The sequence below is a fragment of the Apteryx mantelli genome, chromosome 13 (genome assembly GCF_036417845.1).
Source record: "Apteryx mantelli isolate bAptMan1 chromosome 13, bAptMan1.hap1, whole genome shotgun sequence".
In the NCBI taxonomy this organism is placed as follows: domain Eukaryota; kingdom Metazoa; phylum Chordata; class Aves; order Apterygiformes; family Apterygidae; genus Apteryx; species Apteryx mantelli.
In genome coordinates this window covers 27,562,858-27,634,946 of record NC_089990.1, presented here as the reverse complement: position 1 = coordinate 27,634,946, position 72,089 = coordinate 27,562,858, and the positions used below count along the sequence as shown (strand labels likewise).

The 72,089-nt window shown below is 41.2% G+C and overlaps 1 protein-coding gene and 1 long non-coding RNA gene across 2 annotated transcripts; one reads left to right on the top strand and one right to left on the bottom strand.

The window, feature by feature from the left end:
* Positions 1-14,428: 14,428 nt before the first annotated feature.
* Positions 14,429-40,662, top strand: LOC136993309 (transmembrane protein 164-like). The gene is made up of 6 exons (XM_067304515.1): positions 14,429-14,805; positions 22,957-23,006; positions 24,836-24,902; positions 34,134-34,212; positions 39,491-39,591; positions 39,986-40,662. The coding sequence occupies exons 1-6, from the start codon at positions 14,437-14,439 to the stop codon at positions 40,190-40,192; spliced, it is 873 nt and encodes a 290-aa protein (XP_067160616.1). The 5' UTR covers positions 14,429-14,436; the 3' UTR covers positions 40,193-40,662.
* On the bottom strand, positions 27,181-43,691 carry LOC136993311 (uncharacterized). The gene is made up of 4 exons (XR_010885597.1): positions 43,608-43,691; positions 41,623-41,683; positions 30,745-30,908; positions 27,181-27,218 (listed from the first exon to the last, which is right to left on the bottom strand). It is a non-coding gene; the product is annotated as an uncharacterized lncRNA (long non-coding RNA).
* Between the last annotated feature and the right edge of the window lie 28,398 nt (positions 43,692-72,089).

The following is a 72,089-nucleotide window of genomic DNA, read 5'->3' as shown; positions in this document are numbered from 1 at the left end:
CAGAACTTTAAATATTTCACCTTTTCAGAGAAACCCTGATTCAAACCTGAGACGATAAAAGGTAAGAGTTACTACTCACCTGAGCAAAGCTTGTGTGATTTGGCCTAATCCTGTTGTCTGCTCCGTTCATCAACTGTAAAAGAATTGAAAGAACTAAATACTCTGGTTGGTCTGGTCCCAAAGTTGGCATATTTTCCTAATGGTATTGATCTATTCTTTCCTTCTTCTCTGATATAATGGTGTAAGAAAAAAAACCAGCTGTGCCTCTTTGCACACACATATTACAATACCAGTAGCCCGATGATTAAAAACCAATAATTCACTTTCCCCCAAACCAAAACACGCCAAATAATAAATCTGGGTATCTCTTTTTGCGGTCTAATTCTTGAATGATTAAGCTTCACATTTTCAAGACAGTTGTTGCAAGCATGTTTGGATTGGAAACCTTTAAGTAAAACGTGTGCTGAGTTCCTGATATATCACTGTAAAAGCTGAGACACTAAACACCTCCTTTCCTAAATATCACAAGACATGAAAATACATAGTGATAATACTATAGTATGACATAATTGGTCTCATCACATACTATTCCACAATGGAATGCAGTAGTACAAATTTTATAAAACTTATTTAACCAGGGATCAGATAATCTAATAGTTCTCCTTCCTACCTTTTTTCTTGTTTCTGAGACTGGAATTACCTTTTGTTATATATTACAACATTTCACTGCAGTATTCATAATAAAGGCAAACTACACACAGAAATTTAGGGAAGATGCAAGTGTTCAGAATCTCTCAGGCTGAGATTTATAAGTAGTAATAGAGTGTCTCATAATCAGAAATAAGATTTCAGAATTTAAGACAGAACTCAGTCTTGAGTTGCTGATAAAAGAAGCATCAAATTCTTTTATCTGCAGATGAAAGTCAGGGGCTGCAACTTGGTTTCACAGGTACTATCTAAAGTTCTCTTCTCTTGCATCACAGTCACCTTTAAACACGTATGGACTGTGGCATTATAGTCACCACTCTCTCACAATGCTTTCAAATTCTACAAGATTATTATTTTGTATTAGTCTCTGATTGGCCAAGAGACATTCACCATGTCACTGTCATCCCCATATGCAAACACTATGTTTCATTTTGATCATGGATTTATTATTACTCAAGCACTTAACACCCACCCCTTCTCATGCTTGGCAATTTGAATTACTACTGAAATGACAAAACTAATATAAACACTCTGCTTTCGTTTAATGAGGTGTTCATCTAAAATTAACTCTTTCCTAGTCATACTAGAAAAACTTCAGTTACTTGACCTTACAATTTTAGAAATGTATCCTTTTCATGTGCGGGGGAAAAAGAAAGTTTTAACCTAGTACTTTGATTATACTTCACTTAACTTTTTGGAGTATGCATTACCTAATCTCCATAGACCCATTCAAGGTGTTGATTTTCACCTTTAAAGATGTGGAAAATTTGAATCCTGATTTGCTTACAAATCAACTTTCCCCTTATGTATTACTACAATAGTTGATGGTTGGTTTTTTTTCCCTGTATTAATAACCAGTGGTGGTACCACTGTACAAAAGTAAAGGTCTGTATTTTAGACTGATATTCCTTTTACCGATTTCAGCTTGCTCTGGTTACTGAAGTTTTCCTCCCGAGTCTGGTGGCCTGGAAAGCCTCTATTGCAGGCAAGGTGTTTTTTTAACTGATGTTGCATAAGCCGCTATGTCAGTGCTTGCTACTGTACCTGTGCTACTCAGACTCTTCATGGGTGATTTTTAAATCTGAAATGAAATTCAGGGAAATAACTCGTATTTTTTAAAACTGATCTTCATTCAGAATGAATCGACATCTGTATCTTTTGATTTTTTAAATCTTTTGCTTGTTAACCATGTTATGCGCTGCTTTTGATCTAAGCTGAAGAACAATGAGGCTGTTTGCACACAATTACCAGGTAATCTTCTTAAACAGCAAACTTTAAAATTGTAAATTTTGTAACATATTTTTAAACCCCTAAAATTCATATACAATTTTTTCATGAACACTTAGTCTCCTGCTTTAGCATTTAAAATCTGAAGTGTCAGAAAAATTTCACAACACAAAACACATTAAAACAAAAGAAAGAATACACGTCCCTTCCACTAATTTGTTACACTGATTACTGTCCTCCATCTCTGATTGACAGGTGATGACAGATTTCATAAGCAAAAACTAAAAGAATTTCTAATAAGGTTTGATAGAACAAAACTGGAAAGCACAAATTCTTCTCGTTGCATTTCTGTGTAGACTTACAGAATCATATAAGTCCTGTGTATACCAGCAATGGGTAAAGTTAAACTCTACCAAACATGAATTAACTAACAATTCTTGTAAATTCAATTTGACAATCAAATTCATCACTGATTTGGTTCTTCTTTTTCTGAGACAACAGTATGAGAAGTATCTTGTAGTCTACCTATAGGTAAGTCAGAGATCACCTCCCATCTGGGTGCAGCCAGTTGAAAGACTAGTTAAATATTGTTAACAAGTCTATTTAATTATTGTGGTTGTAAACATCTGTAAGTGTGCATTATATTAATATTGTAATATTTTGACTTGGGAGGAAAGAGTGAAAAAAGTGCTCTGAGTGACTGAGCTTCCAGAAAAAGAGTTTGGGTGGTTTGTGAAATTCCTTTTATTATATTAACAATAAAATGGTGCTGGCGCTGGACATGAAATAAAGCAAATGCCTTGAAAATACAATGAAAATTGAAAAATAGCTAAACAGCACAGGACACAGCCTCAGAAGGGGGTGAATGTCATCAAGCACTTTAAGGCATAAGATGTTTAGTTACTGGTGTGTGAAAAGAGCAGTTTTGTTCTTCTTTCAGTTAGTTCTCAAGATACTTCAAGCTTAGGAAGAATACATAAATAACATCTGGATGGACACTTTAATTTTCTTACAGAAACATTTTATTTATTTTATATCAGACTGTTTTTTCACACTCATCTTAAAAAAATATTTTCCCCAAGCTCCAAATATTTTCAGAGAATTCCTTTACTCATTTAAGATATGAACCTAAAATGAAATGTATCACCATTTCTCACATACTCAGCCTCCAGATGCAGAACTGTTAGCCATAATCTTCTGTATCTCAAAGCAAATCTCACACACTAATGATATTTCTTTTTCTCTTTGCTTTTACATCCAACTGTTTCTGTGTCTATTAATACTGCAGCTTTTTACGTAAGGGAAAAAATAAGTCAGATACTGCAAACAAATGACAGGAATGTGATTCAACAAAAAGCTGGTTCACCCGGTTGTCATCTAACAAGTTTCCGTCGGTACTTTATAATTATTTTCAGTCCTTCAGATTAAAAAACATGAAAATATGATATGCTTTCTAAGCTTCTATTTTGAATGTTTCAAGTTGACATTTAGTTTTTTTCAGTATTGTCTAGCGTATGTTCTAGCTAAATTAGCTGACAGGGAGAGAGATATGACAAACACAACAGCCTTTCATCTTTCTCTGAAGAAAAACCCTTGAGAGGAAATCAGCAATTACAGTACCACAAGCCTTTCTTCAAATTCATAAAAAATATAGGTGAGCAACTGACTAAATGGAAGAAAGTCAGCATAACTAATGGCAGAATTTCTATTAAACCAGATTTGTAGTAATCAGAAACAAAGCTGTACTGAGTACGGCTTACCAGACTGAATTTTTCCATGTGGTTGCCCTGTAGGCACTTCTGATTGCAAAGGTAATTTTCAAAATGTGAACTAAATGTTCAGCGATGCAGTCATATCAGATACTGTAGATAATTCAACACGAAAAATTGTAATATCTATAAGCATGTCCATTTTTGAGGGGCTTAAATATTAACCCAGGGGACTAATGACAATATAACTACTGGCTCTTAATTATTTCACTTGTTGATATCAGCATGCAAGAGGAAAGACTTGTTTACTGATTTGCTGGGAGGCGTCTTGTTCTGGTGCCCCTGGAGGGTAAATGCTTTTTTTTTTTTTTTTTTTGCCAAAACGTGAGAGAGAACCATCAACGGTTATTCTGTATGCGACCATTTATAACAGTTATATACGAAAGAACTGGAAGAGAAAAAAAAACCATTTCTGAATTAGCATCTTATGCTCAAACTGTTTTGTGAAGAGAAATACATTTATCAAAACTAGCACTGAAGGAAATAATCTTGGTTAGACATTTTTTCCCAAATTAAACAGTTTTGAAGACTAGATTCAATAGTCCCTTGCCCATGTCCCTTACACTGAAGTACAACAGAAGTGTTTAAAAATGGAAATCAAAACTGATCAATCTATTTCCCTTGTTCATACTGAATAAAATAAAACGAGTAAACAAACAGCATTTACCATGGGCAGCACAGCACTGTTTGTAGGTCCACTGCTTTTGCCAGTGATCAAGGTTTTGGTTACTTTTTAAGAGATGGAAAATAAGGGAAGAATTTTCTTAAGACTAGATGAAAATTTCAGGACTTAGTAGAACTCAGCTTGGGGTACCAAAGCCATCCTAACAACAGAAAAAACATGGAAAATGAGAGAGAGAGAGAGAGAGAGAGAGAGAGGGAAAAATATGTAGGTACATTTCTGCAGAATTATCTAGGTTATAGAATCAATTTTCCTAATTTTTGAAAGGAAAGTACATTTGATTTAATTCCCGGGTTCCAAGGAGCACAGCAGGAAGGCCAGGTGCAAAGTGGAAAGAATTAGGATGTCACTAGAAAGCCAAAGACACTCCAGCTTCTATTTTTTACAGAAACAAGCCTTCTGGCTTACAGGCCTAAGCAGTAGAAAAGTTGTTGCTTTCTGTGGGCATGACTTGAATACATTCATGCCCCAAGTCTGTTAACTACTGGCACTGTGGCTATTCCAAGTCTCATTCTGACTGCTCAAAGCATACTCCAGACAGCAATACTGTGCCAAATACCATCCTTCAGACAAGAAATGACAGCTAAAGGGGAGTCTCAACCCAGCTTCCATTTTAAGCATATATGAATGATAAATTTGCTGCCGAGTCTAACTCTGACTCCATATGCACCTCCAAAGATCATCAGACCATCAAAGATCCTGCACATAATGTTTATGTTCTTTTAATAAAAATCCCTCTAAATAAACAGCAGTACTTTAATAGGCATCTGATCACAACTTTTTGCAAAACTTGTCCCCATTACTGCTTTTTCTTTCAATCCAGCTGCACTCTTTCCTTCCTATCTCAGTTAAGCAATTCCCCTTTCTTTCTGAGTATCTATGTTTGTACCAGTAGGAATTCAAAACTCCTCACTATTCAGATCAAGCACATGAAACTACAAAAATGCTAAGTTCCAAGCTGAGGGAACAAAACAAACCTTTGTCTCCAGTGCATGGTCAATGTTGCAAGACTGTAACACTCACGGCTGACCAAGAAATGCTTATTAAAGGTGGGAGAAGAACAGGCAAAGGAAGACTGGAGAAAATGAAACAGAGTTACTGATATAATGAAGTGGGAAGGTTTTTTGGTTCAGTTAGAACTCCTGATTGCCACAGGCTTCTTATATGAACTTAGAACTATAAGACACAATCGCATTGCACTTCATGTCTCTTTCGTCAAATAGGAATAAATACCACCTTTTTTACGAGGCTTTGAAGAGATGCATCAGCTCCAATATAATGGATTGGTATCAGTGGACAGCAAGGCCTGGCTGCTCTGCAAGGGATGGAGAGCCAGGACCTGAGCGTGCTAACAAGGTAGGCAGCAGTGACCTCATCTCTAAGGAGTTCGGTGCTGAGCCAGCAAGTTCAGGTCAGGATCAGCTCTGGAGACAGTGACCAGGGTCAGTCGTAGCCCAGCGATCACTCAGCAAGTCACAGACGAGACGGGTCTGAGGTCAAGCCAGGAAGCCAAGCCAGTGAGTTCGGATCAGGGCCAGAACCAAGGAGGTAAGAGACTGGGCACAGACATAGCTGCTGCACAGCTAGGATGTAGCACAGCCGAGGGCCAGTGATAAAGCTTCAGCTTAAACAGCAGCTCACAAAAGAAAGACGGTGCAGGCCCCTGCATCTAGCTTTCTTCACAACAGCTCTTAGCAGTGAAGGAGCAGCTAGCTAAACTCCTCAACTCGGCCAACAAAACTGGAAGGGAGGAATGTGCTCAGAGCCCTGTCAGTTGGGGCCAGCTCCAACCATTACGAAAATGGCAGTCCCTCTCAGATTATTGTTTTTAAAAGTCTTAACATTAGTACACACAATTTAATGGATTTTTTCCTAAAGCTGTGGTCATCTGTTTTTCCATTTTGTATGAGACATCATGGATTATATATAAAGCATTAAACATTCATCCTGACACTTCAAATAATCTAGTTTCCCATCGGCTCAAAGAATCTAATAAACAACTAAACATCAGAATTTTATTACATTGTGCAAAAAACTTTCATGGTAAATTATAGATTCACTGTTAATGTAACTTTGCTGATGTATTCACCTATAACTGTAAGTATAATTATTCCTGAGGAACATTACTCCTCACCATTTCAAGGCTTAAAATATTATTTTATTTTGTTGGGTTTAAAAAAAATTTTTTTTTTTTACATGACAAGAAGGATGCACAGTTTCTAGTAAACCTATAGGTGTAACTACATACTGATGTATAGAATCAAATTTCTAAAGTATAGAAATGTAGCTAGATGTTGACAGAGGAAAGCTCTTAACTTATGTACTTAAATTCAGAGAATTTAAGGACAGACTGAAAATAAGTCTGTGCTTAAATGCTCTACTGAATAAGAATTAAGGAAAATATCCTTTAGCCTTTCAGTTCTTCTGCTTTGAAGTTCAACTTCTGATGGTTATTGACTGTTATCTACCATGTGCAAGACTTCAGGCTTTGCCTTTACCTCTGTACTTAGGAAAGTTAGTGGGAATTTGCAAGTGATGTATTAGGAATAGAAAAGAACATACAGCTTTATTTTGGAGTGGAAGCAATTTCACATAAATTGACTTTTAATCTTTTTATTGTCAGCAAGAGTGGGGCTGCTCTACGACGGGAAGCAATCCAGGAGCCAAGGGTGACCACGCACAGAGAGGGGCAGTGACCTTGCCAACAGGGGTGCAGTGCCACAGCACCGAGGCAGGCAAGCAGAACAGGGCTGGCGACAGTGACAGGTTCTGTTGACAGTCCAGTGACCATCAGAGAAACGAGAGGTGACAAGTCAGGTCCATGGTCAGTCAGGGAAGTCCAGTCAACAACTGGGGGACAGGGCTGAGCACGGGTTCAGGGCTGCCCACAACGTAGGTGAGGACTGGGGGCACAGGCCAGAGCTTAAACAGAGCTCCCTGGTAGAGGTCCCAGACAAAGCTGCTCAGGGTAGTTAAGGCCTACTGGTGCACACAGGGCCCTGGCATTTCTTGATGGATTAACATTAGATTTCACTACTTTGATATTTTAAGAATTCACAGAAAGAAAAATAAATCTCATGTTAGATACAAGAACAAGCCTCAGGCTCTTGTGCAAACATCCTAGTCAAAGGAATTTATTGCTTTTAGACAACCATTTCTATTGACATATGCGATATATATGTTTACAAAGGATCTTAGAAAGAACGTAAATTACTTAGTGAAAGGAAGAGAAGAAATGGTTAACAAACAGGAAAGAGCAATGGCTTAGTGTTCTGTCAACAATTCTTTTTCACAGATTTCAAAGTGCTTCTCAAAGAAGCTGAAGAAACTGAAACAGAGCAAATCAAGGAACTGTGACTAAGCCACCCAGTAGATCAAGATCAGAGAACACAGATCTCTTGAATTTACAGTGGATCACAATCTGAACAAGAATCAACAATATTGTGCTGTTGCCAAAAAAAAAAAATCATACTGGTATGTCAATTTTATATCAAATATACCCCTTCTTTTTAATGAGGGGATAATCACAGAAAAACAGGGCTGTTAAGACATCTAGCAAGGTCACCTCATCCATCGCCGTAACCCAAAGTAGGATCAAATAGATCAGGTAAGTGCTCCAGATTACAGTTAACTCCGAGATGATAATTGTAGTGTGAATCAGTTTTCTCATACAGACAACCACATAGCCCCAGAAAAGCTTATGCTAGCATAAGGTGGTGTGAGAGAAAATGAGTAGCAAGGGGAAGAGGAAAGGCAGTGATGGTTTATACCAGCTGACTTATACGAGTATGAAGTGCTGAACTAGGATGCAACTTGTTCTTATTGAATATGTTCCTTGTTATTTTCTTAAACAGCATTTTTCAAAATTGTAAAGACTATTTTAAAATTTAATTCTGTTACCCTCAGCTTTGTGTCACCTACAAGATTAATAACCATATTCTCGATTCCATCATCTACATTGTTAATAAAAAATACCAACCAGAACCAGACTAAACACAAACTCTAGGAATCCAGCAATATAGTCTTCCTTTCTGAGGGTGAACTACTGCTGGCTATCCAGCCAGTTCTGTATAGCCCTTATAACAGATTTATCTAGACCATATTTCTTTAATGTTTTAATGAAAATGTCAGTTTAATTAGTTTTTTGACACTCACATGACAACAGGTCATCTGCTTCTATCCTTTCCCTAAATTCTCTTCTTTATTGGAGGAAAAAAATCAAGTTATCTGGCACGATTTATGACATGTCCACGCTGATTGCTCTCGTTCCCTGGTTATCACCTAGGTGCTAATAATAGTTTCTATGATTAATTGTTCCAGAATTTTTCTGGGGATTGAAGTTAATTAAATTGACCAATCTGTATTTCTCAGCTCCTGCCTCCCTCTTTAATAAGAGCAATTTACAGCTGCTTCTTCTGTTTTTCAGCATCTCATTCATCCTACTAGAGCTATTAGATATAATTGTTTATGGTTCTGATATTAATTCAGTCAATTCTTTAATTATCCTTGGATCATATTGATCAGACTCAGATAAATCAGATGTTTTCAAATGGTCTGAGTGCTCCTAATCTGTTCTTTCCCCATTCTGGGCTAAGATTTTGGCATCACCTGTCCTAACTATCTGCTTGCAGGTGATCTTTTTATGAAGTCTGATAAAACAAAGGCAACAATTACTTAGCTTTCTTTATCATTTGTTGACAGATTTTCTTCTCTATTGAGTAGGGTATTAATCCTCTCCTCTGTCTTTCTCTTACTACTAATACAGAATAATTCTTGTTATCTTTGATGTCTCCTGACAGTTTAATCCTCTCATGACATCTTTTTAGTCTTTTAGTCTTTATACTTAGTAGTCTGACCCATCTTGATTTATATTTTCTTCTCATGCTTAATGTCAATAGTGAGCTCATGTCATGGTCAAGCTAACCTTACTATTATCCCTATTCTACTCAAAATTGGGATAAATGTGCCCTTAGAATTATTTTTCTGAGGAACTGTCCCTCTTCTTAGCTCCTTATTTCCTAAGACTTCCTTCCTATGAGATCTTAGCCATTAATTCCCTAAGTTTTTTGAAGCTTTCCTGAAGTCTAACTGGTTTTTTTTAGCTGTCATCTTTCCTTCCTTTTCTATGGACAACAAACTCTCTCATTTGCAAATGCTCTCACACAAAACACTGCCCACTTTCACATTCTCAGCCGGTTCTTCCTCACTGGTTAGAACTGAACTAAGAGCCTTATTTCTAGTTGTTTTCTGCATTCTCTGTAACAAAACCAAACAAATTGACCAATTCGTCGTATTCTTGTGGCTAGTCCATGCTCTTTTCCCAATAGATGTCCAAGTAGTTAAAATGCCTTATTACTACTAAGTTTTTCATTTCAGCTAGTTGATCTTAAAATAACCATCCACCTTGTTATCTTGGGTTTCATGGTCTGACTGTAAGCTCACCTTGCTGTGATGTGCTTCTCTCCTTTCATTATTATCATGTATATTGTCACAAGTCTAATTTACGACATATTCTGCACCCCAAAACAATGTATGTTTTCTTGCTATACAAAGCAAAACAAAACATCCTCCCTTTTCCTATCCTTATTTGAATAAGGATATATTAATATCCTCATATTAATATTCTAGTTTTCTGTTAAATTATACATTAATTATATGGAACTATTCATGCTAATGAAGTCATCATTTTGATCTTATTTTAAGACTTCCAATGTCTCTTATTCTCCCTGAATTAGTACACCAATATCTAAAAGAATTAGTTCCTTGTCTTGCCTATTATTCTATTATTAATAACTATTTTTTTAGTTTTTATGCCTTGTTACATAAGAATGTGCATTCATCCACAGAACAAAATCCTCTGATTTGTTAACAAAGCATCATGCATATCAATGGTAGAGAGATTCAAAGCTCTTTTGAAGCTGAGGAAGCAGAATAGAGCTATCATACTCTAAGATTCTGAAACTTGACAATGTTTGTGTGCTTTCAAAGGAGGCCATGTTCAGTTAACTAGTGAACTTACTACATTATATTTTTAAATGTTAATATTTATTTTGGGAGACCATCAACTTGCTGACTACACACTTTAACTGAAACCCAACTGGTGTTTCTGTGTATTCAGGTAGAAATAATCCATACAGTGATAAATCCTTCTGGCAACACACTTGCTGAAATCATCTATGTCTAGAAAAGACTCTTGGTTTTAGGAAGCCTCTTATGTATCCATATGGATACAGTGTAACACAAGCCCTTAGTAAACTCAAAGTTTGGCTGATAGAACTAAATTCATTATTATTATAAATCCTCTTTATACCTGTTAAGAAACATAGGCTATTTTGCCACTGCTGTTAAATTTTCACTTATTAAATTTTGAAAGAGGCTATAGCAGTCTCTTGTAGTTTCACTTTCCTGTTCTAATGGATTCCTCATTAATCCACTGGTAAGATTAAGATCTAAGCTATTCTCATCTAAATGACAATAACAAATTGAGTAATCAATAATTAAGTGGATCGGTCTTGAACATTTGAATGTGTTTCAGCTGCTTCTTATGTGCCGTGATTGTAATTTGTTTCCTTTCTTTACTTTATGATTTTGAATATTATATAAATAACATTTTTACTTTTATATATTAAATATATATTCTTTCTCCAAAGATTTATTGCAACCTTTATTGCAAGGTTTCTATATTTAACAATAGTAACAAGACCCCCCCCCACAAGAAATAGCACTAACACCAATAGTTCGGCAGTTCTTTTCTTTCCCTATTTCTAAAACATAACAATACTGCTCATAAAGACAAGCACAGATTATTTTCCCTCGTGGGGTCTACCGACTGGATCATCTGCTGCTCTGGACAACCTGGAACAGATCCATCTCTTTCCACTTCCTTAACCCCATACAGTAGAACAGCTACTGCTGCTAAAAGCCATGGCAGACAGACTTGTATCTTGCGTCTGTGTGTCATCTTGTCTCTCACCTTTTGCAGCCTCTGCGGTCTGCTTCTGGGAATTCTCATCTCCTGAACTCCTCTTCTGTGAGGTGAAAGTGACCTGTAACCAGAAGAGCAATACATTGTCAGGCAGTCTTACCTCAGATGCAGCAATTTCCTTAGATTGCTTTCACAAGGAAATGAGTCCTATGCACTCAGGCTCTACCAACCCTGTTCCTCATAACTGGGTATATGCAAGAGATCTAAATGTGTGAGCAAGTGAGGAAAAGGCCAGAACATGAGCACAACAATGATCTGTTTTGATGGGCTAGTGACAAGCCCATGGGTGCATTTGTATTTTTGAACTAGCCTGAGCTGGAATGCTGGTTTGGAGTAGCCAGTAGTTTCTCAAAACACACAGAAGTATGAGGTGTTGTTATCCCCTACACTGCTGAGCTACTAGACCTCTTCACTTTTGAGAGGGGTCTGGTAAGAAAACTTAAAATTTAGAAAGCCCCTGCAGACAGGAAGGAAGCTTGGAGGCAGGGGATTGTTGGGACATTCCTTAGGCTTTGAGGCCTCCGATGCTGATAACGCTTAGAGGTACAAAAAGGAATCAGGCAGGAGTTGGGGTTGTGTGGGGAGAAGTGTGGATAAGGTGGGAGTTGGGGCTGTGTGGGGAGAATCAGGGAACTGCGAATATTGAGGTAGGAGAATGTAGAATATATATCTGTAGGAAAAAATGAGTTTTGCTGCTCATAAACATTCTTTTCCTTCAGACACGAATTTCACTTCTCATATCATCCTTGCAACATAGGCATTATTATCACCATTTGACAATTGTGAAATTTTGGCAAGAAATTGGATTACTTGCCTACACGCAACAAAAATCATAGTCAGTGCTGAAATTCAAGAGTCCGTATAATATAAATGTCTCTGGAATAGAAACTGTTCCAGAAGATATATCAGTGTAGTATCAGTGTAGTTAGTGTAGACAGTCCTCAGAATATCCTTGACAACTGATACTATAACAGTAACCAGAAACATACAATAACTATAGTCTTTGAAACATGGTCTATTTTTTCATTAAATCTATGTAGAGAAGTCTGTCTGATTTCCCCACTTGTAATAATGCAAGCTCCCAAAATAAAATGCATGCGCTTCTGATAAACTGAGCACTCTAGATTCACTGTTACACTATAATAATTGTCACGCACAGGCTGTAATGAAACAGTAATACAAACTGTTCCCAGTACAACACGCATTATACAGTACCCTACCGAACATGAAATGACTAGTTGCACCCAGGCAATGGGCAGACTCTCTGAAGCAAAATCTATAAAGTGAGACAGCTGTCAGGGTGTATTCACTTACAGTTCTAACTACCTTGACAATATCTCTTTTATCCACTATTCTACCTACATCTCCATCTGCCTTTGTCCTTCAGATAGAAACAGAACTGCATATTTGCAGTATAATTACTTCACAAAACCATAAACCAGTCGACTCTAAGAACCAAACCTGGCCTCTGTTTGCAAAGACTCAGTTTTGCAGGTATGTGTGTAAATCACTTATGCATGCATATAAGCGGTGTCTCTACTGTACATATTGCATGACCGCAATTTCCACATATAACTGACCGCATATACTTACCATGCGTGCAGACAGGGACTAAGCTGAGGCCCCTCTGAAGTTTGCCCTTCCATGGTGTGCCGGAAGGAAGCAGACCACTGCAATTTCTTGGCTGACTAATGCTGCAATAGCACTTGCAAAACTTGTTTATCAAGTTAATGCTGCTTGTTGAATCAGTTCAGCAAACAGCACTGTGATGGTGAGCACCCAGCTCCACAAAAGGCAGCAGCGCAGCAGCCAGAGCCCGAGGAGCACAGAAAGAACTATTCTTGGCTCCTTTACTTCCTCTCTGCCGAGTGTAGAGGGGAGCCGGGTCGAGGGAGGACCCAGAACAACCCTCGGGTGTCTCATGGAGGCTGGTTTCGAGAGGGAGGAGGAGGAAAGGGAGGCAGCTAAGGGAGAGCAGAGGAAGGAGAAAACAAGAGAGAAAGGCGAGCGAGAGGCACCTAGCAGAGGACGAAGAGGAAGAAGTAGCAGCGAAGGAGAGCGGCGGGGGAGGCAGCCGCGAGAGGCGGGAGCAGCCGCGGCGGAGGGAGGAGCGGGCGGGCGGGCGAGCGCAGCCAATCCCGGGGGCTCGTCCATTTTTCGGTGCGAGTCAGGCACGTCAGCGGGGTGATGCTACGGCACTGGGAAGGGGCTGGGAGAGCCGCGGGACGCGGTAGCGGTGGGCACAGCCCGCCCGCTCGGGCTTGTAGGCGCCGCCGCTGAGGGGAACACTGCTTCCTCCTTCCCCGCCCGCCAGGGCCAGCCCCGTGGCGGGGGGCGCCGGGCCCGCCTCTGAGCCGCGCTCGCTAACGGAGCCGATATCCGCCCCCGCTGCCGCTGCCCTGAGGGCGCCGACCGCGGCGCGCGGGCGAGGGGCCGCTGGGCGCGCGGGCAGCGGCCGTTGGGCGCGCGGGCGAGGGGCCGCTCGGCGTCCAATCAGCGGGCGCTCGGCGGACAATCGCGGGCGTTCGGCGTCCAGTCAGCGGCCGCCGCTGGCCGCGCAGGGCTGCCGAGGGGAGGGGGGCGCAGGTGGGGGAGGCCGAGGCCGAGGCCGAGGGGAGCGAGCCGAGCAGGACGGCGTTGGGGCCGGGTAAGGGGAGAGAGGCGGCCGCGGGGCGGGGCGCGTGGTGGTGCCGGCCGGGGAGAAGGGCAGTCCTGTAACGTTCAGGCGGGGGAGAGCGAGGGGCGTTAGCGGGGGTGGGAGGGTAGTGGGTCTGGGGGCGAGGGGCTGGCGGCGCCGTTCAGTGACCCCCTTCATCTGTAACTCCTCTCCCCTTGCAGGCTGTTGCTTGCAGTTACCGTCCTGGCGTCAAGAGGAAACCCCCAAATTTAGCCCTGCTCTGAGCTGGGCTGCTGGCTTCTCCTGAAGCTCGGGAGGGAAGGAGTTTACAGAGGGGATGTCCTTACCTTTCATGTTTCGTCAGCCCGACAGCATTTTGGCTTTGATTCCATCCTGCTCCTACCTGTTGCCAGATGGTGACAGGGAGGAGAAGAGGCACTATCCCACCATGTCCCGTTACAGCCTCCGTAACCTCCTGGGCTGGCTGTACGGGGGGGTGGACCCCAACTTTGCTGGCAATGGAGGGCCAGAATGTGCTGCCTTTCTCTCCGGGCAGCAGCGTCTGCTGGAGAGCTTGGTCTTCCTCAGTGTGGGTTTTGTGGAGATCCTTCTGTCCTTGTGGAAGCTGAGGCAGCTGCATTTCAGGGAGCTGGAGGGTCATCTGCTACAGCAGCCCCAGGCTAAGCAGGAGAGCTTGGGCAAAAACCTGCTACTGGTGGCTCTCTGTCTTGTCTTTGGGCTGGAGGTGGGGTTCAGGTTTGCTACCAAGACTGTCATTTACCTGTTGAATCCATGTCATGTGGTCACTATGATGCAGGTAAGGCCCATGTGTGATTACCAGGAAGTTTGCTTTAGCTTTATACTTGCAAAGCAGTATTTTTATGTAGTCAGTTGTGGACCAAAAGTGCATAGCAAGGGTACAAATGTCAAGAATTGATATAAACATTTTAATACTGATTTAGTTTTTAACTGGCTGAACTGAAATCTATGAAGAAACAAAAGTCAAATGCAAATACTAATGTCAGACTTCCTGCTTGGAAAGGCAAAAGATAAAAACTCTCATTAGTTACCTTTACCTGATTATTGCTTCAAAAATAGAAAATGCTGTTTCCAGTGACAGTAGTGGTAAAATTTACCAATTTACCAATTTACCAATTCACCAAACTTAATGAAAGCAGGCTATTGCTAAAGGACCTATGTAGTTCACAGGTAAGTTTTTCAGGTAAGCTTTTTTCAGGGATGCAAATGTGTTTTGTGAAGTTGTTGAAGAAGTGAATTACTGCTTGTGCAGAATTTTGATTTTGACTTTCTAATTTTAAAAGCCGAATGGTAAGGAAATCAGTGTTACCTGTGTCACATTTGTCTGTGGGATGAAATAACCGGGCTGGCTGAATACCTGTGGATACACTGTGTAACTTAATGACTTGTGTCTAGCTTGCAGATGCACTTTAATATACAGTTTGTGTAGCTGTTGGAATAATGGAAATACTCATAAACAATTATTGAACTGTGATATCTGTGATACGAGCTATATTTTCCAATAGTCCTGTACATGTATCTAGAAGTCACCTTCACTGAGACTAATTATTTTTGACATCTCCCAAACTCCTTTATTATTCTGTTTAATTTCTCTAATGCTCTAGCCTCAACACTGGACAATTTACAAAATTTAAGCTCAAAAATTAATAAAAGAATGTCAAAAAGACTTTCATAAAAGCTGCCATAATAAAAACATCTGTCTAAGAGCAATAACAAATAAAAATCAAACCAATGTAGTTCTTACTCTCAGTCTCCCTTTGCAGAAGGCAAAGGATCTGAGGCAACTGATCTAGGCTATATCAGATCAAGCCTGTTCTTACTTTCACTCCTGGAGAGTATTTCCTGAAAAAGGAACGGTAACATTTTTGTACCAGAGGTCTAAGGAAGATGGGTATCCTTTTAAGAGGGGAAAACCAAGCTCCTTACAGAAATATTCAAGACATTTACAGCGATTAACTTGCTGTTCCAGAACTTAATTAGTAGGGTATGTAAATTCCTTAGCAGTGATGCAACGTTAGCTCATAGGACTATAGGACGCTTGCTGCCCATAAAGTGGTAACAAGAGCTGTGCAATCAATTAGTCAGTATTGGTAATGAAGTGGATGTTAGAGAATATTGGACTGAAGCTGTCTAGAATTAATTGCTTAGCATAACTTGCTTAGCATTAGTAGCTAAATTTGCTGAAGCCTTAGGCCTCGGGCTGTGAATTTTTACCTAGATAAGTAAAAGGGGGCCCCAGAGCTGATTCAAGCTGGAGGGATAAAGAAGTTACATGGACAGCAGGAGTAGCCAACCTTGAAGATAAGAAGCAGCCTGCCTAGAGACAATGAAGGGGCCCAAGGAAGAAGGGGAAGACCCCAGACCTAACTATTACTATTGGTCCAAACTATCGCTTAAGGGGTGGGGAATTTAGATTGTAAGGGTATAATTGCCCAGGGATTTCTTTGTTCGGGGTCCCTCTTTGGAAGCACCCAGCTCGAGCTGTAATTACCGCACGTGTATCACTAAATTTTATTTCTCTCCAGTCTGACTTCGAACTTCTGCCTCAGCAGGAACCTCGGGTCGGACCCTGTTATGGAGGCCAGCGAGCCTAATAGTTTCCATAACATGGAAAACATAAGTTATGCAAGAGCTGCAGAAATAAAGTAGTAAATTTTAGCTACTCTAGGTAGTAGCCCGGCAACATATTGGGACATTTACATCTTGAAGTTTGAGTTTCTCTCAACATCTGAGTATGCTGGGGTTGTAATAATGCTGATTTAGGAAAATCTGCTTGCATCATGGCCTTTTTTTTCCCCTCCACCAAAAGTGATTCATAGCAAATGTACTAAAGAGGCACCGCTGGATTAAAAAACAAACAAACAAACAAATAACCTCCCCCCCTGCCCCCCAATTCCTTTCCTTTCTTACCATGTCCAATCTGGCAATACAGTTAAATGGAAAATAGAAAACTAGGTGTGTCTGACTGTGTTCTTCACCTCTTTCCAACTCATACTGGTGCGCTTGCGCATTGCTGAAGTCTAGATTTGCAAACTGTGAAAGATTGTTTGAATAAAATTGTTTCTGTATGAACTGGAAAAATCAAATAATGGAAACCTCTGATATCTCAAAATTGATCTGATAATTGCAGCATAAGTAATGCTTTAAAGTGCAAGAAGTGAAAATACTATTAGGGGTTACCATAGTGCATGCAGATTAGAAAATTAGTTCGTATTAAGTGAACCGTCAGGTTAATGTTAACATAGTTCATTGTGGTTTCATAAAGTTGCAGTCTTCTGTGAATTTTAGGTGTTTGTTCCAATATTAGATTTTTTTTTCACACTTCTGAGATGTGGATGCATTTTAATATTTTTGCCCCTAGGAAAACTGATAGAATCAATCAAAGCCCCTAAACCTGCTGCAAGATACCACTTTATTTCAGTGGATATTTAGCCTTTTTTCCATGAATGTTATTTTTGACTTCTACCTAGAGATATTATTGCAATGTCAAGGAGTATTTTTTTGTAAATTCTGACTTCTAAAAATGAATTTATAAAAAAAAATACCTGTTTTTCCCAGTTCCTTATTTCCTTTGAGTGGTTATGCTTGCTTCCAGTGATTAAAAGGGAAGGAACTTAACAGGAATTTGTGGAGGGCAAATGTAATACTTTGTGATAGCTACATATCGCTATCTTGCCAATGCTGCCAGGAAATTAAAGGTAGGGAAGGCATACTTTGCAAAATATTCCTTTTGGATTAGTTGACAAATGAAGAGTTGAAAGTAATTTTGAAGTCCTACAGAATGCCTCCTCTCATACATTACCATAGGAATAGTGAAGACTGCCTTTCATCTCTCTGTGCTTTTTGCATGGGAGGAGAGGATTGATACACAAGGGAAAGAAATGTTCCATTGACCTCACTTAACAGTGGTGTGAATCCTTATAGACTTTGCTCTGTTTACTTCGTAGAGAGAACAGTGCATCTAAGTCCAAAGGAAGAAACGTTTTGCTCTAGGTCATGATGTTTCTGTCTTTTGATCCCTGTGCAGCTCTGTAGTCTCTCACGTGATCCTGTTTGTGATTACAGGAGTTTTCCTGAATGAACTCATGCAATATTATCTTGATATGGTCTTCAGAATAGTCCTTTTACATACAGGCTCTACTACCTACCACAGTAATGCAGGTGACTAATAAATTAGATTTAAGAAAATAATGATCTCTGATGTTTAAGGAACTCAGACATGGTATTTCTTGGAAACTCCATCAAATACTGAGCGACTGGATCACGTATATGTTCACTCTAGAAAATTTTTAAGCATATTAGTGCAGGGGGGAAAATATCCTTTTCCTTCTTTGCAGTCTGTCCCAGACCTACAGATATCACTTGGAGCTTTCTCCTCTTTCTTGGTGCATGGCTCAAGAAATGGAATGTGGAATAGGCTGATTCTTTGTGGAGGAATGGTTAGACAAAAAGGGCCATGATCTGTTAAAAGTGAGCAATCCCGCCTACGATTACATAGAATAAGGCTCAGAGTGTGAGCAAGATGCTGTCCTTGAAGTCTCCTCTAAACGATGAAAACAGGAACATCGCCGGTGTCGACATCAAGAAAAGGGGAAGCAGCACACAGCTCTGACCACAAAGCTAGTAACACAAGCAGTTGCCCGACACCAATCCTGTCGAGGCACATCGCGCGTATACAGGGGGCCTTAACCAATAGTAGCATTGTTACTAACGCAAGCTTCTGCTCATTGTCTATATATACTCTGTAAAAGCTTGAATAAAGGGAGAACAACCATACTCATATTGAGACTCATCATTACTCCGGGCCCGTCCCCCACTCCGACAATTCTTGGGTTGGTTCAATGCAACCATGAGTTTAGTCTCTTTCAGGTCTCCTCTCAGTAGACGAATAGTTAGGCAGTGCAATCTGCCTCTTCCTTACAGTCTACAACTTATAACAGCCCTGCTGACCCATCATGTGTTCTGGTGTGACCTTTGTATTTGGGCTTGTGCAGAGGGAGTGCTGGTCGTGCAGTTCTTCATGCCAGAAATATTTCCCATGGGGATGGACGATATTTATGGCCTTGCAGAGCAACTAGGAATTTGACTGGCTTTCTGACTTCTGTTTTATTCTGGGTCCTCAGGCTTGAAGTGAACTTCAGTTTGCAGATTTACCAGTGTTTTGAATTTCTTTGTAGTTTATTACTTGAAAAGAATCTCAGAATCTCCTGATCCTGTGCTGGTGAAAGATTGAAACGCTGCTTTCTGTCTCTCAAGCATCCTGACTCGCAGTGCTGTGCCCGCATTAAGGAAACGCGCGGATAACAAGTCCTAAGACCACACACGATTTTGTATCTTCTCTTTCTCTCACTCCCATCACCCAAAATCTTTTTCAGGTTGAAGATTCTTGATGTGTTAAGTTGATCCATGTATAGAAGCTATTCAATATATTTTGATCGTTCTTGTTGACTTCTGTAACCCTTTCCCAAATCTGCTGTGTTTTCAGTGGCGTGTGTATAGAAGTGAGAGGGAAGGGAATGACTAGAACTGTGCCCAGAATTCAGCATGTCAAACAATGGATGTTTTATAGCTTATTTTTCCTCTCTAAAATGTTACTTTGTACATTTTGGGCTTCCAGTTAATTCTTTTGTCCTTCTTTTCCTTTGTAACATGCGAAAATGTAATGGGTAACACATCTGGCAAAATGAGGAGGGATATTGAGGTTGTTTCTTTAGCTTTTTTCTAAATTGAAAGTTTAGCTATTCTGCCTTGAATGTATGCAGTGATGATCAGATAAAAACGTGTGTGGAAGAGCCTCCTTCAGTGTACTTTAAAATAGACGTTGTCTTGTGTCTGCAACGTATCAGCTAGGATGGGGGCTATTGTCTCTGCTAGTCTGAGCAAGTAAAACCTTCAGAGTTTCACCAGGAAAACAGAAGCTGGGTACTCTTCACAGCCATGTCACTAACTTAATATGATATTGTTCAGTTTATAAGACTTGGCTGTTTTCTACCTAAAGGCTAAGGATGGTGTTTCCAGTATGAAAGTGAAACGTAATATTATTACGGGATGAGTATGTGAACACTCAATATGTTAGAGCTTATGAGTGTCTGCTGTGAACGAGATATTTTCAGGCTGCTAATTACTATGTGAGCTGAATGATAATGCTCTCTAATGTTTAAATGTACTCTGTGAAATAATCTTTTGTAAATCTGATACAAGGGGTCTGTAAAGCGTTCCTTTTAAGAGGTGGTGAGGTTTATTTATCATGGAAAGTAGGTATTTAGAGAGAGAGTGCTTGATATTAAATTGCTAAAGCTGAAACATTTGAAGATCTATTCCACTGTCTTTAAGTTTTAACATAAACATTCTAGTTAAATTCCCTGCTATCCTTTCCAAAAATGGAAGTCAAGCACATTTTTCTGAAAGATCCCTCATAACAGAGGGACTTGCATGCTCAAAATAGTAAATATTTCTTTTGCCATCACAAATCCTGAAACTGTGTGTGTTGCTGTAGAGCTGACCTGAAAATGAGCAGCTGTGAATCCTTTTCTCTTTTTTGCCTGTCTCTGAGGCAGTAAAGTATTTTTGATTAGGCTGATGTGTTCGTCTCAATCTTTGTAACTATTACGACCATACTTTTTAAATACTTGCTATTGTTTCACCACAATGGTGAGATTCAGCTGGTACACTAAGATTCAGCTGGTACATAGAGTTGTACTCTAGTTTTTCCTCTGCTGTTCAGTATTTGGAGTGCTCTACAGTCAGAAAAATAAATGACTGGTGTGATTAAGACACATTTCTGTTTTGATTATTTTGTGTACACAGAGAAAAAAATATATATATTTTTTAAGATGTAGGAGATAAAAAGAAAAAATAAAATATGTACTGGAGGAGTAGAATTTTCTTCATTTAAGTATGAACAATGCTTCTAATGTAACACCTCTCTTCTGTCATACTTATGAATGTAAGGAAATCATAAGATACCTGAATTTAAAGCTTCAAATAAACTAGTAGGACTCTAAGTGCCTTATCTCATGGAATGTTTAAAAAGTTTGACTAATATATACAAAGAGCATGGGAAAAACTAGGTATTATAAAAGACCTGTAGAAAACTTTTATGGTCCCCACAGAAGGGAAAATTTTATGGTCCACCACAGAAGGGATATACTCCACAGCTGAAGGAACTTTAGTCTAGTTAGTAGACAGTCTGTTGCAAAAATATCAAACGATGGAATAATGAAATGTAATTAGTAAGTGCTGGACACTTTTCCCAGAAGCCATATGGGCCTTAATGTGTAAGGTGATATATAGACCTCACATAAGATTTTGTGGTATATACTTTTTTTTTTTTGCCTTTGCAAAGAAAGCCTCAACTAGCAGATTGTCATCATGCGTCCATTGTGTTCGCTTACTCTTTAACCTTCCTTGATGAGTTGAAATGCCTTGCTTTTTGAATAGAAGACTGTAGAGTTCTGTACGACTAAGGAAAAAGATTTTTTTTTTCCTGTGAGTGTGTGTACATTCTAAACTGTTATTGAGACTGATGGACTTGAATTAAAACATACAAGTTGATTAGAGAAATAAATGGCTGTATATTAGGAACCTGCACTGGAAATAAAATATTTGAAATGTGCACATTTATTCATATGGTAATAACAGGCCCTTTTAGACACAAGGGCTGAATAGAATGATCCAGGCTTCAACCTTTCTATTGTTGCTGTAGCAAGTACATGACCTGATAGTAATTAATTTGAACATCTATCAGTTACCTGGCCAGGTAGGCCCTGTAGCACTTCAAAGAAATATGTTTGTTGAATTTATCCAACTTGTCCCCAAAGCAGATATGTTCTTCAGATATTCTCACTTGAAGGGATTTAATGATTTGACTAGTAGCCTGACAATGAAATAATCTATTGTGCACTTCTTTTAGAAACAAAGAAAAAAGCATGATCCATTTTTCACTGAAATACTTTCTCTCACAGAGCAGACTAAACTAGGTAGGATTTTCCCCCCCACCCTTTCCTCCCAGTAGTGGGCAATATTAAAGAAAAATGGTGGGGGGAGGGGGGGAGGATTTAGCACTGAACACTTGCACATTTTTTTTCTTTGTATTCTGAGTAAAACTTGCTGATATGAAGTGTTTTAAGTTGCTGTGAGAGGTTTGGACAACAGTATCAAAGGATGACGGTTATCCTTGAAAGTTGGATGGGAGACTGTTGCTAATCAACAATATTTTATTACATAAAGATTTAAACCAGGTTGTATTTATGACAGGAGTCTGGCCTATAAAAAGAAACAGATATATGCTGCTCACACTGCATTATGTTACTTTTCATCTTAGGAAATAGCTAGTTAATTACTGGTGAAATTTAAACAGTACTTCAAAAATACTCTATGGAAATAAGGCAACAGGCGTATTTAAAGATGACTACTAAGGTTATCCATAGAACGGATACTGAGATATCCTCTGGTCATGATAAGGTCACTGCTGTGCTGAATACCAAGCATTTATGATGACAAAGCTCTCCTTTGCCTCAGCAGTGCAGGACCCAGCTCTTGAAGATCTAAGTGATTGGTAATACAGTAATCTGCTTTACAAAAAGCCCTGAGAGAGAGTTAGATATATCTATATCTAAATATATATATATATATATTTAATAATGACAGAATTTCAAATGGACTAGAGTTTGACTTGCTTCTTAGGAACTGGCAGAAGCTGAATCCTAGATGCTGCTCATACTGCTTAAATCCTTGTATATGTAGGTAATGTTAGACCTTTTAATTTGTTCATGATTTTTAGTCTTTTGCAGCTCTGCTGTAAAACAGTCCTTCTAGTTAGAAATGATCTGTGACATACAAAACTGGGGAAGAAAGATGTACAAAATAGAGTTTAAATAAGATTGTATCATTAATTTCTTTCTTTTTTTTTTTTTTCCTAATGTTTCAGATTTTTCTTCTTGCCTGTCCTCCGTGCCGGGTTGCAATGATTCTTCTCAGGTAATGCCTTGTCCTTGCTACATTTCTGTCTACTTGCATGATGTGCTTTAGAAGTTGATCATGGCTTAAGTCATAAAATATTAAGATATGCATCCAGCCCTTAGTTAGAAAGACATACTGGTTGGACTGAAAGATGAGACCTTGAAAAGGATCATGGCTTCAGTTGTGGGTGCTGAGTCCACTTACCCTTGTTTCTTTTGTACTGGTGGTGGCTTTGGTCTCACTAACAACATCCATTAGTTGATGAGAGCACAGGTGTCCTTCTGCAGATTAACCTATGGGCTTGTTTAATTTATGTCATGTGCCTTGTACTTTCTGATTATCTTCACTGAAAACTAGTAGCTGATCTTCATGGAAGGCCATATGTACAGTATGGGTCTATTTTTTAAAATGTGGAGATAAGTTAAATAGTTAAAGCAAATTCTTACTGATTTGGCTATTTCTCAAATGTGTGCAATCTTTTCTATAATATTGCTTATCGTTACTAATTTTAGGAAGTGGTCTAATGGACTAGTGCAGTAGAGTCCAGTAAACAGCCCATACTTTTAACAGGTTTGTGCCTATAGGGTCTTAGAGTTCTTGTTCTCAAAGGCCCTCTCTCACGTGCATTGCGTGATAGGGGTACCACTAGTCATGTTGTGGGGAGGGTCATGGGACTTCCCAGACAGAATGATAATCAGGAATGGCTGTAGTTGCCACCATGACAGTTCACTCGTCTCTTTCTTGTCTTGGTCTAGGCAGTGCCTGGAAAATATGATGCTGGGGGCATGCCTCATGAATTGTTTTGGAGGTGCTACTGTCTGGCTGCAACGTTTCCCTGCTGCTCCTTATTTGGGCAGGGAGTAGGCTGAATACAGAGATACAGTACTAGTGCCTCTTCATCTCAGAGAGCGTGCAAAGTAAGTCTGGTGTCTAGGAAATCCTGGAGTTACTATGCATTTGCAAAGGCCTGGTTGCAGGGCAGAGGCTGCAGTATTTGTTCTTCTTCAGAATGAGCCTTTCTGTTTTCTGAGGTCCTGATGTGTAAATGACATTTGAAGAACTGTTTTGAAATTGTAATACCTTTTTTCTTCCCCCCCCCCCAAGTTACTTACAAACTTTGTAATTTTTAATAGAGTTTATGACAGGCAGTGGTTGTATAATGAATTTTATGCCTTACTTTATCTCTTATATAAAGTAAACTTAAACAGTTCTGACCTTACTTCTGTGTGCACCTGATGCAACAGTGGTTCAGGGAGAGAGGACTGAAAGCTGTACGAAATACAGCACTGTGAGTTAAATACTACTTTCTTTCCCTGTTCTTCTCTTGGGATTCACTGTTGCATCTTGACAAATATAATTCTTCTTTTATTTAAGTGACTCAAAAATCAGACTTCTTCCAAATTCCTGAAGCTTTAGTTTGATGTCACATACGTTTATGGAGTTGGATGGAAGTAAAAACTTCGTCAAATATCTATTTTAAGCTCTGAAAGCAAAATGAACAGCACAATTTCAACCATTTAGCAGCCTGGACCATGAACAGGATTAATATGAACAGGCAGTCCAAACCGTCTAGGAATCCAAAGTTCATTCTAGAAAGCAGTCCTACTTCAGGAAATTATTTAAATGTTTATTTAAAGAGAGTTTTTATCCTGGTTATTGCAGTTAACAGTGGCTTTATTCAAATTCAAGCCAGCAGAATTTTCTCAAATCTCTTGCTACCGTTTATGAAAGACATACTACATAAAATACTACATAACTATACATAACATATACATATGACATACTACATAAAAAAATTTGCATTTCGTTTCCAATCTGTGAAAATAATGTCTCATCTCTCTTCTAAGGTTACAGATGCATATGTTAAATGGGGCCCTCTTGGCATTGCTGTTTCCTGTTGTTAACACGCGTCTGGTGAGTGTACTATACCTTTCCTTCTCTTGTGTGTGTTTCTACAATGCTTTCTCTAGAAACGTGCTTGACCCTTGCTTGAGCTGTCTTTAGAGGTGGCTAAATGACACAGATTTGGTTTGGGAGGTATACTTCTAAAATACTAAGCAAGTTCTGACAGTTAAAATTTCTTGCTGCATGTAAATTCACTGGCCATGGAAAACTTCTTTATTCCCATATCTTTGTTTCTGCAAATATTTCCTCCCTCTTAATTAAATTCAGCAGGATACATACTGTTTGCATAATGAATCTGAGTGATCTATAAATACCTGCTGGATTTGTGTATTGAAGAGATATCTAAGACACTGAGAAAATGATGGGATGAGAGTGTTTCACTCAAAGCAGGTAAGTTAGCTCTTTTGCTAAGATCTTTCTGAAGTACTAGATTATCACTGAGTTGCTTCTTTTACTATGAAGAACTTGCCACTTTGAATATGGTAGTCAGATTACTAACACTTGCAAGTAGCTGCCTTTCTTCATCCCAGTCCTTTTTGTAAAGCTCTCTAAAAGGTGTTTCTTCTACATTGCTGGAGCAAACAAACTGCTTTCTGAAATGCAGTTTTTTCTTTGTAAGTATTTTGACGGTGTTTGAGACAACGGTATTGAATGCCTGAAACTGAAGAACTAGTTTCTTTTCAAGCAGGTGCATGTAAAACTATAAATAAAATTTAAGTGTAAAAAGAAGGTTAGGCTGTAGAATGGCTAAGTTGTGAGATGGAGCTGTCAAGCGTGACTTCTTTTGGAGGTCGGTTGCTACACTGCCCTACCTTTTGTCCTTGTGTTTTACGGGGTAAATTGATTATGGGGGAAAAAAGTTAATGAAAAAAAGTAGTTTATATCTTTCACATGATTAGGTTAATTCAAAAGTCTAAGCTCTTTTGTAGGGTGGCAGCAGTGCATTCAGGAATGTAGCCGTGGCATCGTATCGTAACCAGGGTAGGTTTAATCTAGGAAACTTTGGCAAGCAAGACCAGTGAAGATGTGGCAATGCAGTTTGTGTAGGCTGCTAATACAAGGGCATATTCAGGGTTCGAGTTGTATAGTTGGTGCTGAAATCTCTGCTGCCAAAGTTTTGATATTATTGGTACTGAAGCAGGCTAGATTGTTAGTAGATGTATGCCTGTCAGCATCATTTAAGCCTTGGAATATGCTATAGATATGGTCTTTTATTTCAGCCTGGTGGGAGCTATTAGTCCTACAGATGATAGTTTGAATTAGATTTTTTGCTTCAAGTTATTTACCTCAATCAATAAGCTTTTTTCCTGAGTGAAGTCACATAACAGCCCTCCTACGATCAAAGTGAATGCTAAGTAAATATATTTGGTTTTAGGAAAATTCACAGTCCACTTTACCAGCCTGTAAATTCCTGGTACAGGTCACTAGAATGGATCCAAAATACTAGTCTTGGAATTTTTTGTGATTGTGCTTATAAATCCATGTGGAGAGTTAATAACGTGGAGAGTGGAAGTGTAGACCAAAGTTCTTTGTCGGTTCCACCTTGATCTTTAAACTGACAGTGAACATGATGGCTTTGAAAGCAGCTTCAAGGAGAGCATGTGGCCCATGGTTAAAATGCTGTAGTGGGAGACTAAAACAACTAGAAATGGGTACACGTGAGTATGGGAGATTCCTCAGGCCTGGAAAATGCCCAGTGTTGTTGGTGTCTGTCACCTGCTCTCCCCCCAAATTAGGCACAGCAGGGTTTCTTCCTCCAAGTTTTCAAAACTGCCACAAAATTCCTGTCTTCTGGAAGAAAAATTAGCCTGTTGGTGTCCTTAGTAATACTCAAACCTATCAAGAATTAATGCTAAGAGAAGTTGTCCTGAATCTGAGCCGGATAAAATATTTCTAAGGATTATTTTTAAGAGCTGTTATGCATGCACATATGGGTACGTATGTATGTATGTACACATGCTTGCTCATTTTTTTTCAAGTAAAGATACCTTTGACTTCTTTGCAAGAATTTTTTTTGTTGCAGTTATTTAAATGTTTCTTCTAAGATAGTGTTCACTCTTAACTTTACCTGCTTACATATATATGGTGTCTGGATAAAATGTTCATATCTGTATCTGTATAGCATATGAATTAATTATATTATTAGCAAGATTATTACTTATCTGTATTACTGGAGTCTGAAGTTGCCATTGCAGATCTTACAAGTGGTTGTCCATTTGCAAATCTTGACAGTCTTAGTAGGATTAAGTATAAAGATCTGCTTCCATATTGAATTTTATGGATGATATGTTGATTGGCCACACTGGTAGCTAGGAGACCTGAAAACTGAAGATTTTATTATGGATTTGTACATGGTCTCTTCCTTCCCTTCTTTAAGACTATGAAACTTTGCACTGAGACATGGTTTAGTTACCAGAGAAAGGATATTAATGGCATTCATCTGTAGGCTTTTGCACGTTAGAAATAATCTTCCATACAGCATAAGACACACATGCACAGAAGGCTTGATCATCGTTCTCAGATTTCAGTGTATTCAGTAGCGTAAGCCTAGAGTTTCTTCAAGATTTAGGTTGTCCTTCCTAATCTGGTAACTACACATATTCTTTTTCATACTAGAAATGCTTATTTTCAGTTTGCAATTGTTTTTCCTAAAACTAGTTACTGCTGAATAGAAAGGGCATTAAATGAAAAATTCAAATATGATTTCTTGATAATCGAATACTTCTCATTTCATATTTCAAATTAGGTAGCTTTCTGATTTCTATCGGATTTTTAGGAGTAACCTTTTAAGGTTAAAATACTAATGTTGAAATGTTTTAATAAATCATTAGCTTGTATTTTCTCTGATATTATAGTAGATCTCATTTATATTTGGGCAGTAGTGATTGAACAGGAAAAATACAGACTACTTATATAAAATTCTGCCCTTAACTAGAGGTAGAGGAGCCAAAGGACTATGTCCAAGAGAAAATATTTTTGGAATAAATACAGCTCTAAGATATTTTTGGCTTAACAGCTGCTTGCTAGGCCGGTCTCTTTTCTGTGTGTCTTCTGGCACAAGATAATATGGGTGATGTTTTATAGCACTGCAGCTTTGGCCCAAATTATCTCTTGGTAGACACGCATTCTGCTCTATAACTGTCATTGCAATTGTCTGCAATGACATTTTCCTGAAAGCACTGAATAACTCTTAACACTTAGTCGGAAGTTCGAAAAAAAGTGCAATAAATTTGTCCATGCTCTCTGCTCCTCTGCTCTGATTTGTAATGCCTTCCTGAAAAGCTTTTGACTCAGTCAGGAATGGTCATCATTTTATGCCTCAACTTTTTATTTCAGTTTTGTGATATTTTAAGACATATATTTTACTGTATACATGGTTGATATAAAAAATTTGTATAGCTAGTTACATCTGTAAAGAGTTGTAATAGATAGTGTCTGGCAGAAAGTAAGAGCATGAGAAGCTGGACACCTGACCCAACTACTCATTTAAAAGTGGGGGAGGGAGATCATGCTTCTGGGCAGGTAGGTGGGAGAGAGTTCTGAGATCAGTGAGATCAAGGAAACAGGAGACTGTTGCTTCCCATCACCTTGAGAGATTGTACCAAACTGACATCTTCTATCTTGGACTCAGTTCTACAGATGCCTGATTGTGTCCCTAGAGTCATTACATGTAAGCTGGTTTGTACGATCAGATTGAGTGACCAGGAGACTGGGATGCCTTTTTATGAGATACAATAAACATCAAATCTAGCACTGGTCAAATAAGGAAAACACTAATAAAAGTTAAAATAAACGCATACCGTTGAGCTCAGCAGTGCATTGAACAACTGCATTTTCCTAACTTTCTTGGTCAGCTTCATCCTCTGTAGTGACAGGCCAAGAAAAAAATTCCCTCTCAAGTTAGCAGCGTTTGGGTATGTCATGAGTTGGAATCCTGGGGGTTTGCCCTAGCTGGATTTTCTGGCATTTGTATACTAGTAAAAATATAGTTGTTGTTCTTGTTTTGTTATGTTTCTGATCCCCTCCATCCCTGTAGCAAGGTGTTTTTCCTAGTCCTGTGTTCCACCATGTCTTAACTCTACTAATCTTCAGCACAAACAGATTCTCTTTATAAATCTCATGACTGTGCTTGTGCATGCTAACACTTCCCTTTGGTAGCAGATGCAGATTCTGATTCTCTCCCTCTGTGTATATATGCCCACCCTCATAGGATTAATTGAAAATGAGAACTAGATAAAACTGGATAGAACTGATCAATTAATGCTACCTTAAGGGATTATATTATAATTCTCTCTACTGACTGGATTGTGTAGACGATGGCAGATGCCTACTTGAAATTGAGATTAGGGTTTTTTGGGTGGGGGGGATGACACTCGTCAATATGTATTTGTATCAGTTACAGACAAGCAGGTGTATGGCAGGAAATCTGAATGCAACAAGCTGCCCCTAAAATATAAGAAAAGGAATTGTTGCAAATAAAATCTGGGGAAACTGGTTTAGACATTAGCACAGATGTCACACGGATGGGTGCCTGATACTTAGCTACAGCCCTGTTACTCACTTATTTTAAGTGGCTTTGCTGTTGACATTAATGCCAACATTAGCATATCTTTATTTTTGCCTCACTCAGGTATGTGGGAATCCCTTATCTGATCTATGCCAGGTGGACAAACTGGTGCCTGAGCTGTAAATTGGCTGAATAGTGTAACAGTAACTTGAGCCCTGGTCAACTTCTTGGCTACTTGCCAGTTTGGATGTCTGCTTGAGAAATGAGTCCTAGCAGGACTGGAAATAATCTGTTTTCTGAAGGCCACTTGTGTTTTTGTTTTGGATTTTGTTTTTCTTTTTAAAGACTTCCATGTCTGTCCTTAGACCATTCTCCTAAACTTCTCTGGCAGCTGTCTCTCCTCTGCCAAGTAAGTTATTTGCTATCCTGAGTATGTTGAGAAGTAACCAACATCTGTTACATGGGCCTAGTAGCTGTTTGCCCCATGATTTCTGCATTGTACAGCTATACACACACACACACACACACACACACACACACGCACACACACACAGCCCCTATCTCCCATTTCCCATATACTGTGGTTTGCTTTTCAGGTTAAATTTAAAAATCTGCTTGTGGTTTATTTGTGGATTACTGACCCTGTCTAGGAAACTAGTCCTTAATTATAAGTTATGAATCTGGGTTACTGACTGTGTCTAGGAAAGCTACTGGTACAGAATGCCAGTTGATGTTTCCTGCAGACACCTAGCCTTCCTGCTGGGTGTGCTATAGAAAAGGGCAGAGTTGAATGACTTTTGTCCCTTTTTCTGTCATACCCTGCAGTCTTTGTAGGGGATGGTGGAGGGAGAGTTCTTGCACAACACGGTGCTTGAGCTGTTGTTGCAAATATAAAACCAAGGAATAAATAATTAACAGAGGGAGGAGTACTGCTTTCAGAAAATAGAGCAAAGTAGCAACCTCCTATTCCACTGAAAACCAACTGCTGAGTTGAAGTGGGTTTACACTAGTTGCCACACTTTGCAGGGCAGGGAGGAACTCGCATCTAAATATCAGCACTTCGAATAGAGTTCAGCCCAGAAGCCTATAGTTTTGAAGAGCTTTTTCTAAATCTTAGTGCAGTCAATGGAAAGACCTAATTGTTTCCTTAGGGCAATAGCTGGTTTAAGTTAGGGCATCCGTTACGTGCTCAGAGGACTGCTGTTGATGGCTGTGACTTTTCTTGCTCAGATAAAAGACAGAGACGAGTTCTAATCCTTCATCACATAGTTTCTCTTTTCTGCAGTCTCACAAGCAGTAGAAGTGGCTGCTAAGAGTTTAGCTAGACCACTGAACGTAACTTACCTGTTCCTGGGATGAAAACTTACTGCCTGCTCACTATTTATTCTTGGTACGTCTCCAGTGAGCCCTTAGCAAGTCTCCTGGGAATGTGGCACTTTTGAATCTGCACCATACTGGGCTGATGTGGGGGCAAGCAGCAGATGTGGCTACTTTGAGCCGAACTCTTCCTGGAAAAACAAAACACCGTATATATCTTCTAACAAAAATTTCATCAGAAAACGTAAAAACTGAATAGTCTGAATGTTTATTTCAAAATATGCTAACATAGTACTCTGGATATGGTATGCCTGTTTGAAGAATTGTGTATGTCAGTATTAGGTTGTGTTTTGAACATAGCACGATTTTATACCAATGTTAAAACCAGTGACTGGACAATGAACAGATTTTTCTTCGAGTAGGAACCTTTAAAGGAAAAGAACCTATTATCTTGAGTAACAGGGCAGCCTGTACTCTGTGTTCATTTAGACTGTTAAGAGCCTAGAATATGAGTTAGTAGAAGAAATGGATAATTTGTCATTTTGTCTTGTACCTTTATTTGTTTTAATGCCCTGAGAAGGGAAACAAGGTGAAATGCAGGAAGAGTGATGCTAGCAGCCTGCAAGGGAGAGAGGAGTTTAGGGCAAACAGTCAGCAAACAGATTGAAAATTAATATACAGATTTCAGAGTGGTCCATCTTGGTAGTGAACATTCAGTGTTTCTGAATGTGGGGACGGGTGTGGATAAAGAAATATACCATCAAGACATTGGTCTGTTACTAGGGAATTCCTTGTTGCTCTTGAGAGTGGCTGCTGTGTTCCACCAAAGGCATCTGATGGGAGAAGACACGTCTGTTGGGGCCTGTGGCAAGGGTCTACTTTAGTTTGTTGGAGTCTGGATTTAGATCCTCATGGCCTTTGCAGCTGCATACCATCAAATGAATTGATGATGAATTAACTCAGGAGGCAGTATTCTGAGCTCCTTTGTGTTCTGTGAATAAGTGTTGCTTTGATTTTTGGATATCTCAAACTTGATCACATTCTAAACTGCTGATTTGTTTTCATGAAGAGGTTTTTAAAATCCTGGATTGACGGGTGATCCTTTCTGTGTTGTCTCCACTTGCAAATTCTTGTTGCACATTCAAGATACCTATCTGCTATCTGTGAATGAGTGTTTATAGATAAAACAATTTACACACCAGACCTTTAGAGCCGGATGAGTCAGTTGTTCTGTACCACTTTACAGTTAATCTTTTGTGTTTGTTCTTTTCTCTTTATTGTAGCCTGGCTGTACAGCTTGAGTGCCTGGCTGTACGGAGAAGTCTGCGTTGTCAGTTCCATGCCAGGAAATGCACTTGCATAATTAGCCGGGCCTCAGAACAATCAATCTTTCACAGCAAAAAAATGTAGTTTTGTTTTACACAAAAAGTTACTGTCCACACTACTGCGGCAAAGTAACTGTTACTCTGTTCTCAGAAGTGTCCTGAGTGTGATGTTTGTGTAACTGACCCTCACAACTCGGCGAGTGCAGAAGCCCTTATGAAACCACAGGATCCTAGAGAAGGCTCCTTGGCAGGGACTGAGTGCCTCGTGTTGTATTGTTTCTATTAGGAGCTATTGTTTCTGAAGTGTGCGTATTCCAGCTGGGAGAGGTACAGGGATTTTTTTCCATTACTAAAGCTGCGTTAGCCTCTTTTCAAATCTTCTTGTTTGATTTCCTTATTTTGCCCTAGGTGTCTTTCAACAGGTAATACAGGAGACAAAAGAAAGATTAATATTGAAGAAACTTCAGGATTTCTGTGAAGTTCTTGCTTTTGCATACTATTATCTTGGTTGGTTTTATGTTTTGATACAGAATACTTGGAGCAAGTTAACCCAACAGCTTGTATGGAAGATCCTTTAGCTTACTCTCCCAAGAGTTGGCTGAACATGTTGGAGTTTGCAATCAGGACACTGATAGTGTTTAAAGTATTCAGCTGGGGGATGCCAGGACTAATGGAATCCAGCTGTTGGGTTTAACAGCTTTTACATTCAAAATTGGATTTAAAAAAATTGTAGACTTTAAAACATCACTGTAGTATTTACCTGCTCTTTATTGACTTATTTAGGAAGAAAATTGAACTGTTTCCATCTCTGACTTCTGCTGATGCAGATTTTTTTTTTTGTGGGGGTTTTGTTTTTTTTTTTTTTTTTTTTTTTTTTTTTTTGAACAGACAAGCCATGATAGTAATACTTGCATCCGGAGTCACTTTAGCATTTTAGCATTTAAAATGAGCCTGCGTTTAAGCCAAAGCTAATGATTTGGCTTTGCATTATTCCTGTGAGATTTCAGACTCAAGTAAGGGTATTGTCCAATTTTCACATCTGAAATATATTAGAAAAGTATGTCTTTTCAGCCTTTTAAGTGAACTGCAACAACAACTTGGATTCTGAAGTTTGAATCTGAATTTTTCCTGCCATTGTTCAATTTTAAATGTGTTATGGTCTAGTTTGAACCTTTTTTTTTTTTTTGTAACAAATGGATATAGACAAAAACACTTACAGGAGATGGGAATAACTTTCAGATATAGTGTATTACTTTTTCTAACTCGTACAGAGCTAGAATTAGAATTAGTTGGGCTCTGGTTCAGGTTAATTTTAGAACAGTATTATTTTAGCACAGTCTGTCTGACCTCTCCTGTGAGAGGTAACATGAATTCAACTAAACAGACAAATGTCTAACAGTAATTTCTCAAAAGTTGTTAGTGGTAAATCAGGTATTGCTCATCTGCTAACAGGTAACTTGTTTATATGCATTCTTCTGCAGCTTGAAGATTGACTGGTATTCGTCTATTTTGAATTTTGTTGGTTTTAAGAGAAGCGCAGTAGTTTTGCACATGTGTGCAGTTTGCTAAATCAGGTCTTTTGAAAATTTTTGCACAGGCTCTCCCAGCAATAACTTATTTTTCATTACAATGATTTTAAAATATCTGCTTTATAGCCTTCTATCACTTGCAAGCTAGCAGTTAACTTTTTTTGTAAATAGGCTGCTGCCATGTGGGGGGGTGTTTGATTACTTTGCTTTTTTGCATTGTTGTTGGTAATTTATGCTAACTAGGAAAAGGAAGAGAGCAAGCTTATGTTATCTTATGTTATTCCTCCTTTATTGTGCTGCTGGCTAATTTTGCGAATTCTCTGCTAGAAGCACTGTATTGTGTTAGCGGCAAGGAGGATGGGACGGGTACAGATAGCTGCGTTTTCAAAGCACTGACCATTAATGTCTGTCATCACTTTGTTAATATACACAGGTGACAGAAGAACTTAAATGAAGGGATTCTTGTGGGGCATGAGGAGCAGTTTTCCTTCTTAAAAATGGTTCCTTGTGACTCAGGTGTTAATAATGAAAAATATTTACAAATGTTTTCCTTATTCCTCAGCTCCCATTTGAAATGGAAATTTACTACATCCAGCATGTGATGCTCTATGTTGTGCCCATCTATCTGCTGCGGAAAGGAGGTAGGTTGGCACTTTGCCCTTTGTATGTTGAATTCGTCCCACCCAATGGAACAAGATGTGCCTAATGGCTACCACAAATTTTGCTCTTTTTCTTGAAGTATATATTACTCTTTTGTATGTTGTTACTTAATAGCTTCTGGTGATATGTTGGAGTTCCATCCTGGATAACAGCGTCAGGCCCTGAATTAGGGGAATAAAAAGATGGTCTTTTGCCCAAAGGCTTATGTTGTTTTCAAGACTTTTGCCTTCTTGGATGTTTCTTGGGAAGTACTGCACCTTAAACTGAGCTGAAAAGATCTCTTTTTATCATTAGATCCCAGGTAAATATTAATCAGCTAGTTAGATAATTTCTTGGAATTTTGAAGCTCTAATGAATTGTAGTGGCACACATTAGTAAAATAGGCTAGCTTGCTTGTTGTCTGCTCAAACAGGATTACTATCTTGCATTCACTTTACTGTACTGTTGCAGTAAGTGTGGGAATCCTAAACCATTGCGCCGACAGGGGGTTTTCTAATCATCACCCCGAGAAGGTAATGTAGAACGTATTCCTCAAGCGCGATGCTTTGTCCCCCTCTAGTGTTGATGTGCCCTCAGCCGCATTGTCCAGCAGAGCTGCATTGTTTCATTTAGGAAATAGAAGCTCATAATGCATGGTCTGGATGTTCAGTAGCTTCAATTGACAACCTAGGGATGTGATGCCAAGCAGTGGGATACAATTTAGCACATGCTCAGAACAAATTCAGCCTGTTTCATTCTGGTGAATCTCTTGTGTTTTACAGCAGCAGCCGCCACTTATAATCCTTTGCGCTTACTATACTATAAGTTTGTAACCTTCTTTTTGTTCTTGACTATTGAGTGAAGTGAAGTAAAAAATGATCCAAAGAAAAAGTGAAGTACGGTAATTCAGAGATCATTCTGTTTGTCTCTTGTTAGTGAAATATGCCAGCCACATATTTGTGCTGTGAGCAAATGGTATCATTCCACAATGGTATGGAATAAGAGTTAATATGTGGCTACTCCTTAGCAGTAGAGTTCAGGTGATAATCCTTCTTACAGTTTGAGATCTCCAGCATATGGAGCAATCTGATGTGTGAACAGATGTACCTGAAGTTCCAGGAATATCCTTTATGCTTAATCAGAGGCCTCTGTATCAGTGTCACTTCAGTGTCAAACAGCGTCGTTGTATGGTTCGGACATATTAGACTGCAGGGGGAGCTAAGTCTCCAGCATCCTCTTTGTTAAAATGGGTGTGCAAAATTCACAATTCAAACCCAGGTTGTCCACACTGTGGAGAGAGTAAACTGATTTGGTTGTATTTTGGGCAGGGGAAAAAAATAAATCTCCGCTTGCAATCAAAAGAAGAGTAATTTTCTACTACCTTATGCTTAGATGGAAATACAAAAGAGTATTAGTTTCTGTTAAATTCTGTAAAGATTTTCACAAGCCTATTTTTTGAGAAGTTTGAATAAAAATAAATAATTAGTAAGGACACTAGAACTAGCACAAGACTTCATGGGGGAAAAAGTATAAAAGAAATGTAGTCTCTGTTCCTTGTTGATCTTTAGATTTTAAAGCCACACTTCCATTGCCTAGATGACAAAATTAACTATTTGACTTGTCCAAGGTCACATGAGTTCTTATTGCAGAAGCAGATGATGAACCCAAATCTCCTGAATCCATATTAAGTCCTTCCCAACAGCGCTACTGAAATAATAAAGTTTAAACTGAAATATCCATTACCATGCTATTTCAACACAAGAGCAAATATACAGCCTACTTGGATGCCCCTGATCTGGAATGGTCTCAACTGTCTGGGGCATGAGCGTTTCTGAGAATGAGATTAGTGCCAGACTGGCAGTCGGATTAAACTTTTTTGAATGTGCTTAACATACCGTATAAGAACTGCCTGTGATTCGTAGTGAATAGAGAGATGGTGAAGCTCACCGCTACATATCGAAATTGATTTCCCATGTGAGCAGCAAATAGCTTGTGACAAACCCACCGCAGGCCGTTCAAACAACCTCTCAGTTGGATCTCAGTTTTCCTTTTTGTATGCCGTTGTTAACAGACTGTGTGCTAAGGAAAGTAGATCACCCTGGCCTGTTAAACAGTCATCTGTTGAATAGCACTGTTGCAGAGAGGTAGAATCTGTAGCGATTATTTATCTAATGAGAAATGTTCACAGAATATCCCAGATATGAATTTAAAATTAGTATCCCAAAACACATGTGGGAATCCAGATCGCTCTGAAATGTTTCTGTGTGGAGGTCGTTGTTTCCTTTTTGTCCCTCGATGTCTGGATAATGACACTGCTGAATATCATACTATTGTTTTCAGGATTGTGAAGTCTAGCAAGCGAGGGGGATTTTCTATTATTTGGTGAGATCAGAAGTCTGTGGAGTGTGAGAGTAACTATTTTTTTTTTTAATTTTGCAAGGAAAAAAAAGAGGATGTAGTAGTGCAAAATTCTTAGCTGGAAGAACCTGAACAGCTCTCCTAAGTGTCTGCTGAAACATGATTCTCTGACTAGATTGTTCGAGCTGGATACGAGAAACATGGGTTCAAAGCCAAACTATGCCATTGCTCTGCTTTGTAATCTTGGGCAATTTACTTAATCTCTTAAAGACTGCATTCTTCCTCCAAGCCTGTTTCATAGCTAGGACCACTTGTCTATTTTAGAGTTTTACACATTGCCTAGTGAAACAATGTAGGCCCCTAAGTTGTCCCCCAAATATCAAGGTCTCTGAATCCTAGCTTTTCTGAATGTTTACCTCTTTAGTCTAGTACCATCTGTTCTCAGGCTTTATAGAATACTTCTGAAATAACATAAGTAAATGTCAACCAGGTGAGTTCATGTGAAAACAAATATGGTATAGCACTACTCTGCCAGTTCCTGGGAGCTGTTTTAGATAGCTTAACTTATTTAAGTATTATTTTGTATATTGCATCTAGGTTAAAAATGCACCTAAAACTGCAAAGACAACACTAAAAACTTTGCAAGTCAAATGACGTTTTCTTTACAGCTGGGGAGGCAGCACAAAAGTTTATGTATAGCTTGACCAGGTCACTTAAAGTTGGTACTTTGGTAATAGAGCTGTGGTCGCTTAAGCTCTGACACCAAAGCTACTTGCTTCCTCTCTCACTATCTATCATGAAAAACCATACGTCAGGTGGTATCATGTATCTGCCATCTTACCGACGTTTTCAGGTAGCAGAGTTTAATTAATATCATTGCTATTTAAGTAAAGCTTTCTGTACTGGTTTGTAAACAGGATACCCCCCAGCTCTTAGATCATACTTGCTAAGTATGTTAGAAGTATTAGACGAGTCTGAATTTTCTCCCTTTAACTACAGAGGACTCCGTTATTCATATCAAGTTCACTTTTAACTTTGGATTTTGCTTGTAGTTCAGACACTTCCTCTGACCTTCATCCGCCCGCTGGAAAAGAACTCTTATAAGCTGCCTTACGCTTTCAAAGTAGCTTCCCTGCTCCTCTTTGTCATGGCTGCATCAAATCACAGGTTGGTTACTAACACATGGTATGCAATTGTATTTTGGGTAAAATTACAGTAATGTTGTTGTTTATTAAAGTCACAGTGAGAGCGATTGATATATGGGGTGCATACGTGTGCTGTCATTCAAGTATACCACCAACTTCTTGCTCTTTCCTGACTAGGAACGGAGCCGCTATGTTATTTTCAGTGGACAATGGATAGCTCTACTGCTTTAGAATGTAAAGTGTAGGTAATTTTGGGAAGAATATTGTAACTTTCAGAAATTTCTCTTTAAATTACATTGATTTTGCTGTAGCTACCTGGCATGACAGCCAAAATTACAGAAAAATAAATGCAGGAAAGGATTGTAAAAGGGCAATAAGGATGGAGAAAGCAGTCCTCTGGTGGTTTTAAAACAGAGAGCATGCATGACTGAATGGTGGTGCGGTGAAGCAGGGAAAAGGAGTTATTTGCCTTTTTCTTCATAAGATACCGTACATAGGCATACTCATACCAGCTTTAGTGTAGTGAGTAGTCATAGCTACCTACACATGTGCATAGTTATTCTCAGTCTCCAGTAGGCTTGTACAGCCTATGCTGAAGTCTATTGAATCTTTATGGTTATTGCTGAATGTGCTAGCTAGTGAAGGGTAATATGAATATGCCCGTCTCTGCCACAAGGCATCCTTTGAGTGATGAATATACGTGTCAACATTTGATAATATCTAACAGGGCAGAGAGCAGGCAAAGGCAGATAAAAATGACAGTGTATTTTTATAGTTGTCTGAAAGTCTACAACTTTTTACAGAGTCTGAACAGCATGACAGTGTGCATCTTTTTTGTGTGTGTGTCCCTAGGTTATTAAAGTCATAAGGAAAGTAATATTTTCCCCACATCTTATTAACGTGTCTGTTAGTAAGACTGACAACTCTGTAAGCTGTTTCTGTTCTCGCTATATGTGTGACTATTTAATTCTAAAAATAGTCTTGCATCTGAAGGTACTTTTATTAGAGTATTCTTACTTCTTTGGTAAACTCTAGATCATGTGACATTGTGTTTTTTTCACTAAATTGCCAAAGCTCATTTTCAGGAGGAGAGGCCCAAAATACTGTGGTACCTGCTGCTTCATTTGAGGGGGACAAATACTTTACAGCATCTGTGATATCTACTGAACATAAAATTGTTTATAGGGTATATCTGAGAGTATCTCCACAGCAATTTTCACTTAAGAGCATGGTCTGTCACTAATGGATTGACTACTTTATAAAGGTTTTCTGTTCCTGTGCATTATTGGTGCAAATTACTTGAATAGATGTCAACCAACAATAAAATAGGAAATGGCTATCAAGCCACACTCCAGTACAGGACTGCGCAGTAGTTGCCACTACCTGGGTTAGTTCTGTGCATGCTAAAGTCATAGCTCCCATAACGAGCAGGTGTCTGAGTACGATTAACAACCTGCTTTTAGATACATTTAGTACTTCTGTGTTAGAAGGAAAAATTAGGTAAATGAGGTGAAAATCACTGGTGTTGGTGGAAAATAGGCAAGCTTAATGAGCTAATACACTGTACGTTTTAATGCTGGAGCAGAAGGAGGGAAGAAACTGATCCAGATGCTCCAGGTAAGAAGTAAGGTTCTCAAATATTAATTACTATAACAGTAGTCACTAGGTTATCAGCTAAAACCAGATACCCCAACATCTAGAGGAGAAAAGAGGATTTTCCATGAGTGTTTGGACACAGTAATTCAGCTGAATACTAATGTATTCCTTTCTTTTCAAGGCATCTACACTCCAGAACCACTCTCCAATTTCTGGTGGGCTCTTCTGTCTACTGGGCTTATGTTCGTATATCATTTTAGCATCTTGCAGATTCTGGGATTGGTAAGTAAATGTGCATTAGTACATGGATAGTTTGCAGGTACATTCAAAGTAAAAACACTCACTAGTTTTTCAAAGTGTTCAGATTCCCATGGATAAAATTACTTGAATACAAATTTTTAATTGCACATCCTAATGGCCATTTGTATCTCATGTTTCACAAGTAGTGGCAAAACCTTGTATAAATCAGCTATGCACGTGTATAAATCCATCTCTTAAATGCACAACTGCCTTCAGATCTGCTTTCCTTCTGAAAGCTGGCCTACTGATGGTGAACAAAGGATTGCCAGCTAAACACTTTTGATTACTCTGGTAATTTGAAAATTACCATTTTAGGTGTCTGAATCAGTGCAACACAAAATGTTACTAATTTATAAATCTGTTGTCCTTTTCCTAGGTCACAGAAGTGAATTTGAACAACATGTTATGCCCAGCCATCTCGGACCCTTTTTATGGGCGCTGGTATCGAATCTGGGCATCTGGACATCAGACTGTCATGACTATGACTCATGGGAAACTTGTAATCCTACTGTTTTACAGCGCCGTCCCCATCTTTAAATGTAGCGTGGACTTGTTTAGATTCCCCACTAAGAAAACAGACTGAAATTTCTCCTCAGGGAATAGGTACATACAGGAAGCAGAGACACCTATACTCATACTGGAAAAGAAAGAGGAGGGATGAGAGGACTGTGTGTTTATACTTCTTCCCACAGTTTATTGCCTCAAAAACACCTCTGTAATCAAGTGAGTGTTTTAACTGCTGTTTCTCACTGTTAATTGCCAATGGCAAAATTAGTGGCCTTATTCTGGAAATGGTCCGTGTTTTATACATTTTGTGTAGATTACAGTAGAATCTTGCGAAGCCACCCTTTAAAATTAGGCCCAGGATCTGTCCACATTCCAGCAAAGAGAGTGTCAGTGCTGCCTCGTTTTATGACTTTTTTTCTACTAAATATCAGTACACTTACATCCCGGAATAGGAGATAAAGCTGAATTATAACTCATCACTGATAAGAACAGAGCATATCTTGAAGTACATCATCCTAGCTTAACTCTTAGTGCTTGAATGTTGTCAAATGGTCACAGTGAAGAAATGTACACTGACTCTCCCAGTGACAAGTGTGAAACAATGAGGTTCTACTGTATTTTCATTAAGCTGCTTGAAAATATGGGAGAATAACAACAATAACTTGTTGCAACAATATTTGTAACAACAAAAATTGTTGCAAACAAAAACTATGTTTTAATCGGCTACTTTATTTATAAGCTGCTGTAGATTAATATCCAACTAGGTCCCATTTGTCTTAAAGCTTTGGAGATGTTTTTGAGTGACTGGAAAAACACCAGGTTGAAACTATTTCAAAAAGCCGTGTAACATCTAGGCTGAAATAGGTATTTCATCCACTGTTCCGACCTGCCTTTGAACAAGATGGTTATTGACATTTAGCTTAGATTGGAGCGGGAGTAGAGATACAAAGTGCAATGCGAACATCCAATTTTTTTTTTTAAACTTACTAGCTTTTGAAACATTCCTGCTCTGTGCTCTGCACTGACCTCAGTAGAGTGGTTAGTGAGGGAACAAAATTAAATTATTTTCTCTCTGCAGCTCTAATATGCTCTGTATACAGATTTAGAAGTATAGGTATAAAAAGCAGAGTTAAATCAGTCCACCCTCTACTGGAGAGGCAGTGTTCCAGTTTACTAGTATGATTGCATTTATATGAAGAGATAGCACTAAATTTCTTGTTGACACGTTTTGGAGTAGAATGGGATGCAAGTAGAGAGCATTATAAACAGTCAGCTGGTGAACCTCTTCAGCTCTGCCACGTCCAGAGGGGGAAAGGGCTGCGCGGCAAGATGGGAACTCGTGACCTGTAGCTATTCCGATAGTTAGTTTTAAGGCCATTGTTTGTGCAGACTATTGTATTTCAGGGCTGCAGGAATTTTGTTGTACAGACGTTTGTTGCAATTTATAGATTCTTTTCATTGCATTGTCATGGCTGTGACTTGTAAGATAAAACAAAACCACCATACCTCCTCCTTCAGCTCAGTCACCTGAAGATATATTCTGGAGTTAAGGTACAGTCACGCATACCTCAAGAAGAAAAGTAAGAATGATAAGCGTGGTGGGTTTTTTTTCTTTCCTGTTTTAAAAGAGCAAAATTTTCATTGGAGAGAGAGCAAATGGCTTCTCCAAATATTTTAACTCCACTTGATTTAAAAAAAAAACAAAAAACCCCCAAACTTGAATCGGGAGTGCTTTGCCCCATGTTCTAATTTACAAACTGCTTTCTGGCTTGCTTCCGTGCCTGGCTGTAAAATACAGGCACACACACACACACACACTCTGCCTTCCCCCCAGCTACTGTTAAGTTTATCTTGTTTTATTTATTTACTTAAGAAATTTGCAAAATGCCTTGAATTGGATTAAATCCGGTTTAGGAAGAATGTTTGGCGTTGCATTAAATTTTGCAGCATTGGCATTTATTGATTTTTTTTTTTTAATTTTAGTTACTATTATTTGAAGAACCATTCCTGTTTCCTCATCTGTTCTAAAAAATACTGTAGCTACTGGAAAAATTTGAGCAACAAAAAGAGAAGCGGCCTCCCCCCCTTGGCCTCTCCCCCCCTCTACTCCCTCCCCCCTTCCCTCCTTTCTTCCCTTTCTTCCCTTTCTTCCCTTTCTTCCCTTTCTTCCCTTTCTTCCCTTTCTTCCCTTTCTTCCCTTTCTTCCCTTTCTTCCCTTTCTTCCCTTTCTTCCCTTTCTTCCCTTCCCCCTTTCTTCCCCCTTTCTTCCCCCTTTCTTCCCCCTTTCTTCCCCCTTTCTTCCCCCTTTCTTCCCCCTTTCTTCCCCCTTCCCTTCTTCCCCCTTCCCTTCTTCCCCCTTCCCTTCTTCCCCCTTCCCTTCTTTCTTTCTTTCTTTCGCACACACACACGCACACATGCACACCCTCTTTCTCGCGCGTGGGCCATTGCTCTCTCTCTCGCGCGCGCTGGCTCTTGCCCCCTCTCTCTCGCGCGCGCCAGCTTTTGCCCCCTCTCTCTCGCGCGCGCCAGCTTTTGCCCCCTCTCTCTCTCTCTCGCGCCCCGGCTCTTGCCCCCTCTCTCTCTCTCATGCGCGCCGGCTCTTGCCCCCTCTCTCTTGCGCGTGCACTGGCTCTTGCCCCCTCTCTCTCTCTCTCGCGTGCCCCGGCTCTTGCCCCCTCTCTCTCTCTCGCGTGCCCCGGCTCTTGCCCCCTCTCTCTCTCTCTCTCTCTCGCGCCGGCTCTTGCCCCCTCTCTCTCTCTCTCTCTCTCGCGCCGGCTCTTGCCCCCCCTCTCTCTCTCTCGCACGCGCCGGCTCTTGCCCCCTCTCTCTCTCTAACGCGCGCCTGCTCTTGCCCCCTCTCACTCTCTCTCTCGCGCGTGCCGGCTCTTGCCCCCTCTCTCTCTCTCGCGCGCGCCGGCTCTTGCCCCCTCTCTCTCTCTCTCTCTCTCTCTCGCGCCGGCTCTTGCCCCCCCCCCTCTCTCTCTCTCTCTCGCGCTGGCTCTTGCCCCCTCTCTCTCTCTAACGCGCGCCGGGTCTTGCCCCCTCTCTCTCTAACGCGCGCCCCGGCTCTTGCCCCCTCTCTCTCTCGCGCGCGCGCGCCGGCTCTTGCCCCCCCCCTCTCTCGCGCGCCCCGGCTCTTGCCCCCCCTCTCTCTCGCGCGCCCCGGCTCTTGCCCCCTCTTTCTCGCGCGCAGCGCGCCGGCTCTTGCCCCCCCTCTCTCTCGCGCGCCCCGGCTCTTGCCCCCCCTCTCTCTCTCGCGCACGCCCCGGCTCTTGCCCCCCCTCTCTCTCTCGCGCGCGTGCCGGCTCTTGCCCCCCCCCCTCTCTCTCGCGCGCGCCCCGGCTCTTGCCCCCTCTCTCTCTCGCGCGCGCCGGCTCTTGCCCCCTCTCTCTCTCTCGCGCGCGCCCCAGCTCTTGCCCCCTCTCTTTCTCCCACACATGCCCTCTCTTGCCCCCTCACCCTCTTGCATGCGCCCTCTCTCGTGCGCTCACTTTCTCGCATGCGTTCTCTCTCGTGCACTCACTCTCTCTCCCTCTCTCTCTCTCTCTCTCTCCCTCCCTCCCCCTTTCTCCCTCTCCCCCTTCTCCCTCCCCTTTTCTCCCTCTCCCCCCTCCCTCCCCTTTTTTCCCTCCCCCTTCTCCCCCTTCTCCCCCTTCTCCCCCTTCTCCCCCTTCTCCCACTTCTCCCCCTTCTCCCCCTTCTCCCCCTTCTCCCCCTTTCCCCTCCCCCTTTCCCCTCCCCCTTTCCCCTCCCCCTTTCCCCTCCCCCTTTCCCCTCCCCCTTTCCCCTCCCCCTTTCCCCTCCCCCTTCCCCCTCCCCCTTCCCCCTCCCCCTTCCCCCTCCCCCTTCCCCCTCCCCCTTCCCCCTCCCCCTTTCCCCTCCCCCTTTCCCCTCCCCCTTTCCCCTCCCCCTTTCCCCTCCCCCTTTCCCCTCCCCCTTTCCCCTCCCCCTTCCCCCCCTTCCCCTCCCCCCTTCCCCTCCCCCCTTCCCCTCCCCCCTTCCCCTCCCCCCTTCCCCTCCCCCCTTTCCCCTCCCCCCTTTCCCCTCCCCCCTTTCCCCTCCCCCCTTCCCCCCTTCCCCCTCCCCCTTCCCTTCTTCCTTTCTTTCTTTCTTTTCTTTCTTTCGCACACACGCACGCACGCACACCCTCTTTCTCGTGCGCGGGCCCTTGCTCTCTCTCGCGCGTGCGTGCACCGGCTCTTGCCCCCTCTCTCTCTCACGCGCGCTGGCTCTTGCCCCCTCTCTCTCTCGCGCACCTCGGCTCTTGCCCCCTCTCTCTCTCTCTCTCTCGCGCACCTCGGCTCTTGCCCCCTCTCTCTCTCTCTCGCGCGCGCCGGCTCTTGCCCCCTCTCTCTCTCTCTCTCTCTCGTGCGCGCCGGCTTTTGCCCCCTCTCTCTCTCACGCGCGCCGGCTTTTGCCCCCTCTCTCTCTCACGCGCGCTGGCTCTTGCCCCCTCTCTCTCTCGCGCACCTCGGCTCTTGCCCCCTCTCTCTCTCTCTCTCTCTTGCGCGCCCCGGCTCTTACCCCCCCTCTCTTTCTTGCGCGCGCCGGCTCTTGCCCCCTCCTTTCTCGCACGCGCGCCTTCCTTCTCTCTCTCTCTCTTTCTCTTTCTCACGCGCGGGCTCTTGCCCCCCTCTCTCTCCCACACATGCCCTCTCTTGCCCCCTCACCCTCTCGCATGCGCCCTCTCTCGTGCGCTCACTTTCTCGCATGCGTTCTCTCTCATGCACTCACTCTCTCTCCCTCTCTCTCCCTCTCTCTCTCCCTCCCCCTTTCTCCCTCTCCCCCCTCTCCCTCCCCTTTTCTCCCTCTCCCCCCTCCCTCCCCTTTTTTCCCTTCCCCTTCTCCCCCTTCTCCCCCTTCTCCCCCTTCTCCCCCTTCTCCCCCTTCTCCCCCTTCTCCCCCTTCTCCCCCTCCCCCTTTCCCCTCCCCCCTTTCCCCTCCCCCCTTTCCCCTCCCCCCTTTCCCCTCCCCCTTTCCCCTCCCCCTTTCCCCTCCCCCTTCCCCCTCCCCCTTCCCCCTCCCCCTTCCCCCTCCCCCCTTCCCCCTCCCCCCTTCCCCCTCCCCCCTTTCCCCTCCCCCTTCCACTCCCCCTTCCCCTTCCCCTCCCCTCTGCCCTTCCCTCTGCCCTCCCCCCTCCCCTCCCCCTCTCCCCTCCCCCCTTTCCCCTACCCTCTCTCATTTTCCTTCTTTCCTTCCTTCCTTCCTTCCTTCCTTCCTTCCCTCCTTTCTTTCTTTCCTTTCTCCTTTTTCTCTTTCTCCCTTCCACTACCCCATTTCCCCCTCTGCACTTGTGCTTCCAGGCACTGCAAACCTCTCGACAACAGCCGCTGTCTCTCTGACCCCGTTGCCTTCCTCCGGCCTCCTGGCCCGCCCTGCCTCCCTCTGCGGGAGCTGCAGTATCTCCCCCCCCCCCCCCCTTTGGAAGGGTAGTTTTCAACTTCCAAGTTAAAGCCAAGGTGGTTTTAAAATTGATTTTATTTTTCTTCAGGGTCAATTTCGTACTTTTTTTAAAGATCATTTCTGCATTTACCATGTCATTATCTCAGTGCTGCAGAGGACGTAGCAGGCAGAGCAGTGAGCCTGCCCCCACCGCTCTCGCCAACCGGCCTGTGCCAGGGAGCTGGCGCTGCTCGTGCACTGGGCTGAGGCACAACGCTGTCTTCGGAAACTCGCAGTTCCGCTTGCCCAGCTCTCTCGTTCAAGCATCACGTTATGCAGGCACAGGATGGAATGGCAGGGACAAGGGTTGGTGTGGGGAGGCTGAACTGCCGCATGTGCTGTTAGTTCTGAATAATCTGTAAGAGTGTTCTACATTTAGTAAACTTTGTAATGTGCTAAAACTTGGTTATGAGGTAACATTTGCAAAGAAGGGGTAATCTGTGTATTTGTTTTTGTAATTATTTGGTCCAATTGTTTTTTGTTGCGCCCTAAGTCCAGCTCACTGGGCAAATAATTGTTAAATCTTTATATTAAAACAAATAAATGCATTTTAAGGGATGCTGTACAGTTTGTTTCATTCTAGACATACCAGACACTGTGTCTTGCTTATGACTTTTTAAAACTAGGTAGGAAAACTGAACTTGGCTTTCCACTTCAAGTTGTAATACTAACAGATTCCTAGAGGGCCTTGAATATTTGACAGCTAATCATCAATCCAAAAGATGGATTTGGATTTGGTACCGCTACCAAATCTGTAAAATGCTAAAATGACAAGGTAAGCTATTTACTTGAGGAGCTTTTCCCTGCAGAGTTAATTTTTATTTTCCACATCGAGGCTTCAAGCAAGCGGAGTAATGTCTGTATCAGTCCTCGACATCTAAAGGTTACGTGGATTTTTTAGTTATTTATTTTTTAGGAATTTGCATCTATGGACAGGAGACACGAGTCTTAGATTAGTCAAAGACAAAAACACTTGCAGAGGCATGTTAAAAATTTCTTGCTTTGTCTCAATAATTATCCTACAGAGGGAGCATGTTCCCTTTCACTCCTACGCAATAGAAAATGCCTCTCAGCACAATAGGCATTTAATTCAGGAAACACGGCTTTAAAAGTCAGTTTTACCTCTGTCTGGGACTGTGTTTTGTCATCAGCACAGCGGGATGGGGGCTTTGTTGCCTCGCAGGGACACACGCCTTCCTCGCTCCTCAAACGAACATCCCTTCCCTTCCCTTCCCTTCCCTTCCCTTCCCTTCCCTTCCCTTCCCTTCCCTTCCCTTCCCTTCCCTTCCCTTCCCTTCCCTTCCCTTCCCTTCCCTTCCCTTCCCTTCCCATCCCTTCGGCAGGAGCCCAGCTGCCGCCGGGGGAAGGTGCGCCCAGCCTTCCTCCCCTCCTGCCGGGCGCCCCAGCAAGCTCTGCCCCCAAGCCCCTTGCTGCTGCGGGGACACCGAGAGCCCCTGCTGAGAGTTACAGCTGTTGAACTCTAGTGGTTCTGGTAACGCTGTTCTCACTGGCTCTCCTTCCCAGGTTAAAACTTAAAAAGGGCCATACTGCTTTAGACTAAGAGTTTTGGGGTGAAATAAACCACTCATGGCAATGCAAACCTTGATATTCTTTAAAATTACACCTTCTACTGTGAGAGTAATATAAAGAAAGTATACTGAAATTATTTACTTGAAGATATTATTTGATATAAGTTTTGCTGCATGAATTCATTTTTCAACTTAACACTATTTATCCTGTTGAATAATGTTCCTGTTGTACTGCAGGGAAGCGTGTTGGTCACACCAGTATAACTGGTTCTGCAGCCAAGCCGTGTTTTAAAAAAGTTCCAAGAGAGTAAAAGGCCCAATGCTGGACACAATTCAGTGCTTAAAGTTAGACATAAAAAGTACAGAACTGGACCTGAAATGCTGATATAAGTTGGAGTGTTCAGTGACTCACTTCTGAATTAGACTGCAAGCTGCACCTGTCCAATTTGTTCCTACAGTAGGCAAAATGAAGACTGAGTTAATCACAGGGAAATATTTCCTAACATCATTAGCATCTAGAATTAGCATTAATTTTAAATGTTCCAATAAAAAAAACAAAAAAAACCCTGACCAAGCCACACAATTAAGGAGAGAAACATAAAAAGAAATGGTGATTCTTCTTCCATATTTTATTGGATAAATGATTTAAAAGGTAATAACAATAGTGTTAAAACTACTACAATGTCTTTCCACAGCCATATCTCACAGACCCACAGATAACCTTCTATATAATTTTTTTTGCTTTTCCTCATTTTTATCTTTTTAAGCCATACTTATATTAAAATGCCCATTTCAACAGTTTCTTCACACTAATAGCAATTAAATGTGGAAGGAAGGAGGATCTAGTTATAAAGGAAGGGGTTTCGGGTAATCTGTGATATTACTGTAATCAATCAAGTTACTAAGGAAGGAAGGAAAAGAGAGAGGCCTTACAAGCTACTCCAGGTAGCTTTGAGCCTACTGTGTCACCATTGCATTACAGATAACTCAAGATGCTGGTGAACAATTCAAAGTAATTTTCTGAAACATATAAAACACTCAAATAACTTAGAAACTAGATCCAAATATTTTGAAAGAATCAACTTTGATATACAAAAACAGTCATAAGTTGTTACAAAAGTTTCAAACAAAAGTTTGTTTTCTCAGTGCGTTTATGTACCAGCGCAATTACTGGGTCCAGAGCAAAGAAAGAGGTTTTTATCCTTTATTTTTTTCTTTAACAGTAATAAAAAAAGAGGAAAACATATCTTTGTATATAAAGAATCATTGCTGGTCTTAAGAATAAATGTAACCAGAAACCCTTAAATCTGAGAGGCACACTTTGGGTTTCCTTTTCTTTTTTTTTTTTTTTTCCCCCAACATAAAAGGAAAGTCACCAGTTTATTTAAATGGAGTAGATACTCAGACCTCCCCAAATAAACTTAATTCAATTAACATCACTAGCAAAAATCAGTTAGAAACTGCACAAAAATAAAAAAGTTAATACATTTAATCCTGCAGGGATTTTGTAAGGACTGGAAGGCAGGCTTTAGGAGCAGCATTTGGGCACAGCTGGAGGCTTCTTTGGTTCGATCTAACACACGCAAGAGATGTAACCTACTCCAGACAACAATTTTAAAAACCCGCACATTTGAAGACAAGTAAGGAGGTCCATATACAAACGCCAGGGTGTGCCAGTGGATTTGACTCTTGGTTAAATAGTAGCATATCCGAGGTCGGAGCGCGAGCGGGCCCTCGCCCCGCCACGAGCAGCGCTGGGGTGAGGTGGTGAAGTGGCCGTGCTGCAGCAGCCTGGGCGTCAGGAAGGCCGCTCGAAGCACGACCGAGCAAGAGCTGCACGTCAGCTCTAGGGGTCTGCCGTCTAACTCGGTTTATAGAACGTGGGTTTTAGGAACGTTAAGCAAAAGAACTGAAAGAAAACCCTTTCAATAGAATAAGGCAAACTGATTAGTTCTCAGTGGAAGTTAGCGTTCCAGCGTAAAAACAGTGAAACAGGCTACTTGGTTGTACCTTAACTACTCATAAAGTACCCCAAATAATAAAAAAAAGTCTGCATCTAAAACCAGCAATATATCTGAAAGGGCAATAAACATAATTACGAGGGAATGACATTTATGAAAGTGTTTCTTGATCAGCTTTAAGCAAACAGACCTATTCTGTCCCAGTGCATGTCACAGTGAACTGCGCATTTTGTACAAATAAACCCACAATTACACAGAAACAATCTGTAGCATTCTCAGCGCTTGCATGCTGAGGAGGTAGGTGCCCTAGAAACACTGTAGATAGACTGATTATTCTAAGCATTTTTATAAAATATCATACAAATCTGATTGACCATAGACTTTGTAACAGTTTTTTAATTAGTGATACAAAACTCTGGTCCAGAAGGGTCTGGCATTAACTCATTTTAAAAGCACACCTTTACAGTTTGTATAACACCCTTTGAACTATATTTTTAAGCAGCAGCTACTGAGAGATAGACAAAAATGCGTTGTGCATGATGCTGTATACAAAAAGGAGACAAAACTATCCTTTTTTCCCCCCAAGCCATGGTGGGAAGTATTGCTGACCTTGTCCTTAAAACCTGCAGGATTGTTTATTCATCAGTATATCATTATTACACTGGTAAGAAATTCTGTATAACATCTGCATATATCGAAGATTTTTTAAAAAATCTGATATGATTTTAGATCCGCATGACCAGTCACGTGACCTGCTTGAGGTTGATTAGCACCTTTCAATACATATATATTTTTATATATAATAGATCTTTTTAAAAAACTTCTAACAATGAGCTCATACAGAAGCATGAGCTTGCTGTAACGAGATGACAGATAAAGATGGGGTTGGATGACTTTTTTTGCAGCAGACAATATGATTCAGTTTGTGCTCTGTTTCCCTAGAAGGGAAAGGAAAAAAAAAACAACAAAAAACAAACAAACCTCTGTCAGGTAGCCACTTGTTCACAATTTCCACTTGAAGACTAATCCATTTAAAAATGTTCCCCAAGTAGAAACACAACAGTATCATCCAAAATAGCCTCTATATAAACATCTATTAATTTTTGCAGCGTCTGCCTGGCACCTCTTGGCTCCTGAATTTTCAGGCCCTCTGTTTACTTATAAATTAAGGCATCACAACTGAAAATGTTAATATTTGGACATCAAATGCTGTGGATGAAGGAATACCGAAGACCTTCTATAAGAACCTCTATAAAAATTAAGTAGCAAAGCTAATCTCACATAAGGGATGAGCATAATTTATCCAAATCTTTTTGAAACATTGAAACATTTTACAATTAGTCTGACATTTGTTACATCTTAACTCAATTTATCTATTTGAATTATATATATATATTTATATTTTTTTTTAACAAACATTTGTTATTTGAAATATCTGTAATTTCTGCTTACTGTAGTTTACTCATCCATATTAGAAAGGTCTTTTCTATAATAGATGGGATGTGTTGTCCCTTAGAATACGCACTGAACTGTATCAGGTATTAGTGGTAGTTCTGCAGGCACACGAGCAAGGAGCTAGCTCCCAGCATGTCCTGGGCTTGCGGCTATACCACACATACCTCTTACTAAATCCTATTTTTACAGCTGTAAAAAGTTCCAATTGGTTTTCTTTCTTCTAACTTGTGGAGAGTTATCAGAATTACCACACAGTACTTAGAGCTCTCAAGTACTATTCCTGCAATACATGAAGACATGTAAAATTATGGCATACTTGTCCTGTGCTCTTTCATAACACAATCATATATTTTTTAAAAGACAGTAGTTAACTTTTATCTAACTATGACTTGATGTAACTCAGTAAGTCCAAAAGAAAAATGAACAAAACGGGGGGGAGGGGGGGAAGGAGAGGGGAGGTGTCTTTTCCAAAACAGGCTTGCTCAAAACAAACAAACTAAATATCCCCCACCACTTAAAAAAAAAAAAAAGAAAAAGAAAGAAAAAAGAAACCTGATGCCAGATCAGCAGAGAACTCAATATATTTTGCTAGAACATCTGGCGCATTTGCTATATTTTTTCTATGAATTTTATATATAAGTATATAGTTATGTCATAGTCAAAGGCACCAAAATCTAAATCCATTTTCTTCCTAATATGACATCTGCTACTCACCAACCTGTTTTTACAAACCAAAGTGACTCCTAATTTGAGATCATGAGAAAGGCATCGTCCCATTATAAAGGCATTACTATGACTAGTCCTGACAGGGCTAAAGCGCCCTCGGCTCCCAGAGTGGAACGGGAGACAAAGGCGTCTAGCAGCCTGATGGATTTTGTCATGCCTTAGCAGTTAGACCACTTGATTCTGAAAATGCTTCCATATTAACATTACCTCTCGCTGTAGATACAACAGCTTCTCTTCATCCAAAATAAAGCTTTTTATATGTCATCCTTCAAATTTTGGCTGTATGTGCTGGGTCTGAAGATCATGTATATAGCTACATGAAATCTTTACCGCAGGGGTGAGATAGCATACACATGACACTATTAAGAAGGTAATGAAGATGCAATTCATTGTCTAGTTTAATACCTGAATCTGATATGTTTCATTCCCTGCTACAGCTATTAATGTAAAAGCCATAAATGCCTTTTTTTCTGAACAAAGAATGCCTAACTGTAACCCTTAAACTCTTTCCTTCCATCCACAGTCACAGAAAGTCTTGACTGATATAATTCAATGTTAATGAAGTAGAAATTTAAAATTTCATAAAAAACCCAAGGGCTATATATGCTGCAAAAAAATCTGCAGTGACAATAAAAAAAAGGTATGGGATCTTTGTAACAATGCAGTTTTCCCACCCGTTGCCACGATGAGCTTAGCCGACTAAGGAGAAGCCTCAACATGGCAATGGAAACTATCATCATAAAATGGTACAGTAATAGAGATAGCTAGACCAAGAAGGGGCAGGGTCTCCTGGGAAGAGGTCTGCAGAGAGGTCCAGTGACTGATCATGCGGCTCAGTGTCAGGAATAATGGTTGCACGGTGGAAGGGGGTGCCCAATGCCATTTTGGAAGTGATGATGCTGACGATGGGCAAGGTACTCTGTGTAGCTCATGGTCATCTTCTCACTACGGTACCTAGAAAGGAGCAAAGAAGCGAATTCAACAAGTTTTACCAGGAAGCTACGAGTAGCAGTAGAAGTATAGCACTAGTTGTATGTTTAACAATGATAACAACTTTGTACTTCTCATGTTAGGGATAAGACTAACCTCAGTTGCACAAGGGTGGGGAGATCACCACTGGTTTTCAGGGTAGTTATTCTTGAATCATACTTAGACAAATCATAACCTAAGTGCTCATATAAAGATATTTAAAAATACAGAACTCTTATAAATGGTTACCTACAACATTACTTGAGGTAGAAGGAATAGAAACTGATGGTGACTTATTGAGAATGTCCCATAACCTCAGCCAACTCTCTACACAAAGCCTAGGAGAAAAAACCCTGGAAAAAAACACCACAAATCTCTGGATTCTTAAAATAATAAATATCAATTGTCTACCAAATTCTGCTTTTAAAATAATCACAGCTACATCAAGTGGACTTGCATCCTCTTTAGACTATATGCGACTAAATCAGAAACCTGGTCCCAACAACAAATATTTTGGTTAAACTTAGCATCAGTACTTTCAACAGCGTGGAACATATTGCCACATCTACACTCATCTGTAAAACTGTAAATCATGTATCTACACAAAACAATGCTATTCTGTATTTCCACAAATATCACCTAGAAAGACCTTGCATAAGAGATTTGACAGATGTGGTGAATCCAGCTACAGCGGTTCAAAATGTTGCCACCTCCCGTTTATTGTATGTCTTTTCTGGAGTCGTTCCCATCGTCTCCTCCCCTTTCAGGGCTGAAAAAATACAACAGATGCCTCCGCCACTTGCACTCGCAACCCAACACAAAAGTTTAAACTACTGTTGGGTTACCAGTTGCAGCAGCTGAGGTGGCAAACACATTTGCTTCCGCTGCCTCTGCTAGGGGAAACCATCTTTGTCAGCAGAACAGAGCAAAGCACCTTAGGCAGATGCAGCCTTTTGCTTTGGTGCATGCGTTCCCGAGCACCAGGGAGCCTACGCTTACTTGATACAACAGTGTTTGTTCATAAGGTACTAATTTAACAAATGGCCAGTGGCTCTGGCTGAGAGTTTAGCTTCAGCTCCTCTTGAGCTGATATGAATGGAGCGGGGCACTCGCTGCACTCGATGCGTAAGCTGGTCTGTGCATGAAATCCCCTGCCACTATCAAACTAAACCGTAAGCTTGGCAGTTAATGAAGCTGGGTGTAAATGGGTCAAAGCAGGCCAAGGGCAGCCTGACCAGAATCACAGCTGCTCACTTAAGGAGATGGGAAAGAAAATGCAGTTATCCTAGACCTTAGATATTCTGCACATTTCTTTCAGCTCTGTTATTTGCATTTATTTTAGCTCTATTCTTCAAAACATGGCCAGAACTACTGGCCATCAACTTGAAGTGAGGAAAATTAGCAATAGAGTAGTTTTCATCAACTGAAAGCTTTGTTCATACACAGGACAGTTCTTGACAAGTGAAGGAGCTAGAAAGAACCAAAAATCTCAGATCTTTGCCCTATAACAGTGAGCAAACAATCAGGAGAATGCAAATATTTTTAAATCTCTAAAGTGAATTGGATTGGGTTTTAATTATGGACCAGGAAGTCAAGTCTGACTTACACCTAGCTGCACTGAGAAGGAAAGAATTCCCAAGGAAATCAGGACACAGAAGAAAAGGCAATATATATAAAAAAAATTAAAAATAATCTTGTGATCCTATGAGCCCCTAAAAACTGATGGAACATAGAACAAAGCATTCTAACTACTAAGTTTGTTATCTGTATTAATAGTACGTCAAGTGCGGCCTCCCTGAAGAGATAAAAGGAACACGATGGGTGAAGAGTTAATACTTCCTTATGACATAAGATTTATAAAATTCTTAGTTCTCCAAGAATGGAATAGATTACAGTATAAAATGTCTGAGCTCTAGTTTTCTCATAAAAATACGTATTTTTAGAGGCTTTCTTATAGGCACCTACTCCTCCATCCTTCACCACAACTTTATGGGCAGGGTATCTGCCAGTAATTCTAAAATATTTTAGCCCTCACCCACCAAGAAGCCTTCAAGAACATATTTGATTAAACCAACACTACAACCAGCACTGCAAATCAAAGCACGCTAGTGTGCGAGAGCGAGAGTATGAAAGCAAGTACTGGATCCATGGCTTTGCTACTGAGAATACGCTGCCGCAGCCAAACGGGCCCCCTGACTGTCAGATGGGGCACCTCGCCGGCGCACCTAGCGCTGGTATAGCAGCCAGGTATAGCTCTATAGAGGCATACCTATAGGTGTAGCTGTTCTAGCTGGGATAGCAGGGGAAGCCGCTGCGCCACAAGAGCTAAGAAGAGGCGATGCTTTCTCAGGGACCAGACTGCTGGTGCCGAGGGGCCGCCGGGACCTCACAGCAGTGGGCCCACAGTGCACCGTACGCTCAGATACAGGCTGACAACAGCAAGGGATCCCTGTTAACCACAGCCCCCGGAGATCCATCACAGCCAACAGACAAACTGGAAAAACCAAGATCTAAGGCACTGCTAAGATTTTTCAAAGTTGTGATGTTAAAGTGATAGTATGAAACGAAACATGCAGGCAGCCTGACACATCTGCAGCCTGATATTTAATGGCAGCCTGTTCTCTTCCTTGTTTAGCGCCAGTAACCCCTGTTAGGCTTAATGCAAGACACAGATATTCTCAGAAATCCACACTGCTATTGCGGAAAGAAAGAAATTAATATAAACAAGAATGCTTACTGTTAATGTCCGAAACAGCCACCTACCACAAATGAACATATCACGGTATTACAAAAACAATTTATCTGTAGTACCCCGTGATACATACCTGGTTAGCTTTATGGTTTTCCTGAATTCATTAGTAACTGGAGCTTTGTAGCCTCCTTTTCTCAGTAAGGAATCTGTGGTCTGAATGTGGTCCCATCCTGTTGAATTTTATAGCAATAAAAGTTAGTGAAAAATATAGTGATAAAAGTAGGTGCTGCAAAAATACAGTACAGCATGTAAGTGCTTGGTTGAAGTTCACTATAAAACATCTCCATTTAAGAAAAGACAGTTGAAGGAAATATGATGCATAGGATTTCTTTCTACATTAAGTTTGCTGTACAAACACACACCTTTCTTTTGCAGTTGAAATATTTTAAAAATGGACCCGCTATAACCCAGGTTTCCTGGATTGGGGGTTACATACAAAATTACACTCTTCTGAAATGTTAAGTTATGATCATGTATCACTATCACTTTATTATACATTATAAATGGATACAACAGTATGAAAAGTTAAATTTCTATCTGAAATACAATTTAAAAGATTAGCTAAACATGTGCAAAGGACTTAGAGATTGGACTCCGCCATAAATATTGCTGTCAACTTTGCAATGATACTTCTCATTTCAGAACTACTAGATCATGTTATGGGTGTCTGGTTAATAAAAATTATAGATTAAAAATCCAGATAGAATTTAGGTTCATTATTGCTCTCAAAGTCTTTTTGCTATTCAAAATTCTTATGTATTGATTTAAGAAAGCCTAATATTTCAAGGGAGCGGTTAGACATGTTATTTCCAAAGGCACACTATGCTTAGATTAGTCATATCATTGCAATAGAAAGAAAGAAAAGGAAAAAACAGAAGAGTTTTGGGTGCCATGAAGAATCAGATCATTATGTATGGTCTATTAAGAATATTTAAAAATTTTTACCTAAATAAACTCCTGAATTTTATGAAACCTCCTGTAAGTGATCATCAAGGGTCTTGAAAAAACACTTCTCTAACTGGCAGATCTTTAATTACCAAAAAAAAAAAAAAAAAAAAAAAGCCTTGGCAATCTAAACTTTTAAGTGACTGGTTAGAGACAGAATTATTTATTAAAGATGATCTTTAGTGAAGGTTTCATTGTATTCTTTAGTACACCAAATCTGAACATAAAGAGGTGAAATTAAAAAAAAAAAAAAAAAAACCCCACCAAACACCAACAATGCAAAATTTAAAAGACTGAGACATCCTGTCAAGCCTGGAAGAGAAAAACCATTAGTGAGTAGTCCGAGTTAGCTGCTTAGCACAACAGACTGCTATCCAACAAAACTACTGTACGTAGTTCTTTCAATTCACAGGCTTCAGTCTGTGCCTCTGTTATAAGGGACACTTTTATAATGACATTATTTGGGCTTTCATTATGAAACCAATTCCCTTCTGTCTATCCAAAAAACCCCAGGAAGCCAGTGCTTTTAAAAGGGATTAAATACCAGCAGTGAGTAGTACATAACTGAAGAAAACTTTAGCACTGCAAGTTTAGGGATAAATCAGCTGTTAAAATCTCTGACCAGACATCCCATCGCTTAATTAGGAGAGTTTCTGCAAGCCACCGATAGCACAACATGACAAACGTGAAAGTCGGTAGCTTTTACAAGCTGTAAAGATGGTCAATAGCACTGTACCACCCACTCCATATTTCATTCCACATATAGCTATACTGCATTTAGGACTTGCTTTAAAAACAAAACAGAAACAAAACACTGCTACAATTTACTGAAATCCCTATAAGGGGATCAATTTTATACAGACATGTAATTTGCATTTTATAGAAGAGTCTTTTCTTACAATTAAATATTGCTCCATCATCTGACATCAGTGCAAGGTCAAATATTGCATTTTAGATTTATACGTATGTTTAAATTCTTCACCAGATCATATGAAATAAAGTGCAACAATGACCTTGCTCCTTTGCAACCTCCGGTAAGTAGGTAGCGGTGCGTTTTGATCCTTTTTCATTGATGAATTCTATTCTAATGCCATGTACACCCACCTGCAAGAAATTGGCAGTTTTATTAGTACATTAAAAGGAAGGAAAAAAAAAAAAGAAAAGAAAAGAAAAAGAAATTTCTAATGCAATAAAGCCCAGAACGCGAACCTTTCAGTGGTTAATCCCCTCTTAGGATAATAGTTTCAAAGGACAGTATGGAGGTGAATTTAGTCCAACCGACAGCTTTCAAGGTCGCCCGCTGCACAAGCCTCCTCGCCACCCGCCCCAGGGAGCCCCAGTTCTGGCCCGAGGGGGGCGGCCGCGGGTCTCCTGCGTCCCCCACCCTGGCAGCAGCACTGCTGCTCACAAGACCCCCCCGGCCACCAGAGTGACTTGAGACCACCAGCTGTCTTGCAGGCCGCCCAACAGCCGGCAAATCTAACGATGCTTCAATTACGAGCCACAGTCTCATCCGAAGCGAAAGACCGGTCACGCCGCCAGCCCGACCTGGAGCCCTCAAAATTTCTGCACACGTGCAAAGAGGAGCAGGAGGTGTTCCAAAGCATCAGCAAGACGGTCAGCTTCAAATTCCTGCTGCCGTAGCAGTAAGTACTTGAGAATGACACAAACCGTCAATACGGGACCCAAAGTACCTGATCCCACGGAGTGAAATGGATGCGAAGCCTAACTGCCAAAAGGAAAGAGGCCGGGCACCCCTTCCAGGCAGCGATCAAGGGCTCCAGTGCCAAGGCACAAGGAGGCTGCTGCGAGCACCCGTGCGGGCTTCAAGCACGCCATGGAAGATCTTCCACTGACAGGCAATCTGCAACTGCTTTCGAGTTATGTGCATAAATACATTAGTAGACTCACATTTTTATTCTCAAGGCCACCTAACTCAGATTTTATTTCTATTTAAATCCTGAAGTTCCCAAGTGCATGTGGAAATGAATCACTTATGTTTAAAAGAGTATAATGTTATTTAGTTATGGCACTTGTTTTTGAGCACAAAATTAATTGATTGCCTCAAAAATGCTGTAATAATTTTTCCATTGACAACCTGTTTTACCATAACTGCATGACAGTCGGAAAGCAGGTAAGGCATGTTTACAACGCTCTACACAACCACTTGCTCAGTTGTCATAATTGTTTATATTAAGATTTTTTTTTTTTAATTAAAACTTCGCAATCTTCCAAATGATGAGAGCATGGTGAAATGGGAGGAAGTCTCTCTGGTGGCCATGACCTTGACAGTTCTCCCCAGGAACCTAATATTTCTCAAAGAGAAAAAGTTACTTAGAGACTGAGATATTTGATTCACTGCTAATATTCCTAATACTCACCTAATACTGCTAAATCTAACTGTCAAGACATGAATATATAACCACTATAGAGATCAAATCTATACGCTCAGATGATGTGCTTACAAACCTAAAGGGCCTGAAACTAGAAAAAAAATAGTGTTAGAAGCTGCAATGAGCCTGCCTAGTTTATTCCTAGAATAAGGACAGGATGCTTTTGGAGCTCAAAGAACACTGCAAATGAAGATCAGAACTTAAGACCCAAATATCTCACATTAACAATATTCCTTTGCACGTGTTTGCTCATGTGAATTTTACAAGGCTTTATCAGAACACAGAAAAAGAAGTACAGACGGAATTAAAGGAACATTGTAACTTCAGACTGCCCTAAAATATAGCTTCCCTCCAACTTACCTACGTATATGAAGTACATTCTGTTTTTATTTTCCTAAAAAGTATCAGTCAGTCAGTCTTCCAAAGCTCACCAGCTTCTGGGTCTGGCATACTGTGAAGTATGAATAGGTGAGAGCTGGGGCGTCCTGATGTATAAGATCGGTACTGCTGGGAATAGCTCAGAGACTAATTTAAGCAGCAAGCACTAAGCAGCAGAAAGGGGAAAGATCCAGTAGTGGTTACGAAGGTAAGACATAGTTAAATAGGCTAGCTAATGTATGCTTTATTATTCTATTCTATTTTAGATCTCACCAAAAAAACAAAAAAAACCAACAAAAACCAACAACATAAAAACTGTGTCTACTTACAAATTCTAGAAATAATTTAATGTAGCCTTTTCATAGGATCATTTTCAGGCTATTAAACTTTTATAGATTTCCAATCTGCTTCTATTAAGTAATTCTCAGAAAGCCACCCATTTTTGTTAAGGCAACATCCTATGAGAATACTGACATTTTGGTTTGCAAACTGTCAGAATGACAACACTTCATTGATTTTACCCCCTTCCCTGAACAAAAGAAGATGTAGAAGAAAAAGATTCATCAATAAGTCCAGCAATTTGGTGGTGGACCAAAACACTTTCCATCAACACTGAAACTCATTTTTCTATTACCATGCACCGGGGGCGGGGGGAGATCTGACAGGGTGTAATTGAAACCTATCAACTAATGCACAAATCACTAAGTTTATATATAAATTTTGTAGGTAAAGTAGGTTATGCTGCACTGAAAAAAATATTACTGTAGGTAACGGTTGGAAAATTGGATTTACTTGGAAAAATGAAAAACTGAATTTGTTATTCTTGTGACAGCAACATCACATCGGGTTGTTATGTATTTGCTAATTTTGTAACTATGTACATTCAACTACCTAAGCACTAAAACTGAATACTTAGTCCTTGCACATCTTCAAGTCCTGCGAAGTATTAAAGATTCTAACTTCCTGCACAAGATTTTTGCATAATAGCGCCCACATAGTATTCGTGAGAAATTAAGCAGGGGCACCACTCATGTATTAAACATGATGCAGCTGTCGGGCTGTAGGTAATTGCATTGCACTAGATGTTTCCCATTCACCATTTTAACAGCCTTGTCCATGCAAGAAAAAGATTTAGAGCAGAACAAGTAAGGCAGCACGATCGCACCCACAATTTCTCTGTGTTGGGAAAGTTTCACAGCATTCTGCGGAGCACAAATTCCAGCGGCTTAGCTAAGCACGACTCTTAGTCCAGTCCAAATGGCTTTTCCTTGTTTAGCTCCAGTTAAACAAAAACAGGCCTAAATTAAACTAAAGGGAGCCACAGATAAGCAAAATAAGAATGGTCCACACTAGGATTGGCATGGGCTCAGTTACAGCAATTTAAATGTACTTATTTGGACTTCCTCAAGAGCCCCGCTTTCCTGCATAGACTCCTGTGAAATTCCCGACAATATTCCCCTCTCCGGCAGGAAGTGCGGGGTGGTGACACGTTCAAAAGGCATCACCTGGACTGGAACTGGCCTGCCTGCCAGGCTTTGCCCAGAACTTAACCTACGCAAAGCCTGTGGCGTGCTTCTCAAATTAAATAAAATTATTGATTTAGTATGTACTGCACGTCAGACAAGTCTGTGTGGAATAACAACGTCTGTGCAGGGCAGCAAAACAAGCCAGACAATATTCCTCTGCAGACGGAGTTTCAGTTCTACCTTGCCCGTTACCATCTAGCGGGGAAACGACCACTCGGAGACCCTGCTGCACTGCAGGGTACAGTACAGCTGTAAGAGCCGTATACGTTTTCTGGTATCGCCTCCCAAACGAACAGGGCATCTGTTTCCAGGAGTTGGCTATCGGGAGAGGGAAGTCAAACAAGGAGAGTGACCTGAAAAGGCATCAGCCAGCCTGTTCCGACAGAAATATCTCTGCACGGTTTTATAGTATGGAGTAATACTGTTGGATATAAACTTCTTGTCCTGGTGCGTAAGTAGCCAGAGTCTACTTAAAACTAGGGCCAGAGACTACAGTGAATTCGAACACACAGACCTTTCACTAAATCTGAGGATTGTATGAAACTATGTTTTTTATTTTACTTCTGAAGTGACCTCAACAGAACTTCAGATTTTGCTTTGTATTAAAACAGATAAAGTGCAGGATAATACAGGACTGAAAATTTCCATACTGATCAAGTATTTAGCATTTTTACTTAGCCATTTCTTAAAACTGTTTACAAAAACATTAACACAGACAATTTGATATCAAACACAAAGTTAGCTATTGGCACAGCATGAGGACAGGACCTAAAAATCTAGCGTGTACTATTTTGCCTCAGGATGGGGAAAAGAAACACGCCACATATTTACTGTTTTGCCAACAGCTGATGGATTATTGCTGATAATACGTATCAGGTGGGCCAATAGCAAATTATTCCAAAATCCACGCTGGGACCAAAGTTCAGAAACGCTCCAGCTGTCGAGTGCCTGGTTCTGACTCAAAGCTCCAAGCAGAGTTTACAAACCGGCTCCCCAGCTGGACCCGGAGGAAGAAATCACACCGGTCTCACTAGACTGTCACCTAGGAATTTGAATAAGCATCTAAAACATCAAGCCTTGCTGAAATTTAAGCTTCCAATCCACTGCGAAGTAAATTACTATCAAATAAACATGCTGTTCAGTTTTATCTACTGCACTGAGATCTTTTAAGACACTGGCATATAATTATCACTAATGAGCCTGTAGGACAAATTAATTGTAAACACCTTTCAGAAATACCCGAAGGCAGACAACAACGGGTCCGTTACAAAGGCCCCGATGTGGAATACCAGCCCAGCGCTCCCTGCACTTCCAAATACGTGTCTTCCTGCTCTAAGCTCACTGGGGATTTGCCTTCGCTCGAGCCCAGCAACGCGGCCCAACTCACGGTGCCGGCACGCTGCTCATGCGGCTTCGCCCGCGCAGGCGGGGGGTAGACACACCGTGAACCAGCCCCGCGTGCTCTGGGTTAAAGCTAATCCTTTTGCTGACTTACCATTTACAAGCTCAGTTTTTGAACAGCAGCAAGCTGTAAAGATTTCCAAGCAAATAAATTAGTCTGTAACATGTACAGGATTCCTCATGATAACACATGAAATATTATCCTTCCCTTTTATTTACTTCCACTAGTACTATGGAAATAGTGGTACAGAAACTTATCTGGAAATGGAACATTTCAGATTACATGAATACTACTACACATTAGAAGCTGATCCCACTTTTTATTAGCTGAAGTCTGCAGCTTTTTAGCATCGAATTTGTAACAAAGAGGCTGGCTTCATTCTGATCATCTTCAAGAGAGCTTAAATACTTGATTTAATAATGGATGCAAATGGCTGCTCAAGAAAGATGCTCTCCAATTCATGACACCTGTTTTTTTTCTTAAATGAATCATTTATTTACATATATGGAATCACAGAATACTGCCCAAAGAGTATAAAATACTGAGCTCAAGACTATTTCTTCTCTATAAAAGAGAAGAAGCAGTAAAAGTTGCTGCTGCCATTGCACTCATTTTTGGGAGTGGAAGAAGGAAACAAAGTCCCACAACTCTTAAATGTCAACCGTTGTCTGCAACAAAAACAAAAAGCCACCTTTCAGTAAACGTTATTGGCTACAACTATCTAAGCTAATGTTTAAACCAGTGCATACAGGCTAAGGGCCTTTCGTACCACCAGAGTAAGCATGTACAATTTGGTAGATTTATTTTACTGAAGAAAAGCAACTTCAGGGCAAACAGCTCTTTCGAGGTATTTTAAGAAGCAGCAGCTGATCAATTCTAGTTATTTATTACCCCACTGGAATTACAATCATGTTTTCTGAAATGTTTCCTCTTACACTGCCATACAATTGTAATGTTTTATGACACTGTAATAAGAAAATTGGGGGGGCGGGGGGGGGTGTCTGAATCAGCAAGGCAGGCTTTACCTGGTAGCGAAAAAGCATAGGTTCTTAGTGAAATGAGGGAGAAAAGCGATAAAATAGTAACAGGCGCTCATTTACGATAATATGAGCTCAAGCTAGACAGAGAAATCAAAGCAGCACTTTGCTTTGCTTCGGTATTTCTAGAAAAGCGACCAGCAGAGGTACAACGGCACGAATTTGCCCCGCGAGGGTAGGAGCCTCCCGCCGCCTGCCCTCTCGCTCGCTGGGCCTGGAGCCCCGAGGCGGCGCCGCGCCGCCCAGCGGCACGTCAGCACGGCGCCTGTGCCCTTCCGGGAGGCCCGGCCGCTTCTGGCACCCGCACGCGCAGCCCGGCGCTCCTGCTTACCGCCTCGGCCGCCCGCGCTGCGGACCCGAGCTTCGCTAACCAGGCCCAAGTTGGCCTAAAGGACCCGGAGCCATCAAACTTCGCAGCGGCCTACGCGAACGTTTCCACACGCCTTCCTTCTCCGGGTGCCGCTAACCACCCGCGCGGCAACCGCCGCGACACGGTCTGCAAGTGTACCCGCGCGGGGAGCCGACGGCGAAGCCGGAGGGCCCTGGAGGAAGGAATCCTAATTTGTGCAGGAAAGGGAAGGCTTGGTGGAAGGACGGAGACCGAGCGAGGAGCTTAAGGAGCCTGCGAGGGCGGCTGAGGCCGCACTCGCGCGGGAACGGACGGCCGCAGGATCGCCGCGGCGGGACACGCGGAGCCTCGGCCCCGACCCGGACGCCTGGCGGCTCGTAACGGAGCAGTCCTGTCAAAGCCGCACGCCAGCCCGTCTCCGTGTGGCAGGAAGGCTGTGACGCCCCGCACCAGCCGCAGCCAGAGCGCGGCAAAACGACGTCGCGGTTGTGTTTGGCAGCGACGAGCAAACGGCTCGTTCGCCCCCGGGCCGTCTCCCACGGGGCAGCGGCTGCAGCACGGAGGAAGCCATACACAGGCACAGGCAAATCCGGATCCTCGGTTGCGTTTTAGGAAGCGTCTTCCTGAACCACTGCACTCAAACGGTCTTTTGAAAGCAACTAGGAGAAAATGCAAACCTTTATAAAAGGTGAAAACAGCAGCAATTTGAAAAATCGTATGGGAGCTAATGGCAGTCAGTTCACTCATGCCCCCTTCTACCTGGCTGCTGTGTCTGCTGCAAAGGATCCCTCACTGCTGGTTACAGCTGAAATTTCTTCGGTTTGGGCAAACAGTTAATCAGAGAAAGGAAGATCTCAGTGCTGCAGGACACAGGAGCCGCTCCTGAGCCATGCCTTCAAACGATCTTGTCTCTAAGCCGCCAGAGCGCTACCTGTTGTCTGAATCCGTAATTTTGAATTATTCTGACCTCCGTCAGCAAATTGCTGAATTAGCTCCCACAAGATCATCAGCAGCATACCTACAGAAGTAAGGTCCCCTAACCAGGCTGATGTTTTTCAGGATGATCTGGAAATTAGCATTATACCAGACGGCAGACGAAGAATCTCTCTTTACGCCATATTCTAGCCATCCTGAAATGTCTTTTTGCCATTAACATTGCATAACTGCAGCTCCCTCAAAAGAAACGTGGGTGACATAAGCTCTCTCACTGAGAGGGGCACATCCAGTGGTGAATCATTCTTTTAAGGACTAACAATGACAAATTCTCTCTCTCATATTTACTTATTCCCCCACCTCCCCCTTTTGCGTGGAAACCCTGCGCATTATCTATATATGATACAATCTATATATGATACAATCACTTCAGAAGCATCTTTAATCTGTAGGAAGAAAAAAGAAAGAAGGAAAAATAACCATGAAAAAGCAACCTCTGCCCCCAACATGGGACGTATATTGTAATCACTTCTTAAAATTCCTAGCAATTTGCTAAAGGCTTTAAAAGCCTAGTAATAAAAAGCTTTAAATGAAATAGGAGAGAGTGACCAAGCAAATGGATAACACCGACTATTTTTGATCCCTCCATTCTCCCCCGGTAAGTTTGGCCTCTCCAGTAAGAACAATCATGAGATACCAGAAGGTGACTTTTGCAGAAGTTAACTGAGCAAAACTACGCTTCTGTATTAAGCTCCAGAGACTAAAGTTTCAATTTTTATAAAAACTTGTTTCCTCCTTTGTTGAATTCTGAAGAATTCTGCCATAAGATATAGAAGGTAAAATCCTCTGTTTCCTACAAACATTAAAGTTATGAACTAGGAGAAGGTCTCCAAGGAGCAAAGCTAAGGTCCAGTCTTTTCAAGTGAGAAAGGATTTTCTGAGCTCAGATTTTGGTTTCAGATTTTTAAGGATGAATATTTTGGTCATCTTAAAAGTTTGTTATTGAGAGAATAAAATAGCACCTAATAATAATTTTAGTCCATAGCATGGAAATAGGTAGATATTACTTGGCACATCACACTTCTACAGAGACATTTTCTGAGTGTATGCATAGCCTAATTTTTAATAAATTTAATTAAATGGTTACATCCAAAACATCACTAGGATAAGTACCAAAAGTTAACCTAGTAAACCAGGAAAAATTCTACCAGTTAAAATTTTGACTTCTAGTCTTTAAGTTTAATATTAAAGTCAAACCGTGTTTTGAAGTATTCAAAACTGTAATAAAACATAAAGATACTTTTAGGACCCAGAGACAAGATAAATTACTCCCCTGAAGAAAAGCTACTTCTTGTTTAGAACACACACAAAGTTTCAGCTAAGACTTATGCTTTTGTCTGACATTAAGTAAAGAGTAATTTTGTTTATGGTGAAAATGCTGATTAATCGCAAAGCAAACATATATTCATCGTATTCTGCAGGAGGCATCAGAAGATAGGAAGCCTCTGTCATGAGTTGAACAGGAAATGCATTTTTATTAGATTTTTCAACTGCCGTAGAATTTATACTGCTGAGGTTACGGCTGGAGACCACCACAGTAGGGCCCCTTACCATTTTAACAGTGAACAAAATTTCTATTCAATATGCTTTTGTTGTTGTGTATGCTCAACACCCTAAATATTTAGTAGGACTAAGTCATTATTAAAGGGGAATATTGGAACTTGTGTGGTGTCTCTGGTATTATAACATGCCCCTGCTGTCATATATGACAATTTCAAAAATTTTTTTTACATCTTCTCTAATATAGACTAAGAGTAACACAACAGTTATACTGGCTGAGATGAAAGGTTCATCCAAAGCCCAGTAACTTGTTTTTTTTGCAAGCATCTGAAAACAAATAATAGGGAAAGAGCATAAGAATAGAGAATAACACTTCAGTACACTTTCCCAGAAGTAAGTCTAAAAGCAGCATTTGCTTCTTCATCTGTGACTTTTATGCTGCTGTCTCAAGAGAACGCATGCAGGTTTCCTAGAACCAAGCAAGTAAAATAGATTCTGCTCCATGTGTAATTAGCAAACAAAAATTAAAGCAATGATTTATTGGCCTTACTCTGTAAGGGGTTTGTGGGGGTCTGTGCAGGCCAGTCACTCTGAAAGCACAGGCTTTGGGAAGGATAAATAGCTCACTCCTACAAGCTAGATGAGATAGCTTGGTTAGGCATTTCTTTTTTTGCAGTGCACGTTTCCAGAAGCATACATCAGACTATCAGCTTTCATACCGGTATATCCTCTTTCCAGACTCAAGGGACTGAGCTCTGAGCTCTGAGCTACTTTCAGGGACCAAAAGGGATTATTCTCTAAAGTTCATTCTAACCTGGTGGTGCTAATTTGCTTAAGCTCCTCATAGTGAATGGAGGAAAAAAGGGTTCTGCAAAGGACCCTAATTTAGTCATTCCGAATCAGCCTATAGAGAGACTTATACTGGCTGTTGAAGGAGTTTAGTTAGACTAGCTTCATTAAGCTAAGTTAACCCTTGAAAGCATCACGCAGAGCGTATCAAAAATCACACTAGGTAAAATCAGTACAATGCTGGGACAGAAGATCTCACAAGAGTCTTTCATTCTTCCTTCCTCTGATAGAAGCAATGCTGAGATTTAGAACAATGTGAAATACTACATTAAGTCATATGAGCAATTTTTTTCCCCTCCATGATAGATAACCTTCCCAGAACTCATTTTTCAGCCCGTGACATTTCATATTTACGTTTCAAAATGTATATACACAAGAGAGTTCTTTTCTCTGCATGTGGTTACATCTCCCTTCTAAACAAGAATTCAAAGATCATGTGTACTTATAAAAGAAATCATCATTCTGAGCAATATTTCCAGGTATTCTTAAAGACACCCATTTTACAAAGATTGCTGTCAGGGACTTTGTCTACCCTGAGGGCAAACATGCTGCATTATCTGCCTTGTAGTGCCCAAGGTGAACACTCTGGCCTTGTCCTTAGTGCATGGAAGGCTATCAGCCATGGAGACAATCCTTCAAAATCCTGGAGGATCAGGATTAAGGAATATATCACAGAGTGCACCTATCTCCATGCAACCAAAGCCATGACAGAAGCTTTGTACTGTGGAGAATTAAATAGCCGTTAAAAAAAAAAAACATGACAGAAACTAAACACTTCATAAGCTTAATACTAATGCTATATCTTTCTTGGTTTGTATCCACTTCTGATATAGAACTCATTATTAATAATGAAAAAATGCTGATGAATCATGTGTCTGTCTTTGTTTTCCCAGGTGTATAAGCTGTATATTGCATATTGGCACCCGACTGATCAACATGGAGAATGTAAGCAGTGTGAAGGAATTCATTCTCCTGGGCCTTTCAAAGAACCAAGGGGTGCAGAAAATATGTTTTGTGGTGTTTTTGTTCTTCTATATTGTTACTGTGGCAGGAAATCTGCTCATCGTTGTCACTGTAATTAGCAGTCAACGTCTGAACTCCCCCATGTATTTCTTTCTCTGCCACCTGTCCATTGCAGATCTTTGCTTCTCTTCTGTCACAGCTCCCAAAATGATTGCTGACTTCCTTGTTGAAAAGAAAACCATTTCCTTTGGGGGTTGCATGGCACAGCTATTCATGGGACATTTCTGTGGCTGCGCTGAGATCTTCATCCTCACAGCGATGGCCTATGATCGCTACTTTGCCATATGCAGACCCCTCCACTACACCACCCTCATGACCAGGCATGTGTGTGGCTGGATGGTGATGGGTTCATGGGTGGGGGGCTTTGTGCACTCCCTGGTGCAGACCCTCATAACCGTTAGCCTCCCTTTTTGCGGCCCCAACAAAATTGACCACTACTGTTGTGATGTCCACCCCCTACTACAACTGGCCTGTACCGACACCTATGTTGCGGGCATCACTGTCGTTGCTGATGGTGGAATGATTTCTGTGCTCTCTTTCTTCATCCTGGTCACGTCCTACATTGTCATTTTGTTATCCTTGAAAAGGCGAACGTCCGAAGGGTGGTACAAAGCCCTCTCCACCTGTGGGTCCCACATTACTGTGGTGATTCTCTTCTTTGGGCCATCCACATTCACCTACATACGCCCATCCAGCAATCTCTCAGAGGACAAGCGGGTAGCTGTGTTTTACACTGTCATCACACCCCTGCTGAACCCACTCATCTACACGCTGAGAAATGAGGAGATGAAAAGTGCCATGAGAAAACTGTGGAATAGAAAAGTCTGGAGTGAAAAGGGTGAGGTGGAGAACTGTGGTAACATTTTCTCAGGAGCTGAGAAAATCAAGTCTCTCTCACTATAATTCCATTTTGGAAAATTTACTGAAAGCTCCCTTTTGAAGAAAAGCTTGGTTTTAGCTGTTGCAGTAATTAGGAAGACACTGAAAGTTCATGTTTTGATTGGAATGGCATTGCAAACTCTGCGACTAGCAGGGATTCCCTTTATGTTCTCTTTTTGAATAGCACAGGCCCAGGACCGGGGCTTCCAAGCACTGCTGAGACACCAGCAAATAAATAAATGAATGCTATCAAAAATACTAAAATGTGTTCCAGGCAGAGCATCCCATTACTCTGAGCTCTCCCCGGTGTAAACTTTCCGTCAGACAAACTCCATCTACTCTGCAGTCTACTCAGCTAAGAAACGATGGCCCAAGGTGTCTGCAAGACCTGGAAGGTCACCTGCTGCTGGAAGCAATTGTGCCAAAGGCTTCTTTCCCCTTTACTTTGGAGTAAATGCCTTCTTAGGAGTACTGCATTGTCATATGCTGAATCCATGGGTTAGCAAGTAAACTGCTGATATTAGATGCTGGCTGGGTCATTTGCTGATGCAGATGATATGAGGAGAAGCTTCTCCCCTTCCCATTCCAGTGCAACTCTCTTCCTTTCTGCAGTAGTTCACCTATCACTAATGCCCTCCTTCCTAACCATCCCCTCTGCCCTTCATCTCTGCCTCAGATTTTGCATTTTACTGTTTAGACTAATAGAGAATCAAAGATCCAAGTGAAAGATAAATTGCTCACCATAGGAAATTGTCGCCACCAAAGAAAGCATTGGGGGGCACAATTTTATGTGTCAGTGAAAAAAAAGAGTTGTTTGGGAATAATTCCTGTACTCAAGGTCTGTACGCCTCCTAGCCCAACAGGGCACATTTACAGGCCCAGGCAAAGGAAGAAACATGTATTCCAAGGCAATAGCTGGAGCAGCTACTACTGCAGGAAGGAAGAGAAGAAATGTGAAGATGGAAGATTAAATCATCTCAGAGCCAGCCACAGCTGCCACAGGGAGGTTAGTTGTAGCAGCTAAGCTTCTCCACAAGGCCAAAGGAGCCACGAGGAGCCACAGGACCCTGACTCCTACCTTGCCAGGAGGAAAAGAGCAAATCAGCTGCGTGAGGGAGAAAGACATCTGTGTAATGCACTCTGAAAGTAACTAAAGCACTTTCTTTTTTCTTCCTTCACTTCACGTTCCCTATAAACACTTGCTTGCACTTGTGTTGCACCTTAACACGGCTTAAGTGTGATTCAAGATAAGAACGTGTTCCCTGCACAGGAGAGCGGCAGATCTACGGACCAAACCCTGGGACAATGTCGGAAATGCTCTGCTTCCCCGAATGTCCTCTGCTCTATGCAGGGGGTGGCAGAGTGGGTTCCCATTTCACAGGCATGCACCAGTACACTGCGGACGTCTCAGTGTCTTCTCCTCACTGTGGTGGGTTATGTAGATGGCAGCCAGCAGGACGGAACTGGGATAAATCCCGATTCTCAAGGCTTAGAGGGATAGTGTCCCTCAGGCCTGGGCCAGCATGTCCCTCACCCAGCATTCACACTCTGTGGACACAGCTAAAGGTGGGACCATCCCCACCTATTTGTAGCAGTCTAAATTCTTCATGCAATGAAGGACAGTTGTCGAGCTCAGCACCATTGTCAACAGAGAGGGACAGGCGCCTTCAGAGGTTGGTCTGTCTCACCGTAGGTGGGGCAGGTAGAAAGACAGATGGGGCCCACTGACCCCCTTCATACTGCAACTGCTGAGGGGTTAGGGCACACGGCCAGTTCAAGCTAAGGCTTATAATTTAAAAACTGTTTGTTTGGTTTTTTTTTTAATGTTTTGGGGAAGAACGCCATGATTTTTCTGATTTCTCTTCCGGGTGCTGGATGCTAGCAGGCAACAGTGGGACCATAGTTTAAGGAAGGCGTCAACAGCAACAACAACATTTGATTCCTCTACACATTGGCCCAGATTCTTATAATGACTTAATATGAGGACTAAACAGCTGCTTCTGTATTTTGCATTGTCTGAGTAAAAATACCGGGCAAGTAGTGAGGCCTGACCACAAACATTTTTAAAGTCTTGAAATAATTTCCTCGTTTACTTCTTGTTTCAAACGTGTACACATCAGATGTCTAAGTAATAACAGTCATATAGCACAGTTATGATTTTATTTATGCTGCAAACATGCAATGGTAAGAGCAAGTTAATAAGAAATAAGAAAGCATATGTGAAATATTGGCTTAGAAGGGAAAAAATATCTGACACGTGTAAGAGTCATCTTTACTCAAAAAATGTTTGATTGCAAGGGCAATGTGAACACAAAATCTTGGAAATGGTCAGCCATGACAATGATTTTATATAGAAGTGTTTCCAAAAGAAGCACATAGCTAATACTAAACGAAGTCCATTTATCTGGACAGCATTGGAAAGCAAGCAAGAAAGCAAGCAAACCCCCACACAATGTGACATGCTCTAGGTGATCACGCTCCAGAGTCACCCTGTAGAGACTACTCTAATAGCTGTCCAAAATATATATTTTAGCTCCCCGTCCACTGATTCTTTCTGACAAAGAAAACTTCACATGCCTCTGGGATCTCATTGCTTCTGGTAAGCTTGTGCTTCTGCTGTGCAATTTACTTGAAATATTTCTGCCACAACTTCCCCATCTGGAGAGAGAGAGAGAGAGAGAGAGAGAGAAAGTTGTTCTTGCAGATGCTCTTGGAAGTTGCTTTTGCAGAATGAGAAATGGAGCTAGGCATTCAGGCTGTCCGTTTCATCCTCTGTAGTTTTCAGCCCTGGCAGAGATGTGGACTGCTCTCGTGACACATAAGAAGCAGTTTGGAGCCGAGAGGTTTTGACGAAACCGCCTAAAGTGGTCCGAGAAGGTCATCAGAGGAGAATAGCAGGAAATCCTGCCTTTGAAAAGAGACATTATTGTTGAGTGACTTTTGTGAGGTACATTTTATGAAGTAGAAAGAACTCCATTTTTTTTACCCTTTGTTTTAATTGGTGTCTTCTTTGCTTATTTTTCAGTTATATGCCATTTCCAGAAATATCTGTCAAAAGGAAGTTTCTGGTGCTACAGAGTCAAGGAGTCAATAGGTAGCTGCAGCACTTCCTGTGTACTCAGTCTTAACTTGTCCCCTCTAGCTGTACACATCGTGGCGACAATGCTCTTAACACACACGCTTTGGGCCTCCCCACACTGCTTTCCCTCTGCCCATGGAGTGGCATGGAGATAGGGACGGAGACACGAAAGAATATTTCCTCTGCTGCTAAAGTTGGAGGGTGGAAGAGGCAGAGATCTCGTGAGAAAGAACTGATTGACCTGTGATTGTGGAACAGGATTAAGAGCCCAAAGGACTTGCCAGTATTGTGGACATTGTTATGCAGCTCTTGCCGTCTATCTTTTCAGAGTAGAAACTGAACACTAGTGATACTTGCATACTGCACTGGAGTGCAGCAAAGGGGAATACAAGGGTGTTGGTGAGTAAAGGAGATTCAGCAGCGGTGTATTTATTACCTGGGGTGCATCAGGAAGAGTGTTGCCAGCAGGTCGAGGGAGGTGATCCTCCCCCTCTACTCAGCCCTGCTGAGGCCACATCTGGAGTACTGCGTCCAGTTCTGGGCTCCCCAGTACAAGAGGGATGTGGCACTACTGGAGCAAGTGCAGCGAAGGGCTACAAAGATGATTAGGGGACTGGAGCATCTCTCTTATGAGGAAAGGCTGAGAGAGCTTGGCCTGTTTAGCCTGGAGAAGAGAAGGCTGGGAGGAGATCTTATCAATGTGTACAAGTATCTGAAGGGAGGGTGTCGAGAGGATGGGGCCAGACTCTTTTCAGTGGTGCCGAGCGACAGGACGCGAGGCGATGG

What these genes read in the sequence shown, in the direction of transcription:
- LOC136993309 (XM_067304515.1), top strand. Translation starts at nt 14,437, where the DNA reads ATGTCCCGTTACAGCCTCCGTAACCTCCTGGGCTGGCTGTACGGGGGG. An exon ending in ATGTGGTCACTATGATGCAG is followed by an intron (nt 14,806 to 22,956) that starts GTAAGGCCCATG and finishes CTAATGTTTCAG; the next exon opens with ATTTTTCTTCTTGCCTGTCC. An exon ending in TCTTGCAGATTCTGGGATTG is followed by an intron (nt 39,592 to 39,985) that starts GTAAGTAAATGT and finishes TCCTTTTCCTAG; the next exon opens with GTCACAGAAGTGAATTTGAA.